Source organism: Salvelinus fontinalis, chromosome 3, assembly GCF_029448725.1.
Source record: "Salvelinus fontinalis isolate EN_2023a chromosome 3, ASM2944872v1, whole genome shotgun sequence".
Taxonomy (NCBI): Eukaryota; Metazoa; Chordata; class Actinopteri; order Salmoniformes; family Salmonidae; genus Salvelinus; species Salvelinus fontinalis.
This window is the reverse complement of record NC_074667.1, coordinates 32,041,357-32,113,445: the sequence shown is the minus strand read 5'-3', so window position 1 is coordinate 32,113,445 and position 72,089 is coordinate 32,041,357. Positions and strand designations below refer to the sequence as shown.

The window sequence follows — 72,089 nt, the reverse complement described above, 5'->3', positions numbered from 1 at the left end:
CTCAATCGCACTCCACACTGCCCTTTCCCACCTGGACAAAAGGAACACCTATGTGAGAATTCTGTTCATTGACTACAGCTCAGCGTTCAACACCATAGTGCCCACGAAGCTCATCACAAAGCTAAGGACCCTGGGACTAAACACCTCCCTCTGCAACTGGATCCTGGACTTCCTGATGGGCCGCCCCCAGGTGGTAAGGGTAGGCAACAACACTCCTACCAAGCTGATCCTCAACACTGAGGCCCCTCACGGGTGTGTACTTAGTCCCCTCCTCACCCATGACTGCGTGGCCAAACACGACTCATTAAGTTTGCTGACGACACAACAGTGGTAGGCCTGATCACCGACAACGATGAGACAGCCTATAGGGAGGATGTCAGAGAACTGGCAGTGTGGTGCCAGGACAACAACCTCTCCCTCAATGTGAGCAAGACAAAGAAGCTGATCGTGGACTACAGGAAAAGGCGGGCCGAACAGGCCCCCATTAACATCAATGGGGCTGTAGTGGAGCCCGCAGGTGGTTTTATTTGGCCCCACATATATTCTGAGCAAAAAAAAAGTTTTTTTTAATTTTTATTTGTACTTTTTATTGTTGGACATAAAATACTGTAAAAACACCTGGAGATCAACTCCAAATGATTTTTATTTGAGATATCTGTTCCCAAGTATTCCCACGCGTAATAGAGAGACACGTGATCATATACAAGTGTAAGCAAGGTTTGAAATTATTATGTTTTAGTAAAATATTATATCTGGTTGGGATTCTTGCAGTCAATTTGCAGTCAAATGATTTGTAATTTTGTTCCGGCCCCCCGAAAAAATTGGCCCGCTGCTGAATCTAGTTGATGATCCCTGGCCTATAACTGCATCGCCAAAAGTATGTGGACACGCTTTCAAATTAGTGGATTTGGCTATTTCAGCTACACCCGTTGCTGACAGGTGTATAAAATTGAGCACACAGCCATGCAATCTCAATAGAAAATTGGCTGCAGAATGGCCCATGCTGTAGAGCTCAGTGACTTTCAACGTGGCATCGTCATAGGATGCCCCCTTTCGAATAAGTCAGTTCATCAAATTTCTGCCGTGCTAGAGCTGCCCCGGTCAACTGTAAGTGCTGTTATTGGGAAGTGGAAACGTCTAGGAGCAACAATGGCTCAGTCGCGAAGTGGTAGGCCACACAAGCGCGTAGTGCGTAAAAAATAGTCTGTCTTCGGTTGCAACACTCCAGACTGCCTTTGGAAGCAACATCAGCACAAGAACTGTTCGTGGGGAGCTTCATGAAAGAGGTTTCCATGGCCGAGCAGCCGCACAGATGCCTAAGATCACCATACGCAATGCCAAGCGTCGGCTGGAGGGGTGTAAAGCTTGCCGCCATTAGACTCTTGAACAGTGGTAACGCGTTCGTTGGAGTGATGAGTCACGCTTCACCATCTGGCAGTTTGATAGAAGAATCTGGGTTTGGCGGATGCCAGGAGAACGCTACCTGCCCGAATGCATAGTGCTGACTGTAAAGTTTGGTGGAGGAGGAATAATGGTCAGGGCTGTTTTCCATGGTTCGGGCTAGGCCCCTTAGTTCCAGTGAATGGAAATCTAATGCTACATTATACATTGATTTCTATACGATTCTGTGCTACCAACTTTGTGGCAACAGTTTGCGGAAGGCCCTTTCCTGGTTCAGGATGACAATGCCCCCATGCCAAAAGCAAGGTCCATACAGAAATGGTTTGACGAGATTGGTGTGGAAGAACCTGATTGGCCTGCACAGAGCCCTGACCTCAACCACCATCGAACACCTTTGGGATGAATTGGAACGCCGACGCCGACTGTGAAATCTTAACTCTACAGCATACAATGACATTTTAGATAATAACGTGCTTCCAACTTTGTGGCAACAGTTTCGAGAAGGCCCTTTCCTGTTTCAGCATGACAATGCCCCCATGCCAAAAGCAAGGTCCATACAGAAATGGTTTGACGAGATTGGTGTGGAAGAACTTGACTGGCCTGCACAGAGCCCTGGCATCAACCCAATCAAACAGCTTTGGAATTAATTGGAATGTGAGCCAGGCCTAATCACCCAACATCAGTGCCCGACCTCACTAATGCTCTTGTGGCTGAATGGAAGCAAGTCCCTTCAGCAATGTTTCAATATCTAGTGGAAAGCCTTCCCAGAAGAGTGGAGGCTTTTATAGGCGCAAATGGGGGACTAACTCCATTTTAATGCCCATGATTTTGTAATGAGATGTTCGAAGAGCAGGTCTCCACATACTTTTGGTCATATAGTGTATTATGCATTTGGCCAGTGGTTCTCAAAACTCTCCTCGGGTACCCCCAGACATTTCACAACTTTGTTGTAGCCCTGAACTATCTCATCGGATGTACCTAAAGGGCTTGATGAGCAGTTGAATAAGGTGTGCTAGCTTTGAATATGTCAAAAACATGGAACGCTATGGATCATCGAGAAGAGGTTTGAGAACCACTGCATTAGGCTACACCACACTTGGTAAAACTGCCTATCTAGGTTAATGAACAAAAAAATAGAACTATATGACTAGAGCACTAAGGTAAACTAAAAACGTTAAATATTGTTCATATGATTTATATGTTGGTATATTTTATTTGTATTAGTTCAAAAAGATGGTTCTGCACAGAGGCCACTTCTATTCGGCCTAAATCGGTGACTGGATTCTGCTTTGTTAAACAACAACTGTAGGCAAGAAACCTCCAAAATCACTCTTCAATCTGTTGAATCTTATATAAAATGTCTCATGTGCTTGATTAACCTAATTAATTGTTGCTGGCAATCAACACTCCTAATAGCCTGTTAGTTGTTATGGTGATCGAGATGTGTAAATGATCATGTAAATATTATTCTAAGGGAAAAATCTAACTCACTGAGTTTTAATTTAGCCTACATAACAAATTGAATGACATTTCTTTCCACATCCCATTAATAACCTCGGCAGCCAGTATGTCGCGCGCTTGAGAAATTATTCCAATCCAGATGGCGCACCTATCCTATCTGTCCTCCAATAAAGCATGGAACCATTCTGAAATCTGTGAAATGTTCCGTTCGTAATCGAGGACAGTCCATGAGTACACTGCTGCTGTACAGACTGTTCCCGGTAGTTGCGCTGAGCTGCGCGAGCTGCGGCGGCGCTCGGCACAGAACTGGTTAAAGGGTCAGGGTGTCTACTAGAACACTGTGTCCTCACCAGAGCGCAGCTACAGTACAGCCGGAACATTGTGTTACTTTGTGGCCACTTTCCAAGACCTGCCCTTAATTTGTACACTAAATGCCCCCCCCCCCTCCCCTCAACCCCCAGTTCCCTCCACCTTCTTCACGGTGTCATTTCAATTCTCTTCTCCATGTGGCTCAAACTCTCGTGTTGATCGTCACTAGTGCCGGGGGGTTTCGACTGTAAAAAACTGCCGACAGAACATTAAGTACTCTGGTTGGTTATGAGAGGGCGGGTTTGAAATCACCGTGCTTACGTGCGTTGCAGAGCCAGTGTAGTGATACACCGGCTGAAGTTATAGCACACGAGCAACAGAAGAAGAGAACATTAAAATTATAAATAGGTAAGTTACAGTTTTAGCCTATTTCTTATTATTTTATCGAAAAAGTGTAATTGGTTTGATTTATTGGGCATATTTTAACCAGCATCACCGAGTAGGAATCGAGTTACATTGTATCCAATTGTACCCGGTTAGACATGAAGGTGCCTCAGAATAAATAGATAAAAAATTCATACAAGTTTTCATTTTATATACTTATGATTCAGCCTATTTGTCTTATTTAGAATCAGTGTTCAACTCTATTAAGTTGTGTTCTAGGCTTATTTTCCAGATACATGTGGATATCATGCTTACTTCTATTCCTCTACTTATCACTTGTCAATGTTTTTATTGAGAGTGGATTGAATTTACATCCATTGAAGGTTTTAATCAAATGCTATTATAAAGGATAACTCTTTATAATTTTCGGTTCTTTCTTTTGCACTCTCTCTTACACACATGCACAAACAGTTAGAAACACAAAGACACACACACACACACACACACACACACACACACACACACACACACACACACACACACACACACACACACACACACACACACACACACACACACACACACACACACACTGTGAATAATGTATCTAATGTCTTACTCTCAATTCATATTTTCAATTTCATTAAAGGTAAATCAAATTGACCTAAAATGAAAACGTAGCCCCATGTCTTCTTATTACAGGTAATTAAGAAATTGCAATTAACGTTTATGTTACATTTATTCAACGTGTATCTCCAGAACCATTGGCGGTGCAGTGAGTGAATCATAGCATATAGGTGTGACTCTCCTTTGAAAAAAACAAACATGCTTTTATACATTTCTTTTTTCAGTCTCGTTATTAACTGGAAGACTGAGCAGAAGAGATATGAACTAGAACACTGTTAGAAATACATGTGTCAGTCATTTCCTTTGCGCCACAATACATGTATACAATTACAGGTTGCATGTTGGAAGGCAACCAAGGCATTTATTGCAGCACGTGTTCAAGGCTTGTTATGTGTGGGGGTTTACGTGGACATACAGTACCCTCAGTATTATCAGACCAAGGTTTCCTCCCAAGGTCTGCTTGGCCACATAATGGTTTACTGCATTTCAGCCTTCCTATCTATCTGCCAATGTTGTGGGGGCAGGTAGGTTTGTTCTGTGGTAGAGTACATGGCATTGGGTACATGTCTTTAGTATTTTATGGTGGTAAAGCTGGCAGTCAGAGGGAGGACTTGGCCCATATTCATAAAGTCTCAGAGTATGAGTACTGACCTAGGATTAGGTGCCACCAACCTGTCCATTTAATTGTATTCATTATTAAGGGTAAACTAATCCTTTATCAGCACTTCTACTCCTAGACGTTCTATGATTAAGGGGCCAAGAGTGGTATGGTACGGATAGATGTGACGACGTGACCCTGTGGAAATAAATCAGAGAGAGAGTGTTGGAGAGAGAGAGTCTGAGAGAGAAAAAGAGAGCATTTCCAAGAAATGGCATCCAGCGATCGCCCTGAATGAAACGAGTCCAGACAGTATTGACTTAGCAGCACAGATACCTCTTACCTCGGGTCATATAATGCCCATGTCATTACATATCAGACTCCATTCCCTGCTTCTAGATGAAAGCGTATTCTGCTGCTACCTGGCTTTCTTTCCAACCAAGGTGCTTAATAAAAGGATCAAATTGGAAATGTGTAAATTTCAGCAAGTCTTGGAGGACAATGGAAGTTGACTTGTAAAATAAGTGCGTATAATTAAAACCAACACTATTCTTATTGTGTCCTATTAAATCAGAGAAATTCAACTAAAACCGTTAGGAAAGGCCTTCTAAAGACCCAAGGTTTCCATAGTAAACCCTGATGAGGGCTATATTTCCAATTCATTTTGTTTTAATAGTAAATGTTTTTTCTTGTCAACTTCCTTTGTCCTCCAATATTTGATGAATATTTTTCACTTAACTCCTTCTTTGAACCATGGCAGACAGTGTCCCTCTCCCCAGGACCGACAATGTCTACTTAGCCTATGTTAGACAATATCCACTATGACAGAAAATGTCCTGTTCTTGTAGACAATGTCCTGTTCTTTCAGACAGTATCCCACTCTGTAACCACGTCGGTCTTTGTCACCCAGGACAGCCAGACAGTGTGTCCAGTTTGTCTACCGCTGCTCTTTATATGTGGATTAGCGTGAAGCATTGACTTGTGATAAAGTGCTTTGAGGCACAATGTGTATCTGTGAAGTGACTGTGCTGCTGGAGCTCTCAGGACTGAATGTTCTCGGCTTTGTTATGTTCCGTCCCTGCATTTCTCCACAGGGTCTCTGAGTTCCACGGTCCCTCTGACTAAGAGACACGCGCTGCTGGCTCTACCACAGCTGTAACTTATATGGATAATTCTATACCCAGATGGTTTACATTTCTTCATCATAAAGATGAAGTTAAAGACACATGCACAAGCATTCTGAATGACTGGTGATTGGATGAAATACTGTGGTACATAATCACTAACAGTAACGTTACACATTCAGTTATTAGACTATTTTTTTTTTACAGAGTACTTCTAATATTTAGAATTTTGACTTTCCCCCCTCCAAAGTCAGATTGGACATTTCAGCAATAATTGTAAAAAATTATATATTTTTTTTCTGCGTCAGTCCCAGCATTTCCCCAATTAAAAAATTATGTAATGTGCGTTAGTCTCTATTTGTGTTGAGGGGAGCCTACTTGGGTATTGCCATCCGAAGCAGATGCTGTGTTCTGACTGAGTAGGTTTCAGATTGGTGAACACCATCAGATTGTGCCAGGAACTCAGAACAGAAGGAACATCGTGTTCCCCCCCACACACTCTACACACATACACACACACACACACTCTGCGCAGACACACACAGTCTTACAAACACACTGCACAGACATACACACATAGACGGACACACACACACCCCAGATGGACACACACATACACACGCACACACACGCACACACACTACTGCGTAGATGAACACAGACAGAGATGGACAGAGGCAGACACAGACACAGAGGTGGACAGAGACAGAGTCCGACAGACCGACACACTGGCACACATAGGCATACATGCATTCCACCGCACAGAGCCACTCATATTTTAGGTACAATTCACAATTATTTTACTAGATCATTAAATCAACTCATTATTCTTACATGTTATTGGTGTGTATGTGTGTGTGTGTTAATACATTTGGCCCTGTCAATGTGAAAGCTATAACGTTACAGTTCCCAGAACATGATGTTCCGTTCCAACTTTTCTTAGAAGTGATGTCCATTCCATATTAAGAAATGCCCCAGTCCCAGAAAAGAATGATAATTTTAAGCTTTATTACTATGGTTATTGCTGTTTCCGTTAACAATAGCAAGTGATTACACACTACTTATATCATTTTGACGTATGTGAGAACAAATGCGAGATTCTTACATACAGTCCATTCGGAAAGTATTCCAACCGCTTGACTTTTTCCACATTTTGTTACTTTATATCCTTATTCTAAAATGGATTAAATTGTTTCCCCCCCTCATCAATCTACACACAATACCCTATAATGATGTTTGCAAATTTATTACAAATAAAAAATGGAAATATCACATTTACTTAAGTATTCAGACCCTTTACTCAGTACTTTGCTGAAGCACCTTTGGCAGCGACTACATCCCCGTTTCTTCTTGGGTATGGCACTACAAGCTTGGCACACCTTTATTTGGGGAGTTTCTCCCATTCTTCTCTGCAGATCCTCTCAAGCTCTGTGAGGTTGGATGGGAAGTGCCGCTGCACAGTTATTTTCAGGTCTCTCCAGAGATGTTTGATCGGGTTCAAGTCTGGGCTCTGGCTGGGCCACTCAAGGAAATTCAGAGACTTGTCCTGAAGCAACTCCTGCGTTGTCTTGGCTGTGTGCTTAGGGTTGTTGTCCTGTTGGAAGGTGAACCTTCGCCCCAGTCTGAGGTCCTGAGCGCTGTGGAGCAGGATCTCTCGGTACTTTTCTCTGTTCATCTTACTCTCAATCTTGAATAGTTTCTCAGTCCATGCCGCTGAAAAACATCCCCATAACATGATGATGCTGCCACCATCATTGTAGGGATGGTGTCAGGTTTCCTCCAGATGTGACACTTGGCATTCAGGCCAAAGACTTCAATCTTGGTTTCATCAGACCAGAGAATCTTGTTTCTCATGGTCTGAGAGTCCTTTAGGTGCCTTTTTGGCAACCAAGAGGGTTGTCATGTCCCTTTACTGAGGAGTGGCTTCCATCTGGCCACTCTACCATAAAGGCCTGGTTGGTGGAGTGCTGCAGAGATGGTTGTCCTTCTGGAAAGTTCTCCCATCTCCACAGAGGAACTCTGGAGCTCTGTCAGAGTGACCATCGAGTTCTTGGTTACTTCCCTGACCAAGGCCCTGCTCCCCAGATTTCTCAGTTTGGCCTGGTGGCCAGCTCTAGGAAGAGTCTTGGTGGTTCCAAACTTCTTCCATTTAACAATGATGGAGGAACTGCATTCTTGGGGACCTTCAATGCTGTAGAGATGTTTTGCTACCCTTCCCCAGATTTGTGCCTCGACACAATCCTGTCTTGTAGCTCTACAGACAATTCCTTTGACCTCATGGCTTGGTTTTTGCTCTGACGTGCCCTGTCAACTGTGGGACCTTATATAGACAGGTGTGTGCCTTTCCAAATCATGGCCAACAAATTGAATTTACCACAGGTTGACTCCAATCAAGTTGTATAAACATCTCAAGGATGATCTATGGAAACAGGATGCACCTGAGCTCAATTTCGAATCTCGTAGCAAAGGGTCTAAATTCTTATGTAAATAAGGCATTTCTGTTTTAAATTTTTAATACATTTGAAAATATTTCTAAAAACCTGTTTTTACTTTGTCATTGTGGGGTATTGTGTGTAGATTGATGAGGATTTTTATTTTATTGAATACATTTTAGAATAAGGCTGTAACGTAACAAAATGTGGAAAAAGGGAAGGGGTCTGAATACTTTCTGAATGCACTGTAGACCTAAATGAAGCATCAAATCTGTTTGTGTGATGTGTGTGTGTGTGTGCATGCGTGCGTGCGTGCGTGCGTGCGTGCGTGCGTGCGTGTGTGTGTGTGTGTGTGTGTGTGTGTGTGTGTGTGTGTGAGCGAGAGAGGGAATATGTGTGTGTATGAGAGAGAGTGAGAGAGTATGTGTGTGTATATGAGAGAGATGGAGTGAGAGAGTATATGTGTGTATATGAGAGAGATGGAGTGAGAGAGTATATGTGGTTGTATGAGAGAAATGGAGTGAGAGAGCATATGTGGTTGTATGAGAGAGATGGAGTGAGAGAGTATATGTGTGGTTGTATGAGAGAGATGGAGTGAGAGAGTATATGTGTGTATATGAGAGAGATGGAGTGAGAGAGTATATGTGTGTATATGAGAGAGATGGAGTGAGAGAGTATATGTGGTTGTATGAGAGAGATGGAGTGAGAGAGTATATGTGTGGTTGTATGAGAGAGATGGAGTGAGAGAGTATATGTGTGTATATGAGAGAGATGGAGTGAGAGAGTATATGTGGTTGTATGAGAGAGATGGAGTGAGAGAGTATATGTGTGGTTGTATGAGAGAGATGGAGTGAGAGAGTATATGTGTGTATATGAGAGAGATGGAGTGAGAGAGTATATGTGGTTGTATGAGAGAGATGGAGTGAGAGAGTATATGTGTGGTTGTATGAGAGAGATGGAGTGAGAGAGTATATGTGTGTGTGTATGAGAGAGATGGAGTGAGAGAGTATATGTGTGGTTGTATGAGAGAGATGGAGTGAGAGAGTATATGTGGGTGTATGAGAGAGATGGAGTGAGAGAGTATGTGTGTGTGTATGAGAGAGAGAGAGTGTTTGTGTTTGCGCGCCCACAGGCACTTCTGTACATTATGAACAATAGCACCAGTACACAGTTAGGTACTCTCCATCAGAAAGAGGAAGAGATGAAGCTGAATGAAACATGAAATGTGAGAGCGAGGGGTAAAGAAAGACGCAGAGATGTATCAGGGGAGGCGATGAAGGGGTAGAGTGGTGGAAGAGATGTAAGGAGGGAAGACGGAGCACAATGATTCATAGTAATGATTAATAATAGTAATGATTAATAGCCAATTAATTTAGTTTATCATGTTTGGCATGGATTGTCTAGACCAGCAGTGATGCAGGTCACTTGGTATCTAGGGGGCCAACAGATCAACTGTGTCAGCTGCTACATTTACAAATATTGAAGGGTTTGGGCCAAAGGTTTATATATACACTATGACTGACAGGGGGTGCTGTTTTGAAGCCACCGTGCCTCCATTTTGGCACTCACCCACCATTGTAAAAAATATTTTGGAAGCTATAGAAAAACATTTATTATCGTCTACACTTGCCACGTTTATTCTATTACATACACCTTCATAAATACTTTGAATTAGATTATATGAATTAAGCATGAATATACAGTATATATATCAAATCAAAGTTTATTTGTCACGTGCGCCGAATACAACACTTTACACCTTACAGTGAAATGCTTACTTACAGGCTCTAACCAATATTGCAAAAAAGGTATTAGGTGAACAATAGGTAGGTAAAGAAATAAAACAACAGTAAAACGACAGGCTATATACAGTAGCGAGGCTATAAAAGTAGCGAGGCTACATACAGACACTGGTTAGTCAGGCTGATTGAGGTAGTATGTACATGTAGATATGGTTAAAGTGACTATGCATATATGATGAACAGAGAGTAGCAGTAGCGTAAAAGAGGGGTTGGCGGGTGGGACACAATGCAGATAGCCTGGTTAGCCAATGTGCGGGAGCGCACCTATATATATATATATTTTTTTTTTTTAAACCCTTAAAGAGGAAGTTACAGTGCCTTCAGAAAGTATACATACACCTTGACTTATTCCATATTTTGTTGATTTACAGCCTTATTTCAAAATTGATTAAATAGATATTTTCTCTCTCACCAATCGACACACACCCTTTCCTTTTTTATTAATTTCAAAAATGTTCATTATGGGGTGTTGTGTGACACAAAATCTCAATTAAATACATTTTTAATTCAGGCTTTAACACAACAAAATGTGGAAAAGTAAAGGAAGGCATTATACTATATCCATTTTTTTACTTAGCAATTCATTGATTCTTGAAAAAAATAGCTAAGAAATGCCCCATGAGCTTTTTTCAACTGTCAAACCCCATGGGAAACCAAAATATTATCATTTTACTTCAATGTAAGCAAAGTAAATGTAAACATACACTATATAGCCTCAAAATATGGTTAAAACTATCATTTTAATTTCATGGATAATCAGACCTTACATCCATAGCTCTGTCTATGAATTTGAGAGTGGTTACATTTCTCCAGCCCCGTCCCTCAACTTTTTACCAAAACAGGGGTGGGGAGAAGTTTTGTTATTGTTTTTACTGCTGATTGCCACTATAAAGTATAATTTTTGGAAAGTACTAATGTTACTGTCCAAACTACACTTAAAAACATGTAATTTTGTCCCTAAAACATTGAATTTAAATACTGTAGAATTCCATTCATTCCCATAGAGGACTACTTCTTCTGGGGAGTGCCAAAATGGCCAACCAGTGGCTTCAAAGATTCTCTTTTGCCAATACATTGCATCAGCAATCCAGGGTTTATATATATAATTGGTTAGGGCCAAGGGGAAAGTGTAGGGAGAGAATTGGTATCAGCTGTGTGTGTGACTTCACTGTGGATGTCTGTGGAGGGCCACTCGTAGTCAGTCAAATATGTACTGTTATAGCCTATATGACAAAGGGGTTGTTCCACCTCAAAAAGCACAAGAAAGAGGACTTCGACACCCACCATCTCAGATTGTTCTGAAATCGTTTATGTAGTTAGTAACAGATACAATTGGCATTCCTGAAACATTATTTTGTTGAAATATAATTTGAACTGAGAAATTAAGCTAATTGATTGCACCCAAGTTGGGCAGATAATATTCAGAGACTATTCAATAAATATAGTGTGAAAGTACCAGGTTTTGACCACTAGATGCTACTATTCTGGCTATACAGCCACACTCTTATCCATTTTGCTGGTATCTTGTGTTTACACACAATTTCACAATTTCCTTTGCAACTTTGGGTAGAAAACCAATAGCTCATTATGAAAATTAATTGTGTGGTCATCTTCACAATTCAAGCCAGTCCTCCATGAAAGCAATTCAGTGTGTCCTTATAGTAGCTTCAACCCAACTCTCCTTGAATAATCCAACAAGTGTGTAACGGCAGTCTAAGTCGTCCTCCTCCTCGGACGAGGAGAGGCGAGAAGGATCGGAGGACCAATGTACAGCGTGGTAAGTTTCCATGATTTAATAACATGAAAACAATATACAATTACAAAATAACAAAACAAACTAACCGTCACAGTCCCGTGTGGCACAAACACTGACACAGAAAACAACCACCCACAAAATCCCAACACAAAACAAGCCACCTATATATGATTCTCAATCTGGGACAACGATTGACAGCTGCCTCTGATTGAGAACCATATTAGGCTGAACACAGAAACAGACAAACTAGACACACAACATAGAATGCCCACCCAGCTCACGTCCTGACCAACACTAAAACAAGCAAAACACATAAGCACTATGGTCAGGACGTGACAAAGTGGCCGCTCTCTGAGAGGGCTATCCCTATGCAATTCTTATATGAAGACTTTTCCTACAAGCCCAAACCTTTGATGTAGAAATGGGCTAGGGACTAAAATGTTGTGACAACCCTAATCAAATAATGAATTGCATGGCTGTCATGTTTTCAATAAAATTATCAGGAAACAGATTTATATGTATTGTGAAAGTGACATTTACCATTAAACTCAATGCAACCCAATATCATTACAATCGCAAAACAGTATACATTGTGTGTTTGGGACTTTTACCACTGAAGACCATTAGAGACCATAACAATGAAACTAGTATAACTGCTGTAGCCTAATGGTTTGCTTGTTCACCAGGAATGGTCTAACAGTAACTAATACAGACCTTTTATGAAGGGAATAAACCACTGACAAAGGCCCCGTTTCCTGGATAAAGATTAAGCGTAAAAGAAGGACAGACTTATTTGCTTTCATGGAGGACTGGCTTGATTTGTGAGGATGACACACAAAATATATTTTCATCATGAGCCAAACAAAAGAGACCAGCGAAATAGTGGCGGGTTTTTTACAATTTTTGGGGATTCCTTATGTCTTAAGGCGTCAGCATGTTTCAGTACGGCTGGTGCCTAGGCGTACCCGTCTAGCCGAACCGAACGAGTGCGCTTGCATACTCCCTTAAAAGACCTTCCCGGCAATAGTACTGTTTGTCCATTAGTACTGCAATAGTACTGTTTGTCCATTTTGAGAGGAAGTAGCCAGTATACACTTCCTCAAAATAGTCAGAATTAATCTAAGATAACTCTGAAATCTGTCATTCATTTTGATGTTTTTGTCGGGGAGATCTTAGTCGTGCAATTTTACATTTATCGAAGATGTTTGGTGCAGTATTTCTCAATGAAAAAATTTGACAGCAAAGACATTATTGAAGAAGGACAGACTGTTCACCAATCACCGACAAAGAGGCGTGACTTTAGCTCCGAACTCTGGCTTGCCTCCTGAAAAAATGTTGTGTGTCCGAATTGCCCCAAAAACCCTCACCGAAGTCCAAAACGAACAAAAACGTCACAGAATTTTGTCATAATGTGCCCGAACTGCCCAAAAAACCCTCACCAAAGTCCAAAACGAACAAAAACATCACAAAATGTCATCATAATATATGCACAAACTCTTCCGAACTCTTTCGGCTGGGATGAATGTGGACGCCTTTACTTATTGGTAGGAAGAGGTTTGGTCCAAATCGGATGATAGGTACTATATTTATTGAATATTATCTGAATCCTATAAATTAAAATGGGACATTTGGGTACAATCAATTAGCTGAATTTCTCAGATATAAAATGTAATTTCAACAAAATAATGTTTTAGGAATGCCAAGCTTACCTGTTTCTAACTACAGAAACAATTTCAGAACAATCAGAGATGGTGGGTGTCATGGCATTCTGTAATGACATTGAATGACTCAAAGTCCACTTGGGATGTTTGATTTGTTAGCTTACAATGGGCTATTTGTATTCATTGAGCAAGAGAAGTCAACAGCAAAAAGGTTTCATGAATGAATTAGCTAAGCATCAAGGTTATGTTGATGGTTTAAATCTGTTTCACGTTTGTTTAACAGTATGTTGCAAGTTCTTCAATTAGCTGTTAGATATTTTAGATAAGTGTTGGGCTAGCATTATGTTTTCTTATTTTTTGTTCTGTGTTCTGAGGTATGGTGAAATGATGACATTACAAACTGTGCAGAAATAAGTGTTACAGTAACTCTACTGTGCTTGTTTCATCGTGTTCCTCAGTCCGCTTCAATTGAAGACATTTTTAAGAAAATGTTTCTGCCTTGATTTGAAATAGCCTACACCATCTGATATTAGATCCCTTCATAGTTTTCACATTTTGACAATTTTATTCAACGTAAGATTGTTGTCTATCCCATAAAATGTCATAATATGTCAATACAGATTATTCAATAAACAATGACTCGATAATTGTATTCAATAAATCATATATTTATAATTGATTTAAAATGGGTCAATAGGGCATAATACCCAACGTCACAGAAAACACTGAAGCTTAATAGCGTCAACGTTATATCTTAAAAGTTAGTCCATAGTTCACAGCCAGGCTAAAGCTAAAAACAGATAAAGACATTCCAAAATCAACATTGACACAGTAAAGGTTAAAATGGCAAATATGAAAGCAACACAGCATATGGAGGACCTGAGATTTCTATAACACACTTTTAATACCTCAGCGTTCTTTAGATAGCAGACACATAGCGTCATGGCGGGCGGATCTCAAGTCTGGAGTTGATGAATGATGATGACTTTAACCCTGATTGTGACTACGACAATTTTCTCATGTCCTAAGGCATGGTACCAGGCCCTAAGCTCATTGCCCGAACGGGATAAAGTACATTTTTATCTTATCTTAACTTGTGAAAAGATGCAACAGGTGGTGGTAACAGAATATTCATTAAGATTGCTACTGGCTTTTCAACAAATTCTTAGTTGGTTGTCATGCAAATTGTCACCCATTCATTAAATATTTGTTGTCATTTGTAACTTGGACATCGCTTTCAGAGGAGGTACATAACTTGAACAGATCCAGGTGACTTTATTTACAAACTACTGCCATTTGTGCGCATACACTTCTTGTTCTGGAACGGGGAGGATGGGGGTGGAGAGAATGCCAAGAGTGTGCAAAGCTGTCAACAGGGCAAAAGGTGGCTACTTTGAAGAATCGTAAATATAAGATATATTTTAATTTGTTTAACACCTTTTTGGTTACTACGTGATTCCATATGTGTTATTTCATAGTTTTACAATGTAGAAAATAGTAACAATAAAGAAAAACCCTTGAATATGTAGGTGTGTCCAAACTTTTGACTGATACTGTATACTTTCATACATTTTTTAAACTTGTACCGTTGGACCTTCAGAAGAGTCTTGTGAGGCCTGTGGCCGTCCTAGAACAAAAAGCCATCGTGTTTGTGACACATCGTGTGTGGCATTTTCAGTCATTAAATGTGATAAGTTTGTATCACAGTTAGTTAGGTCAGACCTACATCCACTGCACACACGACACTAGTATTATGGTATGAATTCAAATGTGTTTAAATGATGTACTGTTGTTTGCGAGGTAAAGGCTGCTATAGAAAGACATCAGGATAATATTATAATGGGCTCATCACCAGAAAGCTCTTCAACAGTTACCCAACAACGATGGTGCAGCATGTCTCACAAAGAGTGGCGGCACTGTTGCTCCAACAGATCTCATATTTCACGGTCCAGTTTTTTTCAGAATGAAGAAGAAACACTTTTTAAAAAATTTGACCATGGGGAAAAAAAACTATCTACTGCGTATAAAGGTTACCACATTGCAGTTTTGGTTGAATTGAAACCTTCGACATTGTCAAAAGTGAATGTGAGCGTAGTATACTGCTATGAACCAGCATGTTTACTGGAGTCTTGACATTAATATGATGGTATGACTGTAGCAAATTCCCAGAGTTACCATAATATACTGTGGGCTGGGAGAAGGTTGGCCATTGAGGTATATGAGGATATTATTTCTGTAGCTCATCATCAGAAAGCTTGTTTGGCTCTTCAACCGTCTCCCAATAATGTACTGTGCTGCAAGTCTCAAAATAAGTAACGGCACAGAGTTTACCGGTACTCTCCGTTAGTCAGCACCTCTACATACACTGCGTCAGCTCATGCATTTGATCAGAATGAAGAAGAAATAGAGTTGAGAGGTTAGAAGCGTAATTCCCTGACTCACAGAATGTCAGAGATATAGCATAGCTAACACATTTACCTACTTAAAGCATATGCGTATAATTGATTACAGTTTAATTGACATTCAGGTGGTTCTGGAAGGCCTTTTTTTAAGGGGGGCTTTGTGTGTTGGTGGGGTTTTGTGAGTCTGTTATTACTTTGGTGCACATCCCAGTTTTAAATGTGTGTGTGACTCTTTTGTGCAGGGTTAGAGTAGCATGCCCAGATGCAGATATGACCACAGATAAGGACCAGTCCATGGATGACCAGTCTCCTGCTGTGGTCTTTGCTGCCAAAGGCATCGACGTCACTCCTAGCAAAGACGAGGGAGTTCTCAAGGTAGGCTTCAACCTCATTCCCAACCTCCTCTGTGAGGGACAAACTCTGTCTTAACATACAGCAACCTGGTCTCAGAGCATTTTGTATTATTCTGTATGTAAACCGAGACACTCCCTTTAGTATATGTTACATTTCATATGGTATGTATTAATTTGTGGATGTGCATTATCCATTTCTTATGATATGTTACGAATTTGCAAAACATACTATATGTTACGAATTTGCAAAACATACTATATGTTACGAATTTGCAAAACGTACAATATGTTATTAATTTTCAAAAACGTATGATATGTTGCTAATTCCAATTTGTTGTAGCTAATGCTGGGTGGTTAGGTGGCTAATGCTAACGTTATCTAGCTGGCTAAGATGGCTAGGCTAGGGGTTAGGGTTAAGGGTTAGGATTAAGGTTAGGGTTAAGGTTAAGAGTTAGGTTAAAAGATTAAGGTTAGGGGAAGGGTTAGTTATCTTGCTAAGTAGTTGCAAAGTAGCTAAAAAGTAGCAAGTAGTTGAAAAGTTGCTAATTAGCTAAAATGCTAAAGTTGTCCGTGATGAGATTCCAACACGCAACCTTTGGGTTGCTAAACGTTCACCGTTATACACCTTCTCACCCACCTTCTCATCCACCTCCTTTCGTTTTTGCCTTTAACCATACCAAACGTAACATATCCTACTCATTTGAGTGTTTCAGATGTACTATTACTATGTTACGTCTAGTCTATGAGACCAAGCTCCATACAGGAGTGCAGCTCACCTTATTACATGAAGCACACACACAAAGTCTTCCCTGTCACAGTAATCAGAGAGACTTCAGAGAAACGCAGCCTTCATAATTCTGCCACCAGAACCAAGAGTGTTCCTTTGGATTGAGCACATCCTCGGTGTTACCTCTAAAACAGAGCACTGCAAGAAATGCCTAACTGTTAGGATGAAAAATAATAATAGGGGTACATGAAAAAGAAATATGTGACACGAAGAAACCATCATCACTGTCTAGCTAGAGAAACAAGTACTAGCATGCTGAGTTGAGATTATCTCAGGGCTGACATTTGTTCTTTATACAGGTGGTGAAAAACCAGGGAGAGGATGGGGACAGACCCATGATTGGGGACAAGGTAGCAGTACACTACACTGGCAAACTAATCAATGGGAAGAAGTTTGACTCCAGTATGGAACGCAAAAAACCCTTCACCTTCAGCCTGGGAAAGGGTATGTCCGAGTCTGAGACTGCCTCTTACTGCGGTACTCGTTTCTAAACATCTCAGATACCTTTTCAGCTGAAGAAGATCTGTCGTCAGGACATACAGATGTACATATTGTACATATAGCTTCTATATTATACTTACATTTTTGACATCTGTATGTATGGAAGAAAGAACTCATCTAACTCATCCGCCCTTTGTATCGCCCATATGTCACTGCATATGTAGCCTACATCTGTTTGTCATGTCTCTAATTTTGTATCCCTCCACAGGTCAGGTGATTAAGGGCTTGGATATCGGTGTGTCCTCTATGCAGAGAGGAGAGGTGTGCATGCTCCTCTGTAAACCAGCATATGCCTATGGGTCAGCTGGATGCCCGCCCAAAATACCTCCCAACGCCATGTTACAGTTTGAGGTAGGTAAAGCTTAGTGGTTGCCAAGGGGATGATGGTATATAGGCCTTCCTCTGCACGTAACAAGTTTCCCCTTTATATTCTGACTGTGCATTGTCCTAGATTCTCTCTCGGCATTGTGAACAGAACACATAACACTGTCTCTGTCATCATTTTCATCATTCTGGAATCTTTCGGTTACCATTGTGTAAAAGTGTGCCACTGCTGCTAGTGTTGCTATGGCAACACATGGATGTGACGTGGCGTTTTATTCTGTTCTTACGTGTTTCTTCACTTCCTGTAGGTGGAGCTGCTGAGCTTCCAAGGCGAGGTGCTGACGGACGACGGCGGCATCACAAGGAGGATAAAGGTCAAAGGGGAGGGCTATAATAACCCCAACGACGGATCAACAGTATACGGTAAGCTGGACATGCTCTCTCTCTATCACATTCACTGTGATCTAATTGACTGTGATCTTGGTGATCAACATGTTAATTGATTTTGGTACAAAGGCTTTGTCTCACATTAACCAGGTTTCCATCCAACCTTTTTATTTGAGTAAAGTGCATGTTGGATATTTTTTTTTACGACAGGCCTGATTGAAACAGCAAAAAACTTTCCAAATGTCAACAAAACAAATTACCCTAGACAAAGTGAGCTCTTTTTGTGTCGGTAAAATACATTATGCGAGAAATGGTGGTATTATTATAACCATCATATCACAAAGTAAACTTGGAGTCAAGCAATGATACGCTATGTGGTCCTCTCACTACAACTCGGGAAAGCATACAGTTTCATTTATTAGGCTACAGATAAAATAAGTTCCGATGAACTTCACAAGGTGGTGAAAGTGCACGGTGATAAGCTTGACGCTCCTTTCCAATAGAGGCTCCTATACAATAAATATCGAGGGTCTTATTCTGGTGACATGATGATCAAGGTTTGGCTGCTGTTTGACAAATAAAAAGAATCTCGCTATTTTGTTCATAATAACGTCAGCATGTAGGCTAGCCTACCCACACTGTATATCTGCCAGCTGTTGGGTAGAGCACACGTACCAAGACCAGAGTGGGCATATTCGCTACATAACCGCAATTTATTTGGTGACAAAACCTGAGTTGAAAATGTGATAGAAACCCATTTAACTTGTATTTTTTATTCAGTGCATGGGAATTTAATCACCAAAGTTATTTTTATGTGCACTACTTCATCACCGACAACCGTTAGATTAGAAGGAAACGCATATCTGATGGGAAAATGCACATTGTATTTATGCAGATTTTGGGCATATTCACATGAAAATATGTCACCAATTGGATGGAAACCTAGCTAGTGACTGTGATCAGATTGATTGTGATCAAAATGTTTACAGATTTTTATACAGTCTCAAACAAGACAAAAAAACTTTTTGAACACTCAAACTAAACATGTTAAACAATCTAAACTATATTGTTCTATCTGAACAGTCCATTCCCATTAAGTAAAATATAATAATATTAATATTTACCATTCAAAAAAGTATCTTATTTTCCAATTTCCTCCTGTATCCCACAGTACACCTGGAGGGTCGCTGTGAAGAGCGTCTGTTTGACTCCAGGGATGTGCAATTCGTGGTGGGCGAGTCAGAGGACATGGGCGTTCCTCTGGGTGTAGACAGGGCCATGGAGAAGATGCAGAAAGGAGAATGCTGCATGCTGTACTTAAAACCCAAGTAAGAGCTTCTACTCTACTCTACTCTACTCCCTATCGCTAGTGATGACTCTACTCTACTCCCTATCGCTAGTGATGACTCTACTCTATTCCTTATCGCTAGTGATGACTCTACTCTACTCCTTATCGCTAGTGATGACTCTACTCTACTCCTTATCGCTAGTGATGACTCTACTCTACTCCTTATCGCCAGTGATGATTCTACTCTACTCCTTATCGCTAGTGATGACTCTACTCTACTCCCTATCGCTAGTGATGACTCTACTCTACTCCTTATCGCTAGTGATGACTCTACTCCTTATCGCTAGTGTTGACTCTACTCCTTATCGGTAGTGATGACTCTACTCTACTCCTTATCGCTAGTGATGACTCTACTCTACTCCCTATCGCTAGTGATGACTCTACTCTACTCCTTATCGCTAGTGATGACTCTACTCCTTATCGCTAGTGTTGACTCTACTCTACTCCTTATCGGTAGTGATGACTCTACTCTACTCCTTATCGCTAGTGATGACTCTACTCTACTCCTTATCGATAGTGATGGGAAAACAAGGATTTCTGAAGGCTTCCACTTTTACCAAATTGTTCCAAAAAACGGTTAATTACTCATAGCTTCATTATTTGTTCACAATGCACATTAGTGACATTTGCTGGTCAACAATAAATAGCAGCTTATCTGATTATCAGATAGACTTTTTCGTTCTCCACTGGTTTTATCAAACTCTGTGGCGCAGTTTTACGTTTTTGGCATCAGTAGCCTAAAGTTGGAATTCATGCTTCCCTTTTTTGCCTTCAAGTTTAATACAGTATATATATTTAAAAAAATGAATTTATGGCTTTCATTAGGATGCTTAAGACAGAAGCTTATACTATACTAAATATAATTACAATTATAACTAAATACAATTATTTGAACAACAGTGCAGTAAGTGTGGTTTCAGTTTTGCCTTCATCAGGATTCGACCTCACCCTCACATCCCTGAATGTTCCCTACTCTACCCGCCAACACCTCGATCACACCAACAGTGTTGTGGGGGCAAAATGGTAGGCAGTATCATCTGGATATGTGTGCAACAAAAGTTCAACATTCACCTTCTGATACCATTTCTGTCAAGCCGTTAACGTATATAGTTTAACACATACAGTACGTTCGATAAATCCAACATATGCACCACACAGAACGTACTGCAACTGCCTCTGAAACGCAATGTTGCAAGGCAAACGCAGTGTTCCGTTGGAAATGAATGTACTTCTGGTGTACCAAAATGCAATGACACTGTCGGTGTGATCGAGGCGTAAGCTACCGGTCAGGTGAAACTATTTATACAAAATCCAAAATGTGTAAGTACTGTGTCCAGTAGAGATCGGTGTTTGAAGGCAGCTTGGAATCGAAGAAAGCACCGGAATCATTGTGAAATCAAGTGGGATCTCACCAATCACATGAACAGACAAAGCTTCGGATGTCATTGATACACGCATTGGCACACTGCTTCAAATTTTGCTGCTTTCGCCTCGATCACACCAATAGCGTCATTGCATTTTGGTACACCAGAAGTACATTCATTTCCAACGGAACCCTGGGTTTGCCTTGCAGCATTGCGTTGCAGAGGCAGTTGCAGTGCGTTCTGTGTGGTGCATATGTTGGATTTATTGAACGAATGAGTCAAACTGTATACGTCAACGGCTTCACAGAAAGGGTAGCGGAAGGTGAATGTTGAACTTTTGTTGCATACATATCCAGATGATGCTGAGTACCATTTTGCGCAATGACACTGGCGGTGTGATCGAGGTGTTAGCGATTTCGACGCATACCTCGAAACTCCGGTATCAAACTTACATCACTACCTATTGCTGAAGTGTCCCTGTTGCAACACAAAGTAGATACGCTCATACCAAAATAATGTTTTTGACTCATCCTATACTCATATTTTTCTTCCAGATAAAAAAATATATGAAACAAAAGACATCCAAAACCCCACCTCAAATTATATATCAAACAGAAAAAAATCTGCTAGTTCCTCATAGAGGATGATGTCATCATCCCGAGGACAAAGAACTAGCCAATCAGTGGTCTACTCATATGAATTATTTTGAATGACCAGTATATGCCCACACCATTACAACATAGAAAATATTTTTTTGTGATGGAAAACTATTTCACTCATATTTTAATTAATTATGGGTAATATTTCATAGAAATCTGGAAAAGTTACTTTAAATGGCCAATCTGCAGTTTCTACATACATTTCTGGACATAAATGATTGATATATACCCATTGGTTCTTGAAGAATATAACTTATAAATACCTCATGAGCTTAGTTCAACTGTCGTACCCCAAGAGAACTCCAATGTTTGTAAACAAACATTGCCTCAAAACATGGTTAAAACTATAATTTTGATATCATGGATGGTAAGACCTTGCGTCCATATCTATGGATTTGAGAGTGGTTACATTTATCCAGCCCCATCACTCAGCTTTTTACCAAAACAGGGTTAGGGAGGACGCTTTGTTATTGTTTCATCTGCTGATTGCTGCTTTAAACAAGCATCACTATACAAAAATCTTGACTTTATGTTTGCCTTTCATGAAACAGGTGTATGTCAGGACTAATCAGCCATACAATACTCTCTGTCTTGTTTTTTTGTAGGTATGGTTTTGGAAAAGAGGGTAGAGCACATTATAAGATTGGACCAAACTCAGACCTGGTGTATGAAGTGACTCTAAACAACTTTGAGAAGGTGAGTTCTACTTGCTGGATTAGATAGGGTAACAACAATGTGTTCCAGTATCCTGTTAGTGTCCCTGGAAGATACCAACAGATTGATTGTATTTGAGCTGGTGGAGTTTAGACAATGAGGGTCTCAGTTAGATATTGCATGACGGCAGAGTGACCCTGGAGAAAATAATGGGAAGAAACAGGCATCATCTCAATGAAGGTCATCCTCAAATCTCCTCCTCTGAAACATAACAATATGTTTTCTTTTCAAGGCCAAAGAATCCTGGGAGTTGGATCAGAAGGAGAAACTGAAATTGTCTGCTGCAGCCAAACAGAAAGGGACCCAATATTTCAAAGTATAGTGGGCCACCATCTCTTTCAGAAAATAGACAAAAATCTCAGGGCCATTGGATTCATCTGTGTCTGAATATTTCAGTAACTTGAACCAAACCCTGTGAACTTACAGAACTTGAACCCTGCAAACAAGTTCACAAGGACATGAAAAATTGCATTTTCTTTTTCTTTCAGAATCTTTCATTTATTTAACGATTTATTTAGACAAATAGCGACATTTTCATAGTGCAAAGGCATTGTACATTGTCAAAATTACCATAAACCTCATTATAACCTGGAAGAGTCATTTAATTAGAACATTTTCTTCAACAACGTGCATTATGAAGAGGTGACTTTTTATATATTGCTCAGATTACTAAAGTCTAGTTAAATAATCAACACCTCATACCGCACATTGTTGAAGAAAAGCTTCAAAATCACAACTGTGAGATTAAAATTAGGTTCACAGTTTTTTTGTACTTTGCACATCGCTTTTGAACTATGAAAATGTTGTCTAAAATCTATTTTGTATGCGAGACCTGCTAAACTTAGCCCATGCGTTGTCCCTGGTTGTAGGCGGGGCGTTACCTTCAAGCGGTGGTCCAGTACCAGCGCGTTGTGTCGTGGCTGGAGATGGAGTTTGGTGTGGGCAAGGAGGAGCAGCAGAAGCTCCAGGACTTCCTACTGGCTGCCCAGCTCAACCTGGCTATGTGCTACCTGAAGCTGAGAGAGTACGCACTGGTTGTGGAGAACTGCAACAAGGTACACTCTCACTGCATACCTGGCACCACGCATGAGAAACCCCACACACATATACACGTATACCATACTGAAGCCACATAGAGCATGCAGCTAACACCTGTTCATGGAATAGCATACAGTTGTTTTTGTCTATGACTTTTTGCTCTGGGTCACTGGGGTTGTATACATGTATTAATCTGTTTGACAAGCATTAAAATTACAATCACACATTTTCAACCATTCTGTAACTTTTTTTAAACGGCTTTATAAACGAACTTAAACAGCTTTATAAACTTATAAAGACCTTTATAAATCCTTGTAGGTACACCTCAATGTTACAAATATAGTTACCAATATAGTATCTATGTGTGTATCTTCCAGGTGATAGAGCTGGATGAGAAGAATGAGAAGGCTCTGTACCGGCGTGGGGAGGCTCGTCTCTTCCGTAACGAGTTCAGCCTGGCCATGTCTGACTTTAAACTGGTGCTGCAGGTCAACCCCTCCAACCGGGCGGCACGCGATCAAGTATCCATATGTCAACGCAATATCCGGGAACACCACGAAAAGGACAAGAAGATCTATGCCAACATGTTCCAGAAGTTCGCTGAGCGTGACGTCAAGGTCTGTATCAACGTCTTTCACAGTCTGGATGGGATCCATCCCAAATGGCAACCTATTCCCTATGTAGTGTACTACTTTTAAACAGAGCCCTATAGGCCCTGGTCAAAAGCAGTGCACTATATAGGGAATAGGGTGCCATTTGGGATGTAATCTGGATGTGTAATCAATTGTACAATCTGACCTGGTTCACTGTTCTGTCTGAGTAAGTGGATACATGTGATATCACACGTTTATCTATTTCAATCATCTCTGCTGTGCTGCTGACCTATTGTAGTCCATCGTTCATGGTTTAGAGATTCACGCTTACTGGTACTAGGCTGACACCTAGTGGTAGTATTGAGTGGCAACTTTATTTGAACTTTTTTTTATCAAATTCTCTCATTATAATATATGCCATTTAGCAGACACTTTTATCCAAGTGACACATGCATAATCATTTTTTTTATGTATGAGTGGTCCTGGGAATCAAACCCACTACCCTGGCGTGGCAAGAACCATGCTCTAGCAAATGAGCTACAAAGGACCACTCATTGATGCTTCCATTTTACTCCATAATCTATTATCAAGTTGTGTCTTCATTAACATAAACATTTATATTATACTAATTCATATTACAAAACAAAATGTAGGAAAAGTTATTTATTTTAGCACAATGGAAGAAATCTACACATGACTTCCATAAACATTCTTTACTCAAGTCTCTCTCCTTTGTATCTGTGTGCTCGAACAGGCAGGGAAGGGGAAGAGGAGGAGGGGGGAGGACAGTGGAGTGATGAACGAGAACCATCAAGTGGCCATTAAGAGACGACGCAGGAGTCAGGACCACGGCCAGGACTGTCCCTGATGCTCCAGAGAAGGTCTGGAGGAGGGCAAAGCCAGGGGGGCAGGTCTCCCCTTGCTACCCACACAGAGACCAGGGGTCTGAGGCAGGAACTGGGCGGGGCTGGATCACACCCCTTCACCCTGATCTCATCATCCCCTACCTACCCCTCCACCATGTGTGCTATATCCAGCATGACAGACAGGGGGCGTGAGTGGGGAAGGCTCCAAGCCAAACAGCAATCCTTCCTTCAGTCTATAACATGGAATCCTGTCCAGGTCTTGTCCTCAACCTCATGCGTTGCGCAATTCCTCCAAATGCACACCTCAATTTAACTCAGATCCACAGACTGCATTATGTTGATAATCCAATCAAAATGAATCACATAAGATAATACAATATAATATAATTTTGCTTGGCATTGCATTTTCCCATTTTGCACAAACAGATGAACAACAGGTATCATTGTATTTTGGTTGCTTTGATCTATTGGTTGGGATGTCTGGGGTTGCCTTACACCTTGTGCTTAAACTCACAATTGGAATCCTAAATATATATAACTTGACCATGTGGAACAGTGGTGCGACGCTGAGCCACTATAACAGACAAAACAGCTGGCATCATCGTCACCTAGTTGTCATGACACCCGCAGTCCCAAAAGACTAGTTATGTTTAGACAATGAGTCATACAGTATATTTGCACAGACAGTTTGGCTGAAGAACCTCCCACTCTTTACTCTTGAACATAGAGAATTAACAAGTACAGACTCATGGACCATTGCATGCTGCAGATGCTACATACTGTTATGTGTTTGCTACTCTCTTTGACTGTCCGGGAAGTCCAAAATCAAAGAAAGTCCATTAATGAAGCTTTAAGTCTCAGCTTTCCAAGCTGCTGTCCAGTCCTCTCTGACTTCAACATTTCATTCTCTCCTGGACAAATGTTTTTTTCCATCTACGCTGTTAGAATTTGGGTTATGTGACTGATGATAATTAGGGCATATAGATTCTAGTTGTGTAGTTCTCTTCCTCCCCAGTCCTGGAATGGGTGACTGTACTGTCTGACCTTTTAGTACACTTATTTCCCTCTACTAAAATGGTGTTAAATGATGGACAAGGATTCACTTCAATCTTCAGCAAAGATTGTAAAACCACCGATGTTGTCTTTTTAGGAAAAGTAACACTCAATGATTTAAGCCTTGGATAAAATCTGGGCTTTATATTTTTGGACATTTGCTTTTGCATTCGTTGGACATCAGGCCCTTGGGTGTCTTACTGATATTATCATTGTGAAACAAGAAAAGGCAGGCTTAAACTCTCACTATAAAAAGAAACCATTGAATCCTTGTGCGTATGCTTTTTTATTTAAAAAAAGAAATGTCTGTCTGTACCCAACACTGCTTTTGAAGGCTCACGAGTGGTGCAGTGGTCTAAGGCACTGCATTTCAGTGACAGCGGCATCACTACACATCCTGGTTCGATCCTGGGCTGTATCACAGCCGGCCATGATCGGGAGTCCCATAGGGTGGCCCACAATTGGCCCAGCGTCGTCCGGTTTAGGGGAGGGTTTTGTGATAGGTAGGCTGTCATTGTAAAATAAGAATTTGTTCTTAACTGACTTGCCTAGTTAAAAAAAATGTTTTTTTGTAATTGGAGGGTAGTTACCTATACCTACATTAATGCCACAGGGTAAGTGTAATGTGTAGTGTTGCCAGGATTAGATATCAGAGCATAAAAACCTTATCAAGAGTTTCTATGCTAATGATATCCATAATATTTGTTCATCAATGCTTTGGATACAAATGACTTTCCTTCAATTTGTACTGTTTTCTAGGGGAGCCAGCTATTAATGTTATTGGACTACACTGAGCGTAACGGAGTCTTAGAGTGTAATAATACTATATATCACGTACTGTACAGAGAAGCCTGCTGTAAGTGTTATTAACATGACACAGATGCTATTGAAACTGTGTATCATCCAACGATTAAGTAGTCAATCTATCTCTGGTAAATTTGCAAATTCAGGCATTAGAGATTACACTTTTAGTTTGCATTGACCTGCCCCCTACCCCAACTGTACTGTTAGTGATAAGTGTTCTTTGTCTACCACGGAACATTAGTGAAACGAGTGACTGGATCTCCATGGTGTTCAGTCAGAGGATCAAGATGATGTCCTTCTGTGTGTAAATATTTGAAGATAACATAACTTGAAAAGGAACAAAGAAAACCCCAGTCAAAAAGCCCCAATATCAATTGCCTGTCAAGAGAACTTGAAATTGTATTTTTTTACTCAGTTTTAAACCAAATGTTGTGTCTGTTAGGTAGTATCATGAGTCTAGTGTTGCTCTTTAGCAATATGTTTTTGTGGAACAAAAACCTATATTACTTGAGGTGTCAAACAAGGGGGACGAGGACACAAAGTGTATCTATGGAAATAAAAGCGAAGTCAGACACCATTTCAGTTGATGAGATAGTGTGTCGCTGTTGTAGGCTTAGTTGTATTATATATTCATTACAAGTCATATTTTTCCTGTTGTAACTCGTGTATTATTTTTTACTGCATAACCCATAAGTTCTCCGGTGGAGGTAATGTAAAATATCTTATTGGTCCTGGGGTCTGTTTATACAAGTGAACAACATGCCTCCACATACTGTAGGCATGTTGTACGACCTGATAACTGGCACACTTTTAATAGGCGTTCTTTCTTACCTTACACATAACGACAAACTTGTCAAGCTTCCTCATATTTGAATTCAAATCAAATTTTATTAGTCACATGCACCAAATACAACAGGTGTAGTAGACCTTACAGTGAAATGCTTACTTACGAGCCCCTAACCGACAGTGCAGTTAAAAAAAAATACAGATAAGACTAAGAGATAAAAGTAACAAGTAATTCAAAAGGAGCAGTAAAAATAACAATAGAGGGGGTGTCGGTACAGAGTCAATGTGTGGGGGCACCAGTTAGTTGAGGTAGTATGTACGTGTAGGTAAAGTTAATGTGATGTGAATATGAATAGTCTGGGTAGCCATTTGACTAGATGTTCAGGAGTCTTATGGCTTGGGGGTAGAAGCTGTTTAGAAGCCTCTTGGACCTAGACTTGGCGCTCCGTTACCGCTTGCCGTGTGGTACCAGAGAGAACAGTCAATGACAAGGGTGGCTGGAGTCTTTGACAATTTTCAGGGAGCAAGGAGTTTGCAAGGAGCACACAATATCAGTGTTGTTCTGTTCTTCTTTATTTACTGTAATGCAATACCATAACAGGGCAACAAGGGTCCCTTTCAAACTCTTGTTTATGTTAAGATGACTTTGGAATTGTACCTTGTCAGTATCTCCCTGGATTGGCTACTCTTTGAAATTTCAAATCAGTATTAAAAAGGTAGGAAATAATGGGCCAGTTTCCCAGACACATATTAAGCCCAACCCAGGACTAAAAGGCATTCTCAATGGAGATTCTGAGAGATATATTGTTTGAATTCAGAAATTAACATCAACTTCTTCCCCTGAAACCCTAAACGACCTAGGGCTCTTTTCAATCTGCATCGCAGAAATTCATCTTTATAGTGTGATTGAGATTTAAAGGCAATGTTCTCACTTTCGTGGAGATATACACTGTAAACGCTGTACAGTCGTGGCCAAAAGTTTTGAGAATGACACAAATATACATTTCTAAAGTTTGCTGCTTCAGTGTCTTTAGATATTTTTGTCAGATGTTACTATGGAATACTGAAGTATAATTATAAGCATTTCATAAGTGTCAAAGGCTTTTATTGACAATTACATGAAGTTGATGCAAAGAGTCAATATTTGCAGTGTTGACCCTTCTCTTTCAAGACCTCTGCAATCCGCCCTGGCATGCTGTCAATTAACTTCTGGGCCACATCTTGACTGATGGCAGCCCATTCTTGCATAATCAATGCTTGGATTTTGTCAGAATTTGTGGGTTTTGTTTGTCCACCCGCCTCTTGAGGATTGACAACAAGTTCTCAATGGGATTAAGGTCTGGGGAGTTTCCTAGGCATGGACCCAAAATATTGATGTTTTGTTCCCCGAGCCACTTAGTAATCACTTTTGCCTCATGGCAAGGTGCTCCATCATGCTGAAAAATGCATTTCTCATCACCAAACTGTTCCTGCATGGTTGGGAGAAGTTGCTCTCAGAGGATGTGTTGGTACCATTCTTTATTCATGGCATGTTCTTAGGCAAAATTGTGAGTGAGCCCACTCCCTTGGCTAAGAAGCAACCCCACACATGAATGGTCTCAGGATGCTTTACTGTTGGCATGGCACAGGACTGATGGTAGCGCTCACCTTGTCTTCTCCAGACAAGCTTTTTTCCGGAGGCCCCAAACAATCGGAAAGGGGATTCATCAGAGAAAATGACTTTACCCCAGTCCTCAGCAGTCCAATCCCTGTACCATTTTCAGAATATAAGTCTGTCCCTAATGTTTTTCCTGGAGAGAAGTGGCTTCTTTGCTGCCCTTCTTGACACCAGGCCATCCTCCAAAAGTCTTCACCTCACTGTGCGTGCAGATGCACTCACACCTGCCTGCTGCCATTCCTGAGCAAGCTCTGTACTGGTGGTGCTGCGATCCCGCAGCTGAATCAACTTTAGGAGACGTCCTGGCCGCTTGCTGGACTTTCTTGGGTGCCCTGAAGCCTTCTTCACAACAACTGAACCGCTCTCCTTGAAGTTCTTGATGATCCGATAAATGGTTGATTTAGGTGCAATCTTACTGGCAGCAATATCCTTGCCTGTGAAGCCCTTTTTGTGCAAAGCAATGATGACGGCACGTGTTTCCTTGCAGGTAACCATGGTTGACAGAGGAAGACCAATGATTCCAAGCACCACCCTCCTTTTGAAGTTTCCAGTCTGTTATTCGAACTCAATCAGCATGACAGAGTGATCTCCAGCCTTGTCCTGGTCAACACTCACACCTGTGTTAACGAGATAATCACTGACATGATGTCAGCTGGTCCTTTTGTGGCAAGGCTGAAATGCAGTGGAAAAGTTTTTTGGGGATTCAGTTCACTTGCATGGCAAAGAGGGACTTTGCAATTAATCTGATCACTCTTCATAACATTCTGGAGTATATGCAAATTACCATCATACAAACTGAGGCAGCAGAATTTGTGAAAATTAATATTTGTGTCATTCTCAAAACGTTTGGCCACGACTGTATATGTCGGTCCAATCGGAAATTACCTTTACATTTCTATCTGAGAATCTGTAACACTTCAGCTTTACAGATTGAATAGAGCCCCTAGTCTTTAAACTCATTGGAGTTTAGAACCAGAGTCTAACATCTCTGTTAGAACTACTATTACAAGTTGCTGAAGCACACCAGATGATAGCCTGACATCTGGAATGACACAACCAATTACTGGATCACAATGTGAAATACTAGTGGAATACGTCATGTGCAAATGGGGAATTGTGTAAAATGATCACGAGAACAACAATAATATATCAAAATCTTGAAACACTTTTATCACCCTAACCCGCTACATTGAGGGTCATAATGGTATCTATGAATGATAAAACACAAACTGTCATCAGGGATAGTAGAGCTGGAGCTGCCACTGCCTTTGCTCAGCAACCATCAGAAACATTTGTACACTGTAATACAGACCATAAAAAGTCATTAAAGGATGAATATAGATATTGTACTGTCTAAAGCTACGAGTATTCATTTTCCATATCAGGCTAAATTCACCTCAGACACAAATGCAGGTGGGGGACGCTCTGTGCTGGTTTAGCATGAACTAATGATAACTGCTGTTAACTACTGGTCTTATCTGTAACTCATAGAAGGGCATTGTTCCTTTCTTAGTCTTCAGCTCGGCTATGGAACACTGTCTGTACCCTCTGGGGAAAACGTATTTACAGTCAGTGGAATGACGATGTCTCTGTTCAATCACCTCAGAGTAGGAGTGCTTATCTAGGTTCAGTTAGCCTTTTCTATGATCCTAGATCAGCACTTCTACTCTAGGACGCTTTATGAATACGGGCCCAGGTCTCAGATGAATTTTACGTCTGAATATCGGAAGAGATTTCTGCAGCGAATTACACTTTTTATTTAAAGTACTCCAAAGAATAAGGGTGGAAAAATGACATATAAATCATGGCACAAGGTTTGGTGATTTTATTGATATTGGCATCAAATCCTATCACAGTATTTTAGAGTGTTTCTACTATATATGCATCTATACAATCCCTTATAATTTACCATCAATATATTTTCACAAATGTCATACTTCACAAAGTCTTAAGAAATTACATAGTAGTAGAAAAAAACAATGTCGGATTATTAAACCCACCCAAATCAAAGATAAAATGTATCTTTAAAAAAAATTGTTCACTTGTATATACAGACCCCAGGACCAATAGCATGACCCTCATGTTTTGTTTCCACCATGTTGTGTGACAGGTGTTTGATCCATTCATCCATTACTCTGCCATTACCACAGTCCTGGTTAAAGGACAACTTCAAAGGTCCATATTTTGTGCTGGACCTTACTCAATATCTCACTTCAGATGCTTTCTCTGCATTCTGTCATGAGTTAGCAAGATTGACCTGTAATTCTAATAATTCTAGGTAGGGTTTACAAGGCAAACAGAATCTCTCTTTTCACTTTCCAGAACCAGTGCTTCTACGTCTCATCAGCGCTACATACAACACACAGGAAATAATGTGTGTTTTGGAAACACTTGTCCACATCGCCCTCCCAAGAAAAAGGCATGGTGTGGATTATGTTCTGTACTATACTTTTCTAAGCCACTCACACCAAGCGAAGGGTCACATAAGTCTCTGTTACACAACAGGAAGTATTTGTATTGTTTATGTCAGGATCTTGATTGACTGGCTGGACCTGCTTATCTCTAGTCCTATAGGGATGGTGGTTGAGAGAGGGGGTCAGTGTCTCTACAGGGGGCCAGTGTCTCTGTCTAGGAGGTTGTGGTCCCAGGCTGGTGTCTCCATGTCCCCCAGGGGTCTGTCCTGCTCTGACTGCTTGGTCAGGTGGGAATTCTTCTGGGCCTTGGTCATGGGGAGATCCTCTGACGGCGTGGTGAGGATGGACAGTCTCTGAGGAATAAGAGAGAGGACAGAATCATTTCAAAGATAAACCACCAAAGGAATGAGACATACAATAACTGGTGATGTTTGCAGAACGTTGATTGTTTGTCTTATTTTCTTAGTTGGTTGAAGAAACAACATCATCAGTGTGTATTGGGGAGTAAACGGGGTTTGGGTAATGGTTCTGGTCATTGTATAAATAGATACATAGCTAGCGATAACAACACAAGTGGTACCTGCCACCTTTTAAAAGATCTGAAGTTTTGGAATTGATAGTGAGAAATTAACCATGGCCTCTCATGACCATTGCTCCATCTTTGGAGGATGTCCTCAAAGACTTAGCCTCTATCGTCGACCTACGCAACTAGATATAGCTAGGCTACCTATGATATATTGCTTGATTTTTTGTTGCTTTTGGACCACTTTGAGATGCTTTTCTGTTTTGAAACTCTAGTGCTTGACTTGGGCTGAGACAGTTGCCGGTACTCATGTTTGGTGCCGGTACTGTTTACATTTAGGTGCATGAGCTCCACAATACTTTTGAGATAATATTCTATAAGAGGAACAGAAGCTCAAGCTGTTAAACATTTTAGTTGCCGGTACTCAGCTCCGGAGAGCTCCTGCCCAAGTCAAGCAATGTGAAACTCTATAGAAACATAATAAATGATGTCCCTATTTACCTGTCGCAGTGTACCAGGAGTGACGCTCACGATGTACACCATCCATAGAGGAACCATGAGGGTGGAGGAGAGAGTGAACCACCAGCCAACGGCGAAACCCCACCAAGGATACTGAAAGGTGTTGTTGAACTTCAGCGGAGTAAACTTTATCAAGGAGAAGACAAATGTAGCCTAGAACAAAAGATATGGATGGAGGTTGTATAATAAACATTAAAGAACACAATGTATTTTCCGATAGCATTGTACTAATTATAACATATTAGGGTAACAGTGAGGGTTGAGTGAAGACAGAGATGAACAAGATAAGGTTAAGGACAAGGTTATGGTTTCTCCAGTACATTTAGGTCAGGCTTCTGGTGAAGCATTTATAATGGTCTAATAAAAAGCATGAGCTGGCGCACACCCAATATGTTCCTTCTGTTGATGATGCTTATCATGCATTATAGTTGAAACAAAAGATTACATGTAACAAACATTTTGTGAAATTGGAAACAATTAAATATACATTACTAGTAATAAGTTTGGACAGACCTAATCATTCAAGGTTTTTTCTTTATTTTTACTATTGTCTACATTGTAGAATAATAGTGAAAACATCAAAACTATGAAATAACATATTTACGGAATCATGTAGTAACCAAAAAAGTGTTAAACAAATCAAAATATATTTTATATTTGAGATTCTTTAAATTATTCACCCTTTGCCTTGATGACAGCTTTGCAAGCTATTGGCATTCTCTCAACCAGCTTCACGAGGTAGTCACCTGGAATGCATTTCAATTAGCATGTGTGCCTTGTTAAAAGTGAATATGTGGAATTAATGCGTTTGAGCCAATCAGTTGTGTTGTGACAAAGTAGGGGTGGTATACAGAAGATAGCCCAATTTAGTAAAAGACCAAGTCCATAAGATTGTAAGAACAGCTCAAATAAGCAAAGAGAAATGACAGTCCATCATTACTTCAAGACATGAAGGTAAGACAATGCGGAACGTTTCAAGAACTTTGAAAGTTTCTTTGAGTGCAGTTGCAAAAAACGTCAAGCGCTATGATGAAACTGGCTCTCATGAGGACCACCACAGGAAAGGAAGACCTACAGTTACCTCTGCTGCAGAGGACAAGTTCATTAGAGTTAACTGCACCTCAGGTTGCAGCCCAAATAAATGCTTCACAGAGTTCAATTAACAGACACATCTCAACATCAACTGTTCAGAGGAGACTGCGTGAATCAGGCCTTCATGGTCAAATTGCTTCAATACACCAATAAGAAGAAGAGACTTGATTGGGCCAGGAAACACGAGCAATAGATATTAGACCAGTGGAAATCTGTTCTTTGGTCTGATGAGACCAAATTTGAGATTTTTGGTTCCAACCGCTGTGTCTTTGTGAGATGCAGAATAGGTGATTTGATGATCTCTGCATGTGTGGTTCCCACTGTGAAGCATGTAGGAGGTGTGATGGTGCGTGGGGGGGGGGGGGGGGGGGCTTGGAAAAGCGTTCCTCATGAAGCTGGTTGAGAGAATGCCTAGAGTGTGCAAAGCTGTCATCAAGGCAAAGGGTGGCTACTTTGAAGAATCTAAGATCAAAAATATATTTTGATTTGTTTTAAACTTTTTTGGTTACTACATGATTCTGTATGTGTTATTTCATAGTTGTGATGTCTTCACTATTATTCTACAATGTAGAAATTAGTAAAAAGAAAGAAAAACCCTTGAATGAGTAGGTGTGTTCCAACTTTTGAGTGCTACGGTATATTTGAAATTAAATTAAACAGTAATGTATGTTAATGTTAATCCTATGCTAGTGCTAATGATAACAAAAGCCGAATATATTCAATATGCTGTAAACTATTGTTTTCAAAGTTTCACTCAATTCATTCTAATCAACCTAATAATTATGACACACCTCTCACTATTGTCATTTGTTTGCACTAATTGCACTGTTTTGTCTACATAACCTGGTTCAATCATTCATAACATTACCCTGAAGAAGGAACAATGATGTCGAAACGTTGGTGTCGAACCCAATAATTTACGGTGAGTTTATACATAGAGTGTGCGACTCTCTTTGTTTTTATAGAAGCATTTATAATGAACATAAAGTTAGGATTATCTACTTTACATAGGTTACACATCGGCACCAATTTGATTTATATTTCTCTGTATTGTCATCTTAACTTCTGGTTTTCTGTAAATCACTTGTATTACTGGGACATCAACGTCATGTTTACTATAACTATAATTGGAAAAATAACAAATTAATTTGCTGTTGAGGGTGGGGTGTAAATAAATAAAACTTACAGTGCAGATGACTGGAGTGACATACTTCAAACAGTACTTAATGATGGGTAATGGTCGATAACCGATCATGTCTTCTATATTATCGTACAGACGGTCTGCACCTGTGGAGTAAACATATCAACAGGGACTCAAAATAACAGCAGTCAATAAAAGGGTTTGGTCAGTTGGTCTGTCAAATAACCAGTTGGTCTGTCAAATACCCAGTTGGTCTGTCAAATAACCAGGTAATCATTCTCAAACCACCAAGTGACAGACAGGTTTAAACAATTGCAGATTAGGAAACCTGGACAACAGCTCTAACCAGGGTTTCCCAAACTCGGTCCTGGGCCCCCAACAGCTGATTCAAATAACCAACTCATCATCAAGCTATTACTATTTGATTCAGTTGTGTAGTGTTATGGCAAAAAACAAAACATGCACCCAGGGGTGGGCCCCAGGACCGAGTTTAGGAAATGCTGGTCTAAGGTACCTGTATTTATTTGTTTAGAAAATAAGAGCTTACATTATGGCCATTCTTCTGAAAAAGTGGTGAAAAAAAATCAAATTAATATAAAAAGAGGACCGGTGTCACGTATACTCTCTCTCTAGGTCACCAAGCTGCTCATCATTACACACACCCGTCACAATCGTTACGCGCACCAGCGCCTCATCAGACTCACCTGGACTTTATCACCTTCCTGATTACTTTCCCTATATCTGTCACTTCTTTTGGTTCCTTCCCCAGGCATTATTGTTTCTGTTCCAGTGTTCCTGCGCCTCTTCCTGCTCGTCAGGTTCCCGCGCCTCTTCCGGCTCGTCAGGTTCCCGCCATACCCAAAAGGCACAATATCCACAACCAAGGGAAGGTAGTGTATGAGGGGGGGGCGTTTTTAGAATCAATACCCAAACTCACATGGGGCCCAAGGGCAGTACGGGGGGACAGCCTGTCACTTCGCACACAGGGCCCTTGCCCGGAATGTGGCGCATGTGAATTCTGGGGCAGGACGTTTGACTAGTATCCACCTGGTGGTAGTGTGGTACAAGTAATAAATGTAATAAGTCAGATTCCCGCTCCTCTTCCGGCTCGACAGGTTCCCGCGCATCAGCAGAGACGACCGGTCCGCTCCTGGTCACCGAGATCGTACTTTTGGTCAGTGTCCTGCGGCTGAAGCCGTGCGTCAGGGAGGTGGTACTGTCACATATACTCACCGACGCTCTAGGTCACCAGGCTGTTCATTATTACACCCACTTGTCACCTGGACTTCATCACCTTCCTGACTCCTGAACAGCTAATCGAAGGGCTACCCAGACCCCTCTTTTACGTTGCTGTGACTCTCTGTTTATAGTCTATGCCTAGCCACTTTAACTCTACCTACATGTACATATTACCTCAATTACCTCGACTAACCGGTTCCCCCCGCACATTGACTCTGTACCGGTACCCCCTGTATATAGCTTTGCTTGTTATTTTACTGCTGCTGTTTAATTATTGGTTACTTGTATTTTCTATTTTACTTATCTATTTTTTAATTAGCATTTATTTGAATTTGTTTTCTTAACTTCTTAAAGCATTGTTGGTTAAGGGCTTGTAAGTAAGCATTTCACTGTAAGGTCTACTACACCTGTTGTATTCAGCATTTCACTGTAAGGTCTACTACACCTGTTGTATGCGGAGCATGTAACAAATAACATGTGATTTGATAACCTTCCCTACATCTGTCACCCCTTAGGTTCCTTCTCAAGGCATTGTTGTTTCTGTTCCAGTGTTCATGTTTGTACGCTACTGTCACGCCCTGGCCTTAGTATTCTTTGTTTTCTTTATTATTTTAGTTAGGTCAGGGTGTGACATGGGAAGTTTGTGTTTTGTCTAGTTTAGGGTGTGTGTATTGTTTAGGGGGTGTTGTATAGTGTATGGGGTTGTGTTCAGGAGAGAGTTCTAGGAAAGTCTATGGTTGCCTGGTTTGGTTCTCAATCAGAGACAGATGTCATTAATTGTCTCTGATTGGGAGCCATATTTAAGGCAGCCATAGGCTTTAGGTGATTGTGGGAGATTGTCTATGTTGAACGTAAGTAGCTTGTGTGTGCACTTTCATTTGTAGCTTCACGGTTGTTTGTTGTTTTTGTATAGTTTGTATAAGTGTTTCGTTTCGTGTTCATCTTCGTCGTAAAATAAAAGAAGATGTATTCATATCACGCTGCGCCTTGGTCCATTCATTCACCTCAAGATGACCGTGACAGCTACACGTCTTTCTTGTTTTGTTCTATGTTGATTTAGTTCACTCCCTGAACTTGTTTCCCGACTCCCAGCGTACATGTTACAACCAGAACCTGTGATGTGAATAATCAAGCAAGGACTCAGGACTAAGGTTCTACCTGCAAAATGTATAGTTTTAAGATAATAAGTATTTTTAATAAGTACCAGATCTCAGAACTGTTTTGTGATGTTCTCCTGTTTTCAAGTATATCACCTTATTTATGTACAATTATTTGTTATTGACAACCCAGCATTGTGTGATTGGATTGCATGTAGAACCTTATAGCACCAAGTTAAAAGGTGTTTGCATAGATAGAACTTTCCGATTTTTCATTTTTTTTCATTGTAAATGTACTTTTTCAAAAACCTGACTTCTCACACGTAAAGGACCACCTAAAGAGCAACTCTATGTGATTAACTCATTTTTGACCAACATGTCAGAACCTTATAATCCAAAAGTAACGAGGTGTCGTTTCACATCAATGTCCAAAGTGGCAATGTGTGCCAGAGGAACAACTTGGATAATGCCATAAACACCTTGAACAGAAACATCCTGAGGGAAGCTGACCTGAAATTAAGGTTTCTGTGATTGATTATCTGGGATTGATGGAATGCAGGGTCTTTTAAAACTCCTTGCTATCAGGGATCGTTGGGACGTTCCTACTCCATTGAAGTTGACATTTAAAATGGTTAAGGTCAGGGTAAGGGTAAGGGTAGGTGTTAAGGTTAGGGTTCAAGATAGGGAGGTCCCAAGGATCATATTTTACTATTATCTTTTCATAACACATACAATGATAGTGGTAACGCTTAATAATAACTTACATGAAAATGCCTTCATAAATGTTTGTAATATAATACAAGTTTTAGATAGTCTAGTCAGCTAACTTACCTAGCAAACTATAACATGGTAGCTGACATGGGCTAATTGGTTGACTGTCAGTGACTGAGATAACAAGAGGAAAACTGCAGATGCACTACCACGTTTCAAAATGTCACATTGTGTATTCTACTATGTTAACTAACAGTAAGTTGAGACCCCGACTGACATTGAACAAAAGTGGTTGTGGGCCCTAAGAGACACTGGGAGTAGGCCGGGCTAACTCACCATAAACCCAGCTGATACACACTGACTGTAGTATAGCGAAGAGAAGCAGAGTCATCCCACTGCAGGCATAGTAATCAAACAGCTGGAAGATATACAGGCCTCCCTGCAAATAGAGGAGGGGTAGAAAAAGTATAAGGTACAGTCTTACTGAGCACAACAATAAGACTATAATCTACCTCCAGAGTCTACAAAACACTCAGACAATGATCGTAGGTGTGTCCAGCAGCGAAATCTCTTACGGAATAAGTGGAATCTACCAACAATTATGCGGAACGAGGAGGTATGTTGAAACACAGGGATATGTTGAAACAGATCACTTGGGAGGTAGATTATTGATCATATATCTCGTTACTGTCATGATTGATCTAATAACGATGGCCTTTAAATTCTATATTATTAATTAATTAATATATATATTTTATATCCTATATCCTTATAGAATGGTGACTTCAAATGACCTCTCACCTCTGTGACCATGACCAGGCCGATGAAGAAGCTACCCGCACTGATGATGATGAGGAGGATTTTACGCCGATGGCCAACCAGGAAGAAGGAGGGATACATGTCTGAGATAGCTGTCATCAAAGACTCCAGACCTACAAACTGAAGGAGAGATGATGGGGAAGTTCAGTGGAAACTCTCTTCTTTGAAATACTAGCTACTCCTTCACAGTTTCACATCCATTGAGTTTTGTGATGATTGTAGCAACTACTGTAGGTTATGTAATTATCCTTCGCAACGAAAATATTCCGTTGGCCTTCAGGACCACTCTAACACACCTCACTGTCTAACCCCAGTAGGATTATCATGATGAAGAAGAAGATGGCCCAAAGCTGGGGTAATGGCATCATGGCCACGGCACGAGGGTAGGCGATGAATGCCAGGCCAGGACCTGTGTACAGCAACACAGGTAAACTCATTACTGAACTCTCAGAGGCAGAGGGAATAGTTAGATCCCTGAAATGCTAAGTCACCTGTCTTGTAACTAAGCAGAACTTAGAAGGGTATGTTAATTTGTTTGTTTGTGCATTTTTTTTTTAATTTATTTGATTAATTAATTAAATGATTCATATCTCACTGTTGCAACACTTACCTGATTCGGCCACCGTTGAGATGTCTGTCCCTTGTTCATAAGCCATGAAGCCCAGAACAGAGAAGATTGCAAAACCGGCCACAAAGCTGGTTCCACTGTTCAACAGGCACAGGTACACACAGTCCCTAAAAAGAGATTCACTTCCCTGTTAGTCACAACACGAAATTACCTACAATATTGAGATCAACAAACTTTCCAGAAAACGTTCTGCCAGCACATTTTATCTAGCAAGGCACATTTACTGTTTCTGTACTTAATTCTTCCACTCACTTGTAACAGTTGTTGTCATATTTGTTGTAGCTGCCAAGAGCAGTCAGACAGCCGATGCAGATAGCATAGGAATAGAAGATTTGTGTTCCAGCATCCATCCACACCTGTGAGACACACCAGAGAGAGACACAATAGTCTTCATAGTTTCACAATTCTTATACACTAGTCTCATCCCAGGGTGTTAGAGGCGAATTCAAATGGTACCTTTTTTGACCTTGTAGCTATAATAAGTCAACAGAAAGTATATTTGCTTTGAAAATCAGAGTATTTTTTTTATCAGGTATTGATGTTGGAACAAATCTGATGCTCTTAAAATCACAAACTGTTCCACCAAGGGAGTTACGTTTCTTGTGTCAGTGGTAATGGTTGCTGCCCTCGGTAATGTTGACCAGCGTTCAAACACCATCAGAGACGTTACCATTTATCCCCAACGAATCACTACAGTATGTACTGATTTTTGTTACACCTGAACACAAATTATACAGTGAAGTGTGTTCCTACCTGTGGGTCTGTGAGGCGGGCTGGGTCTGGGTAGAGGTAGAACTTGATACCATCTATTGCCCCCGGCAGTGTGAGTCCACGGACCAGCAACACCAGCAGCATCAGATAGGGGAAGGTGGCAGTGAAGTAGACCACCTGGGGGGGGGGGGGGGGGTGGACCAGACCAGCGTTACATTCACTCAGTCTATGGCTCATCCTAATAATTCTACAGTATTCATGGTGTCATCAGGTTGAATGGCAGATATCCCACCTTACCTTCCCAGTAGACTTCACTCCTTTCCAAACACAGAAGTAACAGAGAATCCATGACAGTAGAAGACACAGAGCCAGCTCCCAGCGAACACTGCCTAGCTTGTTTGGACTGTCTGTGAGATTCAAAACTCTTCTCCTGAAAATCATATTTTGAGTTACAATCCCACCACTTGCTTTTCACCATTCTCTCAACGCCTCCTAAGGCAAATAGCCCTGATTTCCATCTGTAAGGACTTAATAAGGAGTTGATAAATTGGAATGATTTTGTGTACTCACTCCCAGAACTCTCTCACTGGCGATGTTGCGTTTCCTGCTACTGTCCAATTTAGATGTCCCACTACTCTTCTGTCAAACTCCATGCAGGTTGCTGGTTAGGAGGAAATTAGACAATAACATGCATGTCTCAGAACTATCTGAATCTTTCCGGGATAAGGAGACATTTACAAAAATAAAACATTAATCAGCTGATATAGAATTTTGTGATCAATTTACCTACATTTCAATTATCCTAATCGGTCTGCAACCCAGAGTGTGTAAAGTTCTGGTTTAAATGAAACAGACAGAATTCCCAGCTCACAATTAGTCAAACACAGTTTTATTCACGAGAGCTCTACCGTTCCTTTTATAACATTCTTCTAACCTACGCACACACATACACACTAACATTAGGAGAGCTATCTTCTTCTCTAAAATTCTCACCACAGTTTCTCACTACCCAGCTGACAGTTCCAGTCCCCCCCAGATAAAGGCTACCTGGAGGGGTCCTCCCTGTCCTATCTTATCTTCCCAGACTTATAGCCGGGTCGGTTCAACCATAGTTTAATTGTTTCTAGGTGTTTTCTTAAGCATTCACACATTTCTCTCTCTCCCAGTCTAAGCTTGTTGGACTTATGTTTAATACTTTTAATTACTCCTTATCCATGCTACATAACCTCTAATCCCTAACGGTTAAGTTTCCGGGTAGAATTATTTAATAATTTATATTACCTTATAAATTCTTTTATCATCAACTCACTTGTCAAAATCGTAATATCTCAGTTTGAAGTAGTGTCCATAAATGTAAGATACTATCTATCATTTGGGAATGACAAAGGTATCTCAACGTCAACATGTCTACACACTGAAGTTAACCTGGTCCCAGATCTGTTTGTGTTCTTTGCAATGCCAACTCCATTGCTGTCCTTGTCAATCCAAACAGGTTTGTTATGACAATGAGTGACAAGCAGTTGGTATGACAGCACAAGCAGACTGGCACTAAGGCTATATTGAAGTACATACCTGTGTTCCAGCTGTTTCTACAACTGGCCCAGGGGAGCTCAGAGCTGAATGAGGAGAAGAGGTAGAAGAAGGCCCAGGCTAGAATGATGATGTAATAGATGCTGGAATATAGAACCACCACCTGACTACCATAACCCAGTCCTGAGGAGGAGGAGATTTTACAGACAAACATGGAGATGTAAATGGAAAAAAAGGCTTCTTCTGAGAAATATATGTGACATTTATTAATTCCAATCACATTCTCAACCTAAAACCATAAAAAAAACATTTAACTGTTTCTTTTGGATGTGGATTATACTCCTTTCAAAGTCACCAGCCCTGATTAATAAGTTATGGTTAGACAGACAATTGTGAATGTTTGAACGCAGGACAAGTGTCTTGAATGCACGTGTCATTTCACATTAAGGACTATTACTTACTCTATCATGTAATAGCTAATGAATCACATTGTGAGCCTGTGTAATACTGTTGATTAATCCAAGCTTCATCCAATAACTTGAATTAAATATTTTGTTACTTTAATCCCTTTTTCAATTTTTTTTAATTAAATCAGGCCAGAAACAAACCAATCATCTTCCAAGCAATCTAAAATGTATCCTTATATTGTTTCTAACTGTTAAAGCAATGTGATTAAAATCATGGTGGATTGACTTTTACAAATACAAGAGTGCAATATTATTTACAGAAGGAAAAGCCTGCATGTACTGTGCATATACTGTACCTATTATGGCTAATTGTCTGGCTCTATATGTCACCCTCAACCAGCATATTCTTGACAAAGGCTCCAGACAGAAACCTTGAGTTTACGTGCTGAATACCAATTTAAATCATATTGACACTGCTTTGGATTACAGTGCTACTTTCTCAAGTTTGGATATTGCAGCTAGGAGTTTCCCTGAGTACGAATACAACAAACAGACGAAGTTTGGTCTACAGTCCCTCTAAATGTTATCTTTTCTTTTGGCACAGTTTACAGTACTATCAAATCTTTACTTTTCTGAAGGCTATAGCCTTTCTTCCTTCTAGTTATCAGGCTTTCATGTCTATTTCACCAAGATGGCATTCATCTTAGGAAGTAAATGCTATCAATGGTCAGACAAACACTGACAATTGAATTCCTAATATGGATGCAATACATACAACACCCCATGGCCGCATTCATAAAGCATTCATATAGCATACCAGTAAGATGGCTGATCTAGGATCAGATTAGCCTTTTAGATCATAATGACTACGCTTATATGGACAGAGGGGACCTGATTCTAGATCAGCAGTCTTACTCAATGACGCTTTATAAATATGAGCCCTGATATTTACCTTCAAACAGGGGGCAGATCTTCCTCCAGCAGGTGATGCTGCCCTGCGTGGTGTACTGGCCCAGGGAGGTCTCCAGGAGAAAGAGTGGAATGCCACAGGTGAACAGAAAGAGCACATAAGGGATGAAGAACACCCCTTACGAACAACACAAGTTAAACCACAATTAACCATATGGCCCAAGAACATAACTTAATGTTTCACTTCACGTGATTATGGTTTCACAAGACTAACATTTTTCACAGAAGCCATCTCAACCACCTCAACCTCCCAGTCACTTCAGGCTTGAGTGCATTTATACCGTCCAGAGAAGAGAACGCAGGTATTTATATATATTTTAGAGGGTGGAGCAGTTTTAATATTGAGGATAGATTGCCACTTCCTACAATGTAATTGTCTGGATCATTTCTAATCCCCCATATATTTTTTTGTGGAAATATATATATATATATATACACATATACATACATACATACATACACATACCCACATATATATACATAAACACATATACATATATATAAATACCCATACATATATTCATATACATATCTTTTTAGAATATATTTTCCTTTATTATTCCCAGCAAACCCTACCAACCCTCCCCTAATTGGACAAAACCAATAAATAATAACACTTAGGCTTCTACTTCCAGCTTATACATGCTATATACATTTTAAAGACACAATCTAATTTACAATAGTTTATTTTATTTCCCTGACGTAGGCTATGCAGCCGAAATGTCGGATTTTTAAAACTTTGTTTCTATTGAACATGCCATACTAATAAAGGAATTTAAATTAATTACATGAAGAGTGCCTTGGTCCTCTTTTCTTTTTGATGACCAATTTACCCCTTTTACCAAAGAGCACCTTCTATCTACCAAAATGTACTATTGTGTACCTTAGTAGCGCTTCCCTTCGTCCTCTTTCTACTAGTTTATTTTCTTTGTTTTTAGTCCTGGCCTTCCTCTATTTCTGATGTTTATACTTGCCATATATTTATAACTGTGCTATTTCACAAAGTTCTGAACCTATATATATTTTACAGATCCTGAATATTTTACATTTATTATCTTGTTGTTATTATTCCCACCCTTCAGCTCCATTCAACCCCTCCCATCTATCTCTAACACCATCCATATTGGATTTCTATTTGCCATATATGTTTCAACTGTCCTGTGATGCTTCACAAAAGTACTGAACCTTTCTATTCTCATAGTTTCTACAGATTGTAAATTAAAGATAAACATTTTCGCTAAAATAATTATTATATTATTGATCGATTGACTATGACTTTTCAAATCACCCAGTATTGCTATCTGCAGCGTTAGCTCTAGGTAAATGTTGCAATTCTTCTGCCGCTGTCACGCCCTGACCTTAGAGAGCCTTTTTATGTCTCTATTTGGTTTGGTCAGGGTGTGATTTGGGGTGGGCATTCTATGTTTTTGTTTTCTATGATTTTGTATTTCTATGTTTTGGCCAGGTATGGTTCTCAATCAGGGATAGCTGTCTATCGTTGTCTCTGATTGGGAACCATACTTAGGTAGCCCTTTCCCTCCTTTCAGTGGGGGAAGTTGTCTTTGTTCGTGGCACTATAGCCTTAAGCTTCACGGTTGTTTTGTATTGTTTATTGTTTTTGTCGGCGTCATCCTAAATAAAAGGAATATGTACGCTCACCACGCTGCGCTTTGATCCAGTTCTTTCGATGGCCGTGACAGCCGTTCCTGGACCTGTGACCAAAAACGAGCTACATATGGACAGTACCAAATTAAATGATCTAATGACTCTGCCTCCTCGCAGCAAAATCTGCAGAGCTGGGAAGATTGTATCCCCCATATATATAACATTCTATTGGCTGCAAGAATTTTGCATAATAATTTAAATGGAAAAATTCAATGTTTTGAATGCGGTGTCGTATTGTGTGTCAATTCATTACTCATGTGTCATGGAATTGATACGTCGAAAATCTCTTAAACTATTTTGCAATTTATATAGCACAGTTGTCAGTTTTTTGGTCCTTAAATGAAACTGGTATATATTTTTATTTATCACAATTTTCTTTAACCAATTTTAGTCTTTAATGCAGGGCCGACAGACAAGTTCCTTACTTGTTCCTCCTTCCACTTGCCACTTCCATTTTTTAGGTAATGCTGCAATCACATGGTTGTAATTTTGGGTAGAGCAGACATTTGCATATGTCTGTGTTAGCTGCATGTGTAACATAACTCCACCAGCCCTATTTATGATATAATTTACAGAGATGATACTTTTTTTAATGTTATCGAAAAAATTATGTTTTATCAACTAGTGTATTTGAGTTTAACCACAAGAACTCAAGTATTTGTTTGTGTGGCTGACAGACTTAGCTAGCACCTGAAGTATTGTGCGTCCATTTGGCATGTAAGTGTTAGGGATATTATCGTGGGGTATCTGGGACACGTTCAGTAGCCTAACATCATCGAACATTGCAGATAGAAAGGCCATGAATAGAGTCATTGTGATTCCTAATTCTACATGTCAGAGAAACACGTTTGTTCTCCATAGCATATTTCTATCAGAGTGTAACAAAACGTTGTACAGTAGTGATGTGCATATCAGTATAGAGATTCTGGAAGCACCTAGAAGGTTTTGGTGCCTTTTGTGCACCCAGACATGCACTGTTGTTTTTATGATTGTGCCCGCCAGATAACATCTAGCCCTAGTGTGTAAATATCCCTATAATATTATAGCAACCACTGATATGTTTATATCAGGCCATGATTACACATCTCTTAATGATTATTCCATTACCGTCTTGTAATTGTGTGATTTCAATATTAGCCTAAGATATGAAAAGAACAACTCTGTACTGTCTCCACCACAATGAAGTTAAATGAAGTGACTAGCTCTTTTGCATTGATAATGTAAAAGACAAATGCTCACCTTGCCATACATTTAATGTGGGCTTAATTGTAAGATCATGTAAAGATGTGATGTGAGACTCACCTCCTCCATTTTTGTAGCACAGATATGGGAACCTCCATACATTCCCCAAGCCTATGATCTGTCCGGCTACAGCCAGGAGGAACTCCAGCTTGCTGGACCACTGTCCCCTGGTCTGGGTGCTTGGCACAGGGACAGGATGGACCAGACCCATCTCCTGCTGGGAAAGCTTATTGAACCTCAAATTGGGATCATTATGCTTCTCCATAACACTGAGGAAGACAAAGACAAAGTTGGTTTTATGCGGTGAACACACATTTATCTAACATATTCTGTGTGCTATGAAGACAGTTTAAGGACACACAGCTAACAGCTACATATGACCTGCTACATGAGAACAGCTATATTTGACCAGGTACATATGAACAGCTACATATGACCCGCTAGATATGAATGCAACATATGACCAGCTACATATGACCAGCTACATATGAACAGCTACATTTTATTTGTATTTTTTTATTTCACCTTTATTTAACCAGGTAGGCTAGTTGAGAACAAGTTCTCATTTGCAACTGCGACCTGGCCAAGATAAAGCATAGCAGTGTGAACAGACAACAACACAGAGTTACACATGGAGTAAACAATAAACAAGTCAATAACATGGTAGAAAAAAGAGAATCTATATACAATGTGTGCAACAGGCATGAGGTAGGCTGTAACGGCAGTCCTCCTCCTCTTCATCTGAAGAGGAGGAGTATTGAGGGAACCAAGGCGCAGCGTAGTGAAATGACATAATTTATTAACGAAAACACGAACTTGACTAAACTAACAAAAACAACAAACGGTGTAGACAGACCTAGACGACGAACTTACATAAAACAAGAAGAATGCACGAATAGGAAACATAGGCTACACAAACCGAACAAACCGTAAACAGTCCCGTATGGTGCAAACATATACACAGACACGGAAGACAATCACCCACAACGAACACTGTGAAAACGCCTACCTAAATATGACTCTTAATTAGAGGAACGCCAAACACCTGCCTCTAATTAAGAGCCATACCAGGCAACCCAATAAACCAACACAGAAACAGAAAACATAGAATGCCCACCCAAACTCACGTCCTGACCAACTAACACATATAACAAACTAACAGAAATAGGTCAGGAACGTGACATAACCCCCCCCATAAGGTGCGAACTCCGGGCGCACCAGCACAAAGTCTAGGGGAGGGTCTGGGTGGGCCTCTGACCACGGTGGTGGCTCAGGCTCCGGGCGAAGTCCCCACCCCACCATAATCAATCCTAGCCTCTATCTCCCCCTAAGAATGTCCACCCTCATTCTACCCCCACAAAATCCTCTTGGTAACATCAATGACAGGGACAACACCGGGACAGAGAGATAGATCAAGACAGAGGGATAGCACAAGACAGAGGGATAGATCAGAATATAGAGGTAGCTCAGGATAGAGAGGGAGATCAGGATAGAGGGGCAACTCCGGACTGAAGGGCAGCTCCGGACAGAGAGACAGCTCTGGACTGAGGGGCAGTTCTGGGTATATAGCCGTTTCTGGCTGAAGGGCAGCTTATGGCTGACTGACGGATCTGGACGCTCATGGCAGGCTGACGGCTCTCGACGCTCATGTCTGGCTGACGGCTCTCGACGCTCATGGCTGGCTGAAGGCTCTGGACGCTCATGGCTCGCTGACGGCTCTCGACGCTCATGGCTGGCTGACGGCTCTCGACGCTCATGGCTGGCTGACGGCTCTCGACGCTCATGGCTGGCTGACGGCTCTCGACGCTCATGGCTGGCTGACGGCTCTCGACGCTCATGGCTGGCTGACGGCTCTGGACGCTCATGGCGGGCTGACGGCTCTGGACGCTCATGGCTGGCTGAAGGCTCTCGACGCTCATGGCAGGCTGACGGCTCTCGACGCTCATGGCAGGCTGACGGCTCTCGACGCTCATGGCAGGCTGACGGCTCTCGACGCTCATGGCAGGCTGACGGCTCTCGACGCTCATGGCTCGCTGGCGGCTCTGGCTGCTCATGGTTCGCTGGCAGCTCTGGCAGATCCTGTCTGGCTGGCGGCTCTGGCAGATCCTGTCTGGTTGGCGGCTCTGGCAGATCCTGTCTGGTTGGCGGCTCTGGCAGATCCTGTCTGGTTGGCGGCTCTGGCAGATCCTGTCTGGTTGGCGGCTCTGGCAGATCCTGTCTGGTTGGCGGCTCTGGCAGATCCTGTCTGGTTGGCGGCTCTGGCAGATCCTGTCTGACGGACAGCTCTAGCGGCTCCTGTCTGGCGGGCAGCTCTAGCGGCTCCTGTCTGGCGGACGGCTCTGTAGGCTCATGGCAGACGGGCGGCTTTGCAGGCTCATTACAGACGGATGGCTCAGACGGCGCTGGGGAGACGGATGGCTCAGATGGCGCTGGGGAGACGGATGGCTCAGATGGCGCTGGGGAGACGGATGGCTCAGATGGCGCTGGGGAGACGGATGGCTCAGATGGCGCTGGGGAGACGGATGGCTCAGATGGCGCTGGGGAGACGGATGGCTCAGATGGCGCTGGGGAGACGGATGGCTCTGGCCGGATAAGGCGCACTGTAGACCTGGTGCGTGGTGCCGGAACTGGAGGCACCGGGCTGAGGGCAAGCACATCAGGATTAGTAGGGGGAGAAGAAACAGTGTGTACAGGGCTCTGGAGACGCACAGGAGGCTTAGTGCGTGGTGCCGGAACTGGAGGCACCGAACTGGATACACGCACTACAGGGAGAGTGCATGGAGGAGGAACAGGGCTCTGGAAACGCACTGGTAGCCTAGTGCGTAGTGTAGTCACTGTAGGTACTAGGCTGGGGCGGGGAGGTGGCGCCGGAAATACCGGACCGTGCAGGCGTACTGGCTCTCTTGAGCATTGAGCCTGCCCAACCTTACTTGGTTGAATGCTCCCGGTCGCCCGACCAGTGCGGGGAGGTGGAATAACCCGCACCGGGCTATGTAGGCGAACCGGGGAAACCATGCGTAAGGCAGGTGCCACGTATGCCGGCCCGAGGAGACGCACTGGAGACCAGACGCGTTGAGCCGGCCTCATGACACCTGGCTCAATGCCCAATCTAGCCCTACCAGTGCGGGGAGGTGGAATAACCCGCACTGGGCTATGCACTCGTACAGGAGACACCGTGCGCTCTACTGCTTAACACGTCTCCACGGTAAGCCTGGGAAGTGGGCGCAGGTCTCCTACCTGCCCTTGGCCCACTACCTCTTAGCCCCCCCCCAAGAAATTTTGGGGTGTTACTCACGGGCTTTTTGGGCTTCTGTGCAAGACACGTCCCCTCATAACTCCGGTTCCTCTCTCTCTTTTCCTCCGCTCTCCGAACTGCCTCCAGCTGTTCCCATGGACGGTGATTCACTTTAGCCCATGGTCCTTCTCCGTTAAATACTTGCTCCCAACTCCACAAGTCCTGTATACTCTCCCGTTGCTCAAAATTCCGCTGCTTGGTTCTGGATTTCTGGTGGGTGATTCTGTAACGGCAGTCCTCCTCCTCTTCATCTGAAGAGGAGGAGTATTGAGGGAACCAAGGCGCAGCGTAGTGAAATGACATAATTTATTAACGAAAACACGAACTTGACTAAACTAACAAAAACAACAAACGGTGTAGACAGACCTAGACGACGAACTTACATAAAACAAGAAGAACGCACGAATAGGAAACATAGGCTACACAAACCGAACAAACCGTAAACAGTCCCGTATGGTGCAAACATATACACAGACACGGAAGACAATCACCCACAACGAACACTGTGAAAACGCCTACCTAAATATGACTCTTAATTAGAGGAACGCCAAACACCTGCCTCTAATTAAGAGCCATACCAGGCAACCCAATAAACCAACACAGAAACAGAAAACATAGAATGCCCACCCAAACTCACGTCCTGACCAACTAACACATATAACAAACTAACAGAAATAGGTCAGGAACGTGACATAGGCAATAAATCGAGTAATTACAATTTAGCAGATTAACACTGGAGTGATAAATCATCAGATGATCATGTGCAAGAAGAGATACTGGTGTGCAAAAGAGCAGAAAAGTAAATAAATAAAAGCAGTATGGGGGGTGAGGTAGGTAAATTGGGTGGGTAGTTTACAGATGGACTATGTACAGCTGCATATGACTAGCTACATATGAACAGCTACATATGACTAGCTACATATGAACAGCTACATATGACTAGCTACATACGAACAGCTACATATGACTAGCTACATATGAACAGCTACATATGACTAGCTACATATGACTAGCTACATATGAACAGCTACATATGACTAGCTACATATGAACAGCTACATATGACTAGCTACATATGACCAGCTACATATGACTAGCTACATATGGACAGCTACGGTACATATGACTAGCTACATATGAACAGCTACATATGAACAGCTACGGTACATATGACCTGTCAAGTACAGCAAAACATGAGCCCCTTTCTTCCATGCTTTGGATAGATTTGCATTGCTTGCTGTTTGGGGTTTTAGGCAGGGTTTCTGTATAGCACTTTGTGACATCTGCTGATGTAAATACATTTGATTGAATGATTGATTGATTGATTGGATAGCCTAGCGGTTAAGAGTGTTGGGCCAGTAACCAAATGTCTCTGGTTTGAATCCCCCATCAGACCAGGTGAATAATGTGTCGATGTGCCCTTGAGCAATTGCTTCTGTAAGTTGCAATGGATAAGAGTGTTTGCTAAAATATGAATGTATATATGAACAGCTTCATATGACCTGTCAAGAAAAAACGGGGGGAAAGGGAAGGTCCAGTGCAGCAAAACATGTGTCAGCGTGTGCGCTACTGGTGTGGAAGTCAGGTGCAGGAGTTCAGAGAGTTGTGATCAGGTGCACACTTTATTCGGCAGAAGCAAACAACAAACGGACACAACAGTGTCCAACAAACCTCCAGCAAAGGCAAAAGTGCAAAGCGCGACAAAGTCACAAATAAGCAAAAATGTTTAACACTAAACATACTCCAGGTTGAAACATAGTACTCTGGGAAAAACAGCTAGGCGCGTCAATACAAAACACGTAACAAAACAATCCCACACAAAGACATGGGGGGAACAGAGGAATATATATATGCAGTTGATTAGGGAATGTCAACCAGGTGTGCGGGGAACAAGACAAAACAAATGGAACAATGAAAAATGGAGCGGCGATGGCTAGAAGGCCGGTGACGTCGACCGCCGAACGCCGCCTGAACAAGGAGGGGAGCCGACTTGTTCGGCGGAAGTCGTGACAACATGAGCCCCTATTATTCAATAAATTTGATCTTTCTTTTGTCCAGCTCCTGTTATTACTATGGATGTGCATAACCCCCCCCCCCTCCAAAGGAAATTAGCGAGGCACTGTTAAAATGTACTGTTCTGAAGGTAAAATAAGCAATGTTGACTTGTAACAGTGGAATCAACTACTGTATTGTGCTCCGTGTATTATTTTTACAGTTTCTGTGATTTAGCAGACACTCTTGTCCAAAGCAACTTACAGAAGTAAGTGAATACCTATTTATACTGGTTAATTGACCCCTTAACCCTGGCATTGCAAGCGCCATGCTCTACCAACTGAGCTACACATGACAGTATGAAGACACATCGATTTTTATTTTTTAATGATCCTGAGAAAAGGCACGGTTCCCATACACTGATCCATACTAGGGTCTATTCTAGAAGTAGCCTGAGTATCGGGAGAAGCCTGATTATCTGGGAATAGCCAATATCAGCAGACGTTTTGGCATTGGCCACACAAAGAGGTGAGATTCCAATTGAATCTGATATTGTGAGGAGCCAGGGCAGCATCTCACTGTTTGGCAATGTGTATGAATGTTCAAATTCCACACTGTTGTACCAGTCTTGTTGCATTAGAGTAGGAGGGGATCAGCACAGCTTGGTGGGACTAGTGTAATCCTGTCATCAATGTTGCCTTTGTACCCTTGCCTAGTATCCCTGTGGGAGTAGGACACATACAATGGAAAATATGTGCCGCAGCTGCTGCTACCATTATGGTGATTTCTGAAAATGAACACCCTGTACTTATACAGTTATAAGAAGCACAAGCGCAATGTCTGTTGCTAGGGCAATGTGTTCTAAATAGTTACCTTTACCTTCACCATTTAAAGTATGAGGAACTTCCTGGGCATGCATCAGAGGAGGACACTACTGTGACACTACTAGACACCCAGTAGTCAACCTGCCAGAGCCAGGGCACAGTTTGTGATACTAAGAGTAGGTACTGACTGTATATCTTTGATAGTATAATATTTATTGGTTCAATACAGTACACCCTGTTTTAAATGGATGACAGAGTTGATAGAGAAGACATGTAACGATTTATGGGAACAATAAGATAAATATGGAGTGTTAATACAGCTAAATATCAAAGTTCATTAGTCTGTTTTTTGGGCTATACTTAGCTTTGTCTAAGGGTAGGCTGTGCTTTGGCAAAGTAGGTGGGGTTGTATCCTGCCTGGTTAGCCTTCACCGGGGGTTTGATGGAATAGCCTGGCAGCAGGTATCCTAGTGGTAAGAGTGTTGGGCCAGTAACAGAAAGGTTGCTAGATCAAATCCCTGAGCCGACAAGGTTAAAAATCTGTTGTTCTGCAGTTAACCCGCTGTCATTGTAAATAACAATTTGGTTCTTAACTGACGTGCCTAGTTAAATAAAATTAAAATGAAAATTAAAAAAATGAATAGTGTATGTGCCGGGGGGCTAGCGTCAGTCTGTCCTATCTGGTGAAATTCTCCTGTCTTATCTAGTATCCTGTGTGAACTTAAGTATGCTCCCTCTAATTCTCATCTCTCATCTCTCATCTCTCATCTCTCATCTCTCATCTCTCTCTCTCTCTCTCTCTCTCTCTCTCTCTCTCTCTCTCTCTCTGAGGATCTGAGCCTTAGGAGCATGACTCAGGACTACCTGGCCCTTAGGTTTGATTTATTCGCACCAAAAAAAGAAGTGAAAGACAAAACAGTACACATAAAACATGATAAAAACAGTGTGCAGGTGAGGTTGGAAGCCCAATACCCCATAATGACAAAGCGAAAACAGGTTTTTAAACAGTTTTGCTAAATTATTAAAACAGAAATACCTTATTTACATAAGAATTCGGACCCTTTGCTATGAGACTTGAAATTGAGCTCCAGTGCATCCTGTTTCAATTGATCATCCTTGAGATGTGTATACAACTTCATTGGAGTCCACCTGTGGTAAATTCAATTGATTGGACATGATTTGGATTTCTATATAAGGTCCCACAGTTGACAATGCATGTCAGAGCAGAAACCAAGGCATGAGGTTAAAGGAATTGTCCGTAGCGCTCCGAGACACGATTGTGTCAAGGCACAGATCTGGGGAAGGTTACGAAAAGAATGTCTGCAGCATTGAAGGTCCCCAAGAACACAGTGGCCTCTGTCATTCTTCAATGGAAGAAGGATGGAACCACCAAGACTCTTCCTAGAGCTAGCCACCCTGCGAAACTGAGCAATCGGGGTAGAAGAGCCTTGGTCAGGCAGGTGACCAAGAACCCAATGGTCCCTCTGACAGAGCACTAGAGTTCCTCTGTAGAGATGAGAGAGCCTTCCAGAAGGACAACCATCTCTGCAGCACTCAACCAATCAGGCCTTTATGGCAGAGTGGCCAGACGGAAGCCACTCCTCAATAAAAGGCACATGACAGCCCGCTTGGAGTTTGCCAAAAGACACCTAAAGACTCTCAGACCATGAGAAACAAGACTCGCTGGTCTGATGAAACCTGAGTTATTTCCGGCGCCGACAAAGATGGCCGCCTCGCTTCGCATTCTTAGGAAACTATGCAGTATTTTGTTTTTTTTATGCATTATTTCTTACATTGTTACTCCAGGAAATCTTAAGTCTTATTACAGACAGCCAGGAGGAAATGTCAACTTACCAACATTACGACCAGGAATACGACTTTCCCGAAGCGGATCCTTTGTTTGGTCCACCACCCAGGACAATGGATCGAATCCCAGCAGGCGACCCAAAACAATGGCGTCGCAGAAGGGGCAGACATAGCGGTTTTCTGGTCAGGCTCTGTAGACAGGCACATTGCCCACCGCTCCTGAGTATACTCCTGGCCAATGTCCAGTCTCTTTACAACAAGGTAGACGAAATCCGAGCAAGGGTTGCATTCCAGAGAGACATCAGAGATTGTAACATTCTCTGTTTCACGGAAACATGGCTCACTCGGGATACGTTATCAGAGTCGGTACAGCCACCTGGTTTCTTCACGCATCGCGCCGACAGAAACAAACATCTCTCTGTTAAGAAGAAGGGCGGGGGTGTATGCCTTATGATTAACGTGTTGTGGTGTGATCATAACAGCATACAGGAACTCAAGTCCTTTTGTTCACCTGACCTAGAATTCCTTACAATCAAATGCCAACCGCATTATCTACCAAGAGAATTCTCTTCGATTATAATCACAGTCGTGTATATCCCCCCCAGGCAGACACCTTGACGGCCCTGAAAGAACTTCATTTGACTGTATGTAAACTGGAAACCACATATCCTGAGGCTGTATTTATTGTAGCTTGGGAATTTAACAAGGCTAATCTGAAAACAAGGCTCCCTAAATTTTATCAGCATATCGAATGCGTGACCCGGGCTGGCAAAATTCTGGACCATTGTTACTCTAACTTCCGCGATAAAAACAAAGCCCTCCCTCACCCTCCTTTCGGCAAATCTGACCACGGCTCCATTTTGTTGCTCCCAGCCTATAGACAGAAACTAATACAGGAAACGCCCGCGCTCAGGTCTGTTTAACGCTGGTCCAACCAATCTGATTCCACGCTTCAAGATTGCTTCGATCACGTGGACTGGGATATGTTCCGGATAGCATCGGACAACAACATTGATGTATACGCTCATTCGGTGAGCGAGTTTATTTTTATTTTTTTGAAAACTCTGTTTATTAAGTTTTACACACACAGACAAGACAAAGCAATATAAATAATATACTCAACTAGAAAAAATACAAATAATACATAAAAAAAAAAATAGCTTTAAAGATACCATACTTTAGACAAGTTAAACACACCAGGCAGAAGGCTACAAAGGTTAAAGGGCAATCTATAGTATAGGGACAGAGCAAACACCTCACCATTGTTCCTGTAAACAGTCAAGGGATGGGGTGGAGAAATGCAACCACTCACAGACAGTCAAGGCCACAGACCAACCATCCACTGGACCAAAAATAAAAAGTTTACAATGCTTTAAAATAAAAAATGAATAATAATAATTTTATGTAGGCGTGAACAGAATTAAAAAATAAAAATAACTGGGAAAAACAAGCTCACACCTTCGTCTCTGCCCGGGCAAGATGAACAAGGCATCCGCAGGTCACAATCAATAAGCACATCAACCTTAATGCCCCCCACCCTCACCCCAGAAAAAACACAGAGAAATGCTCATCCAACCTCTAAGTCACAGGGGGGTCAAATACAGACTTATTTTGGTTTTAATAGGAAGGCCATCAGAGGATGGACTGTTTAAAGTAAGACCGGAATGGAGCCCAAGCCTCATTAAACAGTTTGGGGTTCCCACGTGAATTGAATTGAATTTTTTCTAGTTTCAGAGAGCACAACACATCTCTCACCCAATATTTATAAGATGGGGGAGCTGCCATCTTCCAGTTCTGTAGTATTAGCCGTCTAGCTAAAAGAGTTGTATAAGCAACAGTGTCCGACTGGATTCTTGACAGGGGGGTACCTATGGGCAGTACTCCAAAAAGGGCTGTAAGGGGAGAGGGATCTATAAGTGTTATATATATCAGAGAAACATTTAAATATTAATTCCCAGAAACCTGACAGTTTATGACAGCCCCAGAACATATGCAACAGTGTGGCTGGTTCAATTTTACATCTGACACAGGTACGATCAAAATCAGAGAATATTCTTCCAAGTCTGTCCCCAGACCAGTGGATACGGTAAACCACCTTGAATTGAATGAGGCTGTGTCTAGTGCTAAAGGTGAGCGAGTTTATTAGCAAGTGCATCAGTGATGTTGTACCCAGGGTGAGTATTAAAACCTTCCCCAAACAGAAACCGTGGATTGAAGGCAGCATTCGCGCAAAACTGAAAGTGTGAACCACTGCTTTTAATCAGGGCAAGGCGACTGGAAACATGACCGAATACAAACAGTGTAGCTATTCCCTCCACAAGGCAATCAAACAAGCTAAGTGTCAGTATAGAGACAAAGTAGAGTCGCAATTCAACGGCTCAGACACGAGAGGTATGTGGCAGGGTCTACAGTCAATCATGGACTACAAAAAGAAAACCAGCCCCGTTGCGGACCCCGATGTCTTGCTCCCAGACAAACTAAATAACTTCTTTGCTCGCTTTGAGGATGATACAGTGCCAACGACACGGCCTGCTACCAAAACCTGCGGGCTCTCCTTCACCGCAGCCAACGTGAGTAAAACATTTAAACATGGTAACCCTCGCAGGGCTGCCGGTCAAGACGGTATCCCTAAGGTAACTGAGCTAAACGACTACCGCTCCGTAGCACTCACTTCCGTCATCATGAAGTGCTTTGAGAGACTAGTCAAGGACCATATCACCTCCACCCTACCTGACACCCTAGACCCACTCCAATTTGTTTACCGCCCCAATAGGTCCACAGACGACTCAATCGCAATCACATTGCACGCTGCCCTAACCCATCTGGACAAGAGGAATACCTATGCAAGAATGCTGTCCATCGACTACAGCTCAGCATTTAACACCATAGTACCCTCCAAACTCGTCATTAAGCTCGAGACCCTGGGTCTCGACCCCGCCCTGTGCAACTGGGTCCTGGACTTTCTGACAGGCCGCCCCCAGGTGGTGAGGGTAGGGAACAACATCTCCACCCCGCTGATCCTCAACACTGGGGCCCCACAAGGGTGCGTTCTCAGCCCTTTAATGTACTCCCTGTTCACCCATGACTGCGTGGCCATGCATTGATGGGACAGTAGTGGAGAAGGTGGAAAGTTTTAAGTTCCTACACATCACGGCATCCACCAACACATCCACCCACACAGACAGCGTGGTGAAAAAGGCGCAACAGCGCCTCTTCAACCTCAGGAGACTGAAGAAATTTGGCTTGTCACCAAAAACACTCACAAACTTTTACAGATGCACAATTGAGAGCATCCTGTCCGGCTGTATCACCGCCTGGTACGGCAACTGCTCCGCCCACAACTGCAAGGCTCTTCAGAGGGTAGTGAGGTCTGCACAACGCATCACCGGGGGCAAACTACCTGCCCACCAGGACACCTACACCACCCGATGTCACAGGAAGGCCAAAAAGATCAACAAGGACAACAACCACCCGAGCCACTGCCCGATCACCCTGATATCATCCAGAAGGCGAGGTCAGTACAGGTGCATCAAAGATGGGACTGAGAGACTGAAAAACAGCTTCTATCTCAAGGCCATCAGACTGTTAAACAGCCATCACTAACATTGAGTGACTGCTGCCAACATACTGACTCAACTCCAGCCACTTTAATAATGGAAAAATTGATGTAATCAATTTATCACTAGCCACTTTATATTATATAATGTTTACATACCCTACATTACTCATCTCATATGTATATATTGTACGCTATTCCATCTACTGCATCTTGCCATCTTGATGTAATTAAATGTATCACTAGCCACTTTAAACAATGCCACTTTATATAATGCTCTCATACCCTACATTACTCATATCATATGTATATACTGTACTCTCTACCATCTACTGCATCTTGCTATCTTGATGTAATGTATCACTAGCCTCTTTAAACAATGCCGCTTTATATGTTTTCATACCCTACATTACTCATCTCATATGTATATACTGTACACTACATATTCATGTACTGTACATATTCTTATGCATTCCTTTACACTTGTGTGTATAAGGTAGTTGTTGTGAAATTGTTAGATTACTTGTTAGATATTACTGCATGGTTGGAACTAGAAGCACAAGCATTTCGCTACACTTGCATTAACATCAGCTAACCATGTGTATGTGACCAATAAAATGTGATTTGATTTGATTTGAAGATTGAACTCTTTGGCTTGAATGCCAAGTGTCACATCTAGAGGGAACCTGGCACCATCCCTACGGTGAAGCATGATGGGGGCAGAATCATGCTGTGGGGGTGTTTTTCAGCGGCAGGGACGGGGAGACTAGTCAGGATTGAGAAAAAAAATGAACGGCGCAAAGTACAGAGGGATTCTTGATGAAAACCTGCTCAGGACCACAAACTGGGGTGAAAGTTCACCTTGCAACAGGACAGCGACCCAAAACACACAGCCAAAACAACGCAGGAGTGGCTTCAGGACATGTATCTGAATGTCCTTGAGTGGCCCAGCCAGAGCCCGGACTTGAAACTATCGAACATCTGTGCAGCAATGCTCCCCATCCAACCTGACAGAGCTTGAGAGGATCTGCAGAGAAGAATGTATTCAAACAGGTGTGCCAAGCCTGTAGCATCATACCCAAGAATACTCAAGGCTGTAATGGCTGCCAAAGTTGCTTCAACAAAGTACTGAGTAAAGGATCTGAATTCTTTTGTAAGTGTGATACTTCAGTTGTTGTTATTTTTAATAAATTAACAAACATGTCTAAAAACCTGTTTTTGCTTTCTCATTATGGGGTATTTGTAACGAGTATTACCTAAGGTGGCCTTCCTTCCTGTTCGAGTGGCGCTCGGCGGTCGTCGTCGCCGGTCTACTAGCTGCCACCGATCCCTTTTTCCTTTTCGTTTGGTTTTGACTAATTGATTTCACCTGTTTATTGTTTGGTTGTTAGGGTGGTGTTATTTAAGTTCGTTTAGCCCGTTTATGTTTGTGCGGGCTTGTTTCTCTGTTTGTATATGAGGTTGTTATTTTCATTGGGGTTTTCCACAGTCTGGATTTATTTTCCAGTTTTGGACTTTATTCAAGTCGGAGTTTTACGCGAATGTTTTTGACGTTACCAGTTGTTATTCTGGTTGGACATTAAAAAGTGGTTTTCCCCGTTACCTTTGCTCTCTGCGCCTGACTCCTTACAATTGTCCTCATTGAGTGTAACAGAAGCCCGCACCTAATTATGGAGCCAGCAGGAGCAGCGACCACCCCTCTCCCCACGATGGAGGAGAGAGTCCTTCATCACACGTCCATCCTCCATCGCATCGGATCAGCTATGGATCTTATGATGGAGAGGATGGATCGTTGGGAGAGGAGTGGTCTCCCTACTAACCCACCTACCCTCCCTCCAGCAACTATACCATCTCCTCCAGCGGGACCCGGTACCAGCGCTTTGCGTATTACGCCTCCAAGCCAGTACGATGGAGCGGCGTCGGGGTGCCAGGGATTCCTGCTACAATTAGATCTGTACCTGGCCACCGTCCGACCAGCTCTCTCGGGCGAAGAGAGCGTGAGTGTCCTCGTCTCCTGCCTGACGGGTAGAGCCCTAGAGTGGGCCAATGCGGTCTGGAACGGGGCCGACTCAGCGAGGGGCCACTACCCGGAGTTCACCCGCCGTTTTCGGGCCGTGTTCGATCATCCTCCAGATGGCCGAGCGGTGGGTGAGAGATTGTTCTATCTACGACAGGGGACGAGGAGCGCGCAGGACTTCGCGCTGGATTTCCGGACCTTGGCCGCTGGAGCAGGGTGGAACGACAGGGCCCTGATAGACCATTACAGGTGTAGCCTGAGAGAGGACGTCCGCAGAGAGCTGGCTTGTCGGGACACTACTCTAAGTTTGGATGAACTAATAGACATGTCTATCCGGTTAGACCATCTGCTAGCTGCTCGCGGACGTTCTGAAAGGGTCCTGTCCGTTCCATCTCCTGACCCTCCTGCTCCCATCCCGATGGAGCTAGGAGGGGCAGCATCTAGGGAGATCGGAGGAGGCTCCTCCTGTACCAGTTGTGGCCGAAGAGGGCACACTTCCGGTCGGTGCTGGAGGAGTTCATCTGGGAATCGAGAGGGCAGGCAGAACACTCCTCGGTCACCTCAGGTGAGTCAGCACCACACTCTCCCAGAGCTTCCTGTTGGTCACATGTTTTTGTTAATATGTTTCCTTAAATTTTTTCCCTCTCTCCAGCATAAGGCGCTAGTCGATTCAGGCGCAGCTGGGAATTTTATAGATCGCGGACTCGCTCAGAGGTTGAGGATTCCGTTAGTTAAGGTAGACCCCCCTTTTCCTGTGCACTCCTTAGATAGTCGACCGTTAGGGTCAGGGCTGGTCAGGGAGGCCACAATTCCTTTGGAGATGATTACGCAGGGGAATCATAAGGAACGGATTAGTCTGTTTCTTATCGATTCACCTGCGTTTCCGGTGGTGCTGGGGATTCCTTGGCTGGCTATTCACAATCCGACAATTTCGTGGAAACAGGGAGCTCTACAGGGGTGGTCTGATGAGTGTTCAGGCAGGTGTGTAGGAGTTTCCATCGGTGCGACAACGGTGGAGAGTCCAGACCAGGTTTCCACCGTGCGCATTCCCGCTGAGTATGCCGATTTGGCTATCGCTTTCAGTAAAAAGAAGGCGACCCAATTACCTCCCCATCGACAGGGGGATTGCGTGATAAACCTCCAGGTAAACGCTGCACTTCCCAGGAGTCATGTGTATCCTTTGTCCCAGGAGGAGACGTTGGCTATGGAGACATATGTTACGGAAGCTCTGGGACAGGGATTCATTCGGCCCTCCATGTCACCCGTCTCCTCGAGTTTCTTTTTTGTGAAGAAAAAGGATGGTGGGTTGCGTCCGTGTATTGATTATCGAGGTCTCAATTCCATCACGGTGGGTTTTAGTTACCCACTACCTCTCATCGCTACGGCGATGGAATCATTCCACGGAGCACGGTTCTTCACGAAACTGGATCTCAGGAGCGCGTATAATCTGGTGCGTATTCGGGAGGGAGATGAGTGGAAAACCGCGTTTAGTACTACATCGGGCCATTATGAGTACCTCGTCATGCCGTACGGGTTAAAGAATGCTCCAGCTGTCTTTCAATCCTTTGTTGACGAGATTCTCAGAGACCTGCACGGACAGGGTGTGGTGGTGTATATTGACGATATTTTGATCTACTCCGCTACACGCGGCACGCATGTGTCTCTGGTGCGCAAGGTTCTTGGGCGACTGCTGGAGCATGACCTGTACGTGAAGGCGGAGAAATGTGAGTTTTCTAAACAAGCCGTTTCCTTCCTGGGTTACCGCATTTCCAGCTCGGGGGTGGATATAGGGGGTGACCGCGTAAAAGCCGTGCGTAATTGGCCGACTCCGACCACGGTAAAGGAGGTGCAGCGGTTCTTAGGGTTTGCCAATTACTACCGGAGGTTTATCCGGGGTTTTGGTCAGGTAGCAGCCCCTATTACCTCACTCCTGAAGGGGGGGCCGGTGCGTTTGCAGTGGTCGGCAGAGGCAGACAGGGCCTTCTGTAGGTTGAAGGTGCTGTTTACCGAGGCGCCAGTGTTTGCGCATCCGGACCCTTCTTTGGCGTTTATAGTAGAGGTGGACGCATTCGAGGCTGGGGTTGGAGCGGTGCTCTCACAGCGCTCGGGTGTGCCACCAAAACTCCGCCCTTGTGCTTTTTTTTCGAAAAAACTCGGACCAGCGGAGCGGAATTATGATGTGGGGGATAGGGAGTTGTTGGCTATGGTTAAAGCCCTGAAGGTGTGGAGACACTGGCTTGAGGGGGCTAAGCACCCTTTCCTCATCTGGACTGACCACCGTAACCTGGAGTATATCCGATCAGCTAAGAGACTGAATCCGCGTCAGGCAAGGTGGGCCATGTATTTCACCAGATTTCGTTTTACGATCTCGTATCGACCAGGTTCCCTTAACACTAAGGCCGACGCGCTGTCTCGCCTCTATGACTCAGAGGAGCGGTCCATCGATCCTACTCCCATCATTCCGGCGGCCAAGTTGGTGGCACCGATAGTATGGGAGGTGGACGCGGACATCGAGCGGGCGTTAAGGGAGGAACCTGCGCCTCCACAGTGCCCGGAGGGGCGTAGGTATGTACCGCTCGCTGTTCGTGATCAATTGATTCGATGGGCTCATGGTATACTCTCGTCAGGTCACCCGGGTATTTCGAGGACAGTGCGAGGTCTTAGGGGGAAGTACTGGTGGCCCACCTTGGAGAGGGATGTGCGATTTTATGTCTCTTCCTGTTCAGTGTGCGCTCAGAGTAAGGCTCCTAGGCACCTGCCTCGAGGGAAGTTACAACCCCTCCCCGTTCCACAACGGCCGTGGTCCCATCTTTTGGTAGATTTTCTGACTGACTTACCTCCATCTCACGGGAACACTACGATCCTGGTCGTTGTGGATCGGTTCTCTAAGTCCTGCCGTCTTATCCCGTTGCCCGGTCTCCCTACGGCCCTGCAGACTGCGGAGGCATTATTTACCCATGTCTTCCGGCACTACGGGGTGCCCGAGGATATTGTTTCTGATCGGGGTCCCCAGTTCACTTCCAGAGTATGGAAGGCGTTTATGGAGCATTTGGGGGTCTCGGTCAGCCTTACATCGGGGTATCACCCGGAGAGTAATGGGCAGGTGGAGAGAGTGAACCAGGAGGTGGGTAGGTTTCTGTGGTCGTATTGCCAGGACCGGCCAGGGGAGTGGTCAAGATACATCCCCTGGGCAGAGATTGCTCAGAACTCACTAAGCCACTCCTCTACCAACATGTCACCATTTGAGTGTGTGTTGGGGTATCAGCCGGTTCTGGCACCATGGCATCAGAGTCAGACCGAGGCTCCTGCGGTGGAGGAGTGGGTACAGCGCTCTAAGGAGACTTGGAGAGCCGTCCAGGAGTCTCTGCGTCAAGCGAGTAGACGGCAGAAGAAGAGCGCTGACCGTCACCGCAGTGAGGCCCCCGTGTTTGCACCGGGGGATAGGGTCTGGCTCTCGACCCGAAACCTGCCCCTCCGCTTGCCCTGCCGGAAGCTGGGTCTGCAGTGTGTAGGGCCATTTAAAGTCCTGAGGAGAATAAATGAGGTGTGTTACCGATTGTTACTTCCTTCTTATTATCGTATTAACCCCTCATTTCATGTGTCTCTCCTCAGGCCGGTGGTAGCTGGTCCCATGCAGGAAGGTGAGGTGCCGGAGGTCCCTCCACCACCTCTGGATATAGAGGGGTCCCCGGCGTACAGGATAAGGTCCATTCTGGATTCCAGACCCCGGGTGGGGGGCCTGCAGTACCTCGTGGACTGGGAGGGGTACGGTCCGGAGGAGAGGTGCTGGGTCCCGGTGGGGGATATATTGGATCCATCTATGCTGAAAGAGTTCCATCGCCTCCATCCGGATCGCCCTGCGCCTCGGCCCCCGGGTCGTCCTCGAGGCCGGCGTCGGCGCGCTGCGGGAGCTGCGCGTCAGGAGGGGGGTACTGTAACGAGTATTACCGAAGGTGGCCTTCCTTCCTGTTCGAGTGGCGCTCGGCGGTCGTCGTCGCCGGTCTACTAGCTGCCACCGATCCCTTTTTCCTTTTCGTTTGGTTTTGACTAATTGATTTCACCTGTTTATTGTTTGGTTGTTAGGGTGGTGTTATTTAAGTTCGTTTAGCCCGTTTATGTTTGTGCGGGCTTGTTTCTCTGTTTGTATATGAGGTTGTTATTTTCATTGGGGTTTTCCACAGTCTGGATTTATTTTCCAGTTTTGGACTTTATTCAAGTCGGAGTTTTACGCCAATGTTTTTGACGTTACCAGTTGTTATTCTGGTTGGACATTAAAAAGTGGTTTTCCCCGTTACCTTTGCTCTCTGCGCCTGACTCCTTACAATTGTCCTCATTGAGTGTAACAGAATTGTGTGTAGATTGATGAGGGGAAAAAACTATTTAATCGCTTTTAGAATGAGGCTGTAAACTAACAAAATGTGGAAAAAGTCATGGGGTCTGAATACTTTCCCAAGGCACTCTATATGAAAACCGCACCACAAATATAAGTACAAAAAAAAGTTTGTTCAATCAGTTAAACAAACTATATTAATTATAATTGTACATGATATACTCAGTTTACATGAAAAAAACATGTTTTTTTTGTGTGTGTGTATGTGAGTGTGCAGGTTTGTGTGTGTGAGTGTGAGAGTTAGGCTACATGGAGGGGATTATTGGGTAGTTTGGGACATCAGGCTAACCCCCAGTCTTCACTTGACCTGATGACTCCTTGCTGTGCTCGTCCCCAGTCCACCTGGTTGTACTGTTGATCCAGTTTCTGCTGTTTTGTCTGTGGCTATGGAACCCTGACCTGTTTACCGGATGTGATACCGTGTCCCGGACCTGCTGTTTTCGACCCTCTCTCTCCTTCTCCCCTCCGCTCTCTCTCTCTCTACCGCAACTACTGTCTCGAACTCTGAATGCTTGGCTATGAAAAACCAATTGACATTTAGTTAATAGGTGATGACCTGTTGCATCCTCTACAACCACTGTGATTATTATTTGACCCTGCTGGTCATTTATGAATGTGTGAACATCTTGAAGAACGCTCTGGCCTTAATGGCCATGTACTCTTGTAATCTCCACCCAGGACACAGCCAAAAAAGGACTAGCCTCCCCTCAGAGCCTGGTTCCTCTCTAGGTTTCTTCCTAGGTTCATGCCTTTCTAGGGAGTTTTTCCTAGCCACCGTGCTTCTACATCGCAATTGCTTGCTGTTTGGGGTTTTAGGCAGGGGTTCTGTACATCTGCTGATGTAAAAAGGGCTTTATAAATAAATAATATTTTCTAGGTTCATTGTTCATGTCTGAGTCGTCTATGTCTAATATTTTAGCATACTGTAGTGTGGCATTTTTTCTCTTAAGGTTTGTAGCTTGAATTAGGAAAATAATATCTACCTCAACAACCAGTAATTCTGCTTTCAAATCGAAAGAATGCAATAAGAGGACTTTTACGTTGCCTGTATAGACATGCCTGTAGAGTTACACAGAACAGGAAGACACTGCTGCTCTCACTAGCACTGCTGAGCCTCCAGTCTGTAACCTTTGGCCTACATTCAGCGCCTGCAACAAGTGCTACTGACTGCAGATAGAGAGAGAGAGAGAGAGCGAGAGACAGCGAGAGAAAGAGAAAGAGAGCTACCATACCACTGACTGAAGCCTCATGTCTGTCTCTGTCTCTCTGTACATCCAGGGAGATGTCTAGGTGTTATCATAGCCCGCGCCTGCCAAGTTTGCTAGATTTCAAATACAAACAGTGATAAACAGTCTAAATAAAAGGTTTCCTGATAGAAACGGAAGAGACTAGTACGCGCGAGAGAGAGAGAGAGTACCTTAAGGATGAAGTTGTAGTTCTGAAGTCTGTTGTAGTAGTCTACTTCTCCATTAAGGAAGACTTGTTCTGTTCCCTTTCATTGGAAGCAAACCTAGACCATGTGTTTCTCCCTGTCAAATGCCCTTCCCAGAACTAACCATGAGTGAACCCATGTGGATAGTTTGGAGTGTGTGTGTGTGTTCATGTGCCTGTGTGTGTGAGGCGGAGCTATTGAGTCGAGGTTACACTGGCTCCTTCATTGCGAGGAAGAGGAGGGGATTTGCTCTGTGAAAGCGGCAGCAGCGTGCTGGCTTCTTTTGAATGCTGTAGGGGCATGGATGTGTGGAATGTGAACAAATGAACTCTGCATTACAACTTTACAATGGATAGAGGAGAGGAGTGACAGAACTTGAGCACTTAAATGAATAGGAAAAGGGGGCATAATACATTGAATGTACATTACTTGAAAAACTTTTGAAATGTAATGGAGAGTGATAATGTTACATCTAGTTTGACAGACATATTTTTTCATTACCTCATACCAAAGTCCACTGATTTCAACTTTCTAAAATATGCTGTACATGATGTATTATTTCAACATATCAGCATGATCAACAATTGCTAGTTGGATGGACGGTGTCTAATGACTGTGAATGGAATCTAAAACTTCAGCCAATGAAATATGACGATAACAAAAGCTTTCTGTCAAAGCCTCTTAAGGGCCATAGTGGGGACACTATATTTTACAGCACATAAGTGACCAGCCATTTATTAAGAAATAACATGTTAATGACACAGTAATTATGTTAAAGTAGTGTAAACACATTCAGTGACTTTCAGGTGAGGGCCACGTCAAGAGAATCTGTTAGATTTTACATTACAGTGTAAGTACAGTATAATAATGAGTAATTACAATACTGATGCACTGTACTTACAGGAATAATTCCACTGTAATAAGGGCACTGTAATTTAAAGTGTTACCAAAACATCTAGCTCAAAGAAAATAATGAAAACTGTAGTGCTCACCATTCTCCATGCTTTGTAGCTGAGCAGTATTCTTCAAGCATTTCCTCTGGATGCCTTTCAACTTCATTCATCACAACGTTTTTCTTGTATTTTTATGATTTGAATGTTGTGCTATAATTGACTATGTGGACCTACTGTCTGGCAGAGCGCTCTGAAAAGACAACACTGAGAAAGATGCTCCTTTATTCTAAATGTTAATAAATTATCTCCATTTCAGGATTTTGGCCAAAGGTTAGAGATCGCTAAACTGTGTCACTACACAAAAAGTGATGTAAGTCTGTGATATAGAGGTGATGTTAGTTACTTATAAACAGACCCATTTAGGCTCCTTCACTGTTATCCCCCTAAAATCCTTATCCGCTAAATAAAACAACAACACCTTACTGTTAATCTTGTTTTCTTGTACTAATAGGTGTCTTTTTCTACTAGCACTGACTTTGTAATGACTGGTTTTGACAAATACTGTGATATCTAGCAACCTTTAGTTGAATGAACTGACTGTAAGTGGCTCTGGTTAAGAGTGTCTGATAAATGATCAAAATGTAAAAACGTAAGATATTGTTAAATTAAAATATATTGAATTTGACCATCAATGGCCCTTCAATAATTTGGTGCGTGACACCTCTGGTACCCTAATAATCCTTTTATTGTTATTATAAAAGTACAATCAATGCATGGGGCAGCAGGTAGCTAAGTGGTTAGAGCGTTGGGCAGTAACCGAAAAGTTGATAGATCGAATCCCCGAGCTGTTGTTCTGCCACTGAAAAAGGCACTTAAGCTACTGTTCCTAGGCAGTCATTGTAAATAAGAATTTGTTCTTAACTGACTTGCCTAGTTAAATAAAGAAAAAAAAAGAAAAAAAAAATGTAGTTCAATCAATAGGACTTTACCATATCCATGTCACAGTTGTAGTGTGTTACTACCACCCACTGTTCATGCAATGTTACTACAGGTGGTTCTGAGTTCCTTGGAGAGTGATGATTGTTTTTGTCCCACTGAAAGTAATTACGTTACCTACACTACCGTTCAAAAGTTTGGGGTCACTTTAAAATATCCTTATTTTTTGAAAGAAAATCATTTTTTTGTCCATTAAAATAACATCAAATTGATCAGAAATACAGTTGTTACATTGTACATTGTTAATGTTGTAAATTATTATTGTAGCTTGAAATGGACAATTTTTAATGGGATATCTACATTTGCGTACAAAGGCCCATTATCAACAACCAAATTGCCAAGAAACTGAAGATTTCGATTTCGAACACTGTGTAGTACTCCCTTCACAGAACAGCACAAACTGGCTTTAACCAGAATAGATAGAGGAGTGGAAGGCCCCAGTGCACAACTGAGCAAGAGGACAAGTACATTAGAGTGTCTAGTTTGAGAAACAGACGCCTCACAAGTCCTCAACTGGCAGCTTCATTAACTAGTACCCGCAAAACACCAGTCTCAAGGTCAACAGTGAAGAGGCGGGACTCCGGGATGCTGGCCTTCACAACAAAACAGTGCATTTGTTGCCTCCACAAATAGTGTCAGTCTCAAAAACAAGGCTTTGAGAACATGACATAGATGCTTTGACTTCTCACGCTGACTGTACATGCACTCATTCAAACATGTGTGGCGATTATGAATATAAAACAATACAGTTGTTTAATTTCCCTCTCACACTGTGCAAGCAGTCATCCAAATAACTTCTGTGTATTTAAATCAAGAAGCACCTTCATCCATTCTTCAAGAGTGCCTTGATGGGAAATTTAAGCCACATTTTTCTACATTATTCGTTAACTGAGAGGTGGCCATTATCCCCTATGCTTTTCCCTCCAACAACTACAGTCTTATTGGTTGGTTGGATGGACGGTGTCTAATGACTGTGGATGGAATCTAAAACTTCAGCGAATAAAATATGACGATAACAAAAGCATTCTGTCTAAGCCTCTTTAAAGGCCATAGTGGTAACATGATATTTTACAGCACATAAATCACCAGCCATTTATTAAGAAATAACATAATAACTTAATTATGTTAAAGTCGTGTAAACACATCCAGTGACTTTCAGGTGAGGGTCACGTCAAGAAAATCTGTTGCATTTTACATTACAGTGTAAGTACAGTATAATAATGAGTAATTACAATACTGTTGCACTGTACTTACAAGAATAATTCCACTGTAAAAAGGGCACTGTAATATAAAGTGTTACCAAAACTTCTATCTCAAAGAAAATAATGAAAACTGTAGTGCTCACCATTCTCCATGCTTTGTAGCTGAGCAGTATTCTTCAAGCATTTCCTCTGAACGCCTCTCAACTTTGTTCATCACAATGTTTTTCTTGTATTTTTATTATTTGAATGTTGTGTAATAATTGACCCTCATTTTTTTTTATTATTATAATTTTTTAACATATTTTTGTTTATTTCACCTTTATTTAACCTGTTGAGGCTGGGGGCGCTGTTGTCACTATTTATGGTAATCTTGTAATTTTTGAAACGGCTTCCTACAAAACTCTTGAGCGTACAATATGCATATTATTATTATTATTGGATAGAAAACAGTCTATAGTTTCTATAGGAGTTGAAATTTTGTCTCTAAGTGGAACAGAACCCATTCTACAGCAATTTCCCTGACATGGAGTCAGATTTCAGAAATTTTGGCCCCTGATCTGGAGTCAGTTAAAAGGTCACTGTTATTGCTATGAGTATACGGACACTGCTTACGTCTTCCCCTGGATGCCTTTACGTGATGACGATTTGAATGGGGTCGATTGCGCGTTCACAGGCACTATAAATTAAAAAACCCTGTAGCTAGTAAGTCTTTTGGAGCTGCGTTATGCGCGTGGAGGACACCGACCCGCACCTGTTCCAAGCATTAGTGTTGGGAGTAATCTTTCTCCGGTCATGTTAAGACTCGTTATAGGAGTTAAAAACATCATAAGGTTGTTAATTTAAAGCGTTTTATAGCAATTTATATCCGTTTAGTGCGATTTTGGGACATTTATTTCTGAAACGCTGTGAATCGCCGGGCACGCTTCCAGTTCATGCTGAACGCAGTTGGCATTTCCACATGGCAAGAGGACAGCTTTCCACCAAAAGACGATTAGACCCAAGAAAGGATCCTTTGCCCAAGATACTGATGGAAGAACAGCTCAAAGTAGGACATTTTTATTATGATAAATCGTGTTTCTGTCGAAAAATGTTAGTGGCTTAGGACGCCATGTTTTTTGACGTAGCTTCGCTTGGCGCAAACTGTATTGAAAAGTAAGGATAATTTAAAAAATGTAATTCCGCGATTGTATTAAGAATTAAATTGTCTATCAATCGATGTCCACCCTATATTTTTTAGTCACGTTTATGAGTATTTATGTATAAGAGTAGATCACTGTCTAATATGGCGCACGGAAATTTTCTCACCAGCTGGGCTACTTTCCCCATTGTCTAACCATGATTTTGGTGGCTAAATATGCACATTTTCGAACAAACTGTATATGCATGTTGTAATGTGATGTTACAGGGGTGTCATCTGAAGAATTCTGAGAAGGTTAGTGAAAAAAATTACATATTTTGGCGATGTTGACGTTATCGCTCACTTTGGCTAGAATTAATGCTGGGGTAATGTTTGCACCTGTGCTATGCTAATATAACGATTTATTGTGTTTTCGCTGTAAGACACTTAGAAAATCTGAAATATTGTCTGTATTCACAGGATCTGTGTCTTTCGATTAGTGAATGCTGTGTATTTTTACGAAATGTTTGATGATTAGTAAGTAGGTAAACACGTTGCTCTATGTAGTTATTCTAGTCCATTTGTGACGGTGGGTGCAATTGTAACCTATGCCATCTACCTGAAATATGCACATTTTTCTAACAAAACCTATCCCATACCATAAATATGTTATCAGACTGTCATCTGATGAGTTTTTTTCTTGGTTAGGGGCTATAAATATCTTAGTTTAGCCGAATTGGTGATAGCTACTGGTGTTGGTGGACAAATAAAAGATGGTGGATTATGCTAATGTGTTTTTAGGTAATAGATGTACATCTTTACATATTGTGTCTTCCCTGTAAAACATTTAAAAAATCGGACATGTTGGCTGGATTCACAAGATCTGTGTCTTTCATTAGCTGTATTGGACTTTAATGTGTGAAAGTTAAATATTTAAAAAAAATATTTTTTTTTAATTTCGCGGCTCTGCCTTTTCAGTAGGGGGGGGGGGGGGGAGTGCCGCTAGCGGCACCCTCATCCTAGACAGGTTAACCAGGTAGGCCAGTTGAGAACAAGTTCTCATTTACAACTGCGACCTGGCCAAGATAAAGCAAAGCAGTACGACAAAAACAACAACACAGAGTTACACATGGAGTTGGCCCGAGAATTGAACCCTGTGGCACCCCATAGAGACTGGCTGAGGTCCGGACAACAGGCCCTTTGATTTGACACACTGAACTCTATCAGAGAAGTAGTTAGTGAACCAGGCGAGGCAGTCATTAGAGAAACCAAGGCTGTTGAGTCTGCCGATAAAACTACGATGATTGACAGAGTCGAAAGCCTTTGCCAGGTCGATGAAGACGGCTGCACAGCACTGTCTTTTATCGATGACGGTTATGATATCGTTTAGGTATCATACCCTATGTGGACCTACTGTATGGAACAGCGCTCTGAAATGACAAAACTGAGAAAGATGTTAAGAAATGTTAATAAATTATCTCCATTTCACGATTTTGGCCAAAGGTTAGAGATCACAAAACTGTGTCACCACACAAAAAGTTATCTATAATTGTGATATAAAGGTGATGTTAGTTACTTATAAACAGACCCATTTAGGCTCCTTCACTGTTATCCCCCTAAAACCCCTACCCCCTATAAAAAAACAATCACCTTACTGTTATACTTGTTTTCTTGTACTAATAGGTATCTTTTTCCACTAGCACTGACTTTGTAATGACTGGTTTTTACAAATACTGTCATATCTAGCAACCTTTAGTTGAATGAACTGACTCTAAGTGGCTCTGGAGAAGAGCATCTGCTAAATTATCAAAATGTAAAAATGTAAGATATTGTTAAAGTAAAATATATTGAATTTGACCATCAATGGCCCTTCAATAATTTGGTGCGTGACACCTCTAGTACCATAATAATAGTCTTATTATTATTACAAAAGTATAATCAATGTATGTAGTTCAATCAATATGACTTTACGACAACCATATCCATGTCACAGTTGTAGTGCGTTAGTACCACCAACTGTTCATGCAATGTTACTACAGGTGGTTTTCAGTTCCTTGGTGAGTGAGTGGTGATTGTTTTTGTCCCACTGAAAGTAAGTCATTTATCTACAAGTAGTTGTACTGTAGGTGGCAATAGCGCACTAGTTTCAAGCACTTGTCATGCAGTCAGTCCCATTTGAATGATGGCAAAATGTAAGACTGTAGTGGTCTACGGGCATGGGTGGACTGTGACCAGAAATTGGCCCTTGCATTTAAAACACTCCAACACATTTTTTTCCTTGAGGGCCCCACACCGGCCCATTTTTGTTCTCAAGTCCCCCATTATAAGCCAGATAGTGATTATTTTGAGCAAAAAACCTAAGTTAGACAGGCCCACTGGGCTAAAGATGGCCAGTCTGCCCCTGGCGACTGGACACTAAAGGCCACAGATATTTGCTGTATGGTAAATGGTGGGATCTTACTGTACACAACAGTCAACAAATGAATTATGTGTTATACAATTACATTTCAAAAAGTTCCAAAAGTTGTCCCATCTTTTGTTTGATATGAGAGGAATGCTTAATGGAATGCATTTCATGTCAGATGGATTCGTCTTGTTTGCCTTCAGTTTGTCATTTTAGGTGCCAGTGCTATAATCCCCAATGTTGGTGCAAATGATTGCAACAATTTCG

The 72,089-nt window shown here is 42.2% G+C and overlaps 2 protein-coding genes across 3 annotated transcripts; one reads left to right on the top strand and one right to left on the bottom strand.

Annotated features, from left to right (window-relative positions):
* Positions 1–3,325: 3,325 nt before the first annotated feature.
* LOC129844229 (peptidyl-prolyl cis-trans isomerase FKBP5-like) lies at positions 3,326–26,211 on the top strand. Its single transcript, XM_055912630.1, has 11 exons — positions 3,326–3,579; positions 16,200–16,332; positions 17,397–17,541; positions 17,807–17,949; positions 18,231–18,345; positions 19,481–19,637; positions 22,286–22,376; positions 22,627–22,710; positions 23,264–23,449; positions 23,810–24,049; positions 24,780–26,211. Exons 2-11 carry the CDS (start codon positions 16,228–16,230, stop codon positions 24,891–24,893), a joined length of 1,380 nt encoding a protein of 459 aa, XP_055768605.1. The 5' UTR covers positions 3,326–3,579; positions 16,200–16,227; the 3' UTR covers positions 24,894–26,211.
* A 4,790-nt stretch (positions 26,212–31,001) lies between these two features.
* On the bottom strand, positions 31,002–65,410 carry LOC129844171 (sodium- and chloride-dependent GABA transporter 2-like). Of its 2 annotated transcripts, XM_055912600.1 has the most exons (16): positions 65,196–65,410; positions 46,424–46,477; positions 45,959–46,167; positions 42,975–43,109; positions 41,658–41,798; positions 40,656–40,746; positions 40,383–40,515; positions 40,128–40,262; positions 39,627–39,730; positions 39,357–39,481; positions 39,043–39,155; positions 38,729–38,866; positions 38,264–38,366; positions 34,926–35,026; positions 32,630–32,800; positions 31,002–31,958 (listed from the first exon to the last, which is right to left on the bottom strand). In XM_055912600.1, exons 3-16 carry the CDS (start codon positions 46,161–46,163, stop codon positions 31,797–31,799), a joined length of 1,857 nt encoding a protein of 618 aa, XP_055768575.1. In that variant the 5' UTR covers positions 46,164–46,167; positions 46,424–46,477; positions 65,196–65,410; the 3' UTR covers positions 31,002–31,796. The 2 variants fall into 2 exon arrangements, with proteins under 2 accessions (XP_055768575.1, XP_055768568.1); XM_055912593.1 differs by lacking the exon at positions 46,424–46,477.
* Positions 65,411–72,089: the final 6,679 nt, after the last annotated feature.

Excerpts from the sequence above, each read along its gene's own strand:
- LOC129844229 (XM_055912630.1), top strand. The coding sequence starts at position 16,228 with ATGACCACAGATAAGGACCAGTCCATGGATGACCAGTCTCCTGCTGTG. Across the intron at positions 16,333-17,396 it reads AAGACGAGGGAGTTCTCAAG|GTGGTGAAAAACCAGGGAGA; the intron begins GTAGGCTTCAAC and ends TTCTTTATACAG. Across the intron at positions 24,050-24,779 it reads TCGCTGAGCGTGACGTCAAG|GCAGGGAAGGGGAAGAGGAG; the intron begins GTCTGTATCAAC and ends GTGCTCGAACAG.
- LOC129844171 (XM_055912600.1), bottom strand. The coding sequence starts at position 46,163 with ATGGAGAAGCATAATGATCCCAATTTGAGGTTCAATAAGCTTTCCCAG. Across the intron at positions 32,801-34,925 it reads TCACTCCAGTCATCTGCACT|GCTACATTTGTCTTCTCCTT; the intron begins GTAAGTTTTATT and ends CTTTTGTTCTAG. Across the intron at positions 31,959-32,629 it reads CTCCTGGTACACTGCGACAG|AGACTGTCCATCCTCACCAC; the intron begins GTAAATAGGGAC and ends CTTATTCCTCAG.